The 72,089-nt window shown below is 38.9% G+C and overlaps 1 protein-coding gene and 2 pseudogenes across 1 annotated transcript; 1 reads left to right on the top strand and 2 right to left on the bottom strand.

Annotated features, from left to right (window-relative positions):
• Positions 1 to 22,256: 22,256 nt before the first annotated feature.
• Positions 22,257 to 23,045, bottom strand: LOC148549774 (uncharacterized; annotated as a pseudogene).
• Positions 23,046 to 28,045: 5,000 nt separating this feature from the next.
• Positions 28,046 to 29,481, bottom strand: LOC148549773 (uncharacterized; annotated as a pseudogene).
• A 26,661-nt stretch (positions 29,482 to 56,142) lies between these two features.
• On the top strand, positions 56,143 to 58,059 carry LOC148549772 (uncharacterized). Its single transcript, XM_088495779.1, has 3 exons — positions 56,143 to 56,191; positions 57,032 to 57,753; positions 57,892 to 58,059. The coding sequence occupies exons 1-3, from the start codon at positions 56,143 to 56,145 to the stop codon at positions 58,057 to 58,059; spliced, it is 939 nt and encodes a 312-aa protein (XP_088351905.1).
• Positions 58,060 to 72,089: the final 14,030 nt, after the last annotated feature.

Here is a 72,089-nt window from a genome sequence, read left to right as displayed (position 1 = left end):
CAACCACAGAGAAAGAGCTACTTACAGTGGTTTATGCCATTGACAAGTTTAGATCCTATTTAGTAGGATCAAAAGTGATTGTGTACACTGACCATGCTGCTCTTAAATATCTACTCACAAAGCAGGATTCAAAACCCAGGCTTATAAGATGGGTGTTGCTTTTGCAAGAGTTTGATATAGAAATAAGAGACAGAAAAGGGACAGAGAACCAAGTAGCTGATCACCTGTCCTGGATAGAACCAGTAGCAGGGGCGTCCCTCCCTCCTACTGAGATCTCTGAGACCTTTCCGGATGAGCAACTCTTTGCCATTCAGGAAGCACCATGGTTTGCAGACATTGCAAATTATAAAGCTGTGAGGTTCATACCCAAGGAGTACAGCAGGGTACAAAGGAAAAAACTAATTTCTGATGCAAAGTACTACCTATGGAACGAACCATACCTCTTTAAGAGATGTGCAGACGGAATGATCCGCAGATGCGTACCTAGAGAGGAGGCACAGAAGATCCTATGGTATTTCCGTGGATCACAGTATGTAGGGCATTTCGGAGGTGAGCGAACAGCCACTAAGGTCCTCTAATGTGGCTTTTACTGGCCTACTCTCTATAGAGATGCCCGAGAGTTTGTGCGTAACTGTGACAGTTGCCAAAGAGCTGGTAACTTGCCTCATGGTTATGCCATGCCTCAACAAGGGATCTTAAAGATTGAGTTGTTTGATGTATGGGGTATTGACTTCATGGGTCCTTTTCCATCATCATACTCAAACACTTACATTCTGGTGGAAGTAGACTACGTATCTAAATGGGTAGAAGCAATTGCCACACCCACTAATGATACTAAGACTATGCTGAAGTTCCTCCAGAAACATTTTCAGCAGATTTGGTGTTCCCAGGGTACTAATCAGTGATGGGGGCACTCATTTCTGCAATAAACAGCTTTACTCTGCTATGGTCCGATATGGAATTAGCCACAGAGTAGCAACTCCGTATCATCCACAAACAAATGGGCAGGCTGAAGTCTCTAATAGAGAACTAAAGAGAATCCTGGAATAGACTGTAATTGCCCGTAGAAAGGATTGGGCAAAAAGCTTGGATGATGCTCTGTGGGCATACAGAACAGCATTCAAGACTCCTATAGGAACCTCTCCATACCAGCTTGTATATGGCAAGGCCTGTCATCTGCCTGTGGAACTGGAACATAAAGCCTACTGGGCAACTAGATTCCTAAACCTAGATGCTAAGTTAGCTGGAGAGAAAAGATTGCTCTAGCTGAATGAGCTAGAGGAATTCAGACTCGATACTTTTGAAAATGCAAAAATTTATAAGGAGAAAGCAAAAAGGTGGCATGACAAGAAACTGTCATCTAGAGTCTTTGAACCAGGACAGAAGGTTCTGCTGTTTAACTCTAGGCTCAGACTATTCCCTGGGAAATTGAAATCCCGAAGGAGGGGACCATATGTGATTACAGGTGTGTCACCATATGGATATGTTGAGTTTCAGGATATTGACTCTGACAAAAAGTTCATTGTTAATGGACAGAGAATCAAACATTATCTTGAAAGCAATTTTGAGCAAGAATGCTCAAAGATGAGACTAGAATAAAGCTCAGTCAAGGTCCAGCTAAAGACAATAAAGAAGCGCTTGCTGGGAGGTAACCCAGCCATTAGCAAGTTATTTTTGTTTTAATTAAGACTTATAGAAGTTTGATATAAATTATCTTCAAGATTAATTATCAAATTGTAGGAATTCACAGAGTTACAGAAGGATTCAGCACAAAAAGCAGAGAAAAGGAGCTCACTGGCAAGAAAACGCCAATAAGGGGCATTTTGGGCGTTTAACACCAGAATTGCAGCATCTTGGGCGTTCAGAAAAACGGCCAGTAACAAAAGATTTTTGGCGTTTAACGCCAGCCAGGGTACCTGGCTGGGCGTTAAATGCCCACAATGGCCAACATATGGGTGTTAAACGCCAGAATGAATACCATTATGGGCGTTTAACGCCAGAAAGGCAGGGGGAGGAGATTTTGTTTTTCACTTCAAAATTTTTCAAACTTTCATGTTTTGATTCATAATTTTCTGCATAAACATGTTACAAATTTTCAGCATTCACATTCAATTTTCAAAAATTCAACAAATTTCTAAATCCCTTTTCAAATTTCTTTCAAATCCTTCCCAAATCTTCTTCAAAAATTCAAGTATCTTCTCAATTTCCTTCCAAATCTTTTCCAACTCATCATATCATCTCTTAATTCTTAGATGCATCAACGAATTTTCAGATTTAACCCCTTTATATCTTTTCCATTTAAAAATCTCATTTTTTTCATAACATAATTCTATTTTTTTTCACCAATCATATCTTTATGTCATATCTTTTTTAAATTTTCGAAATCCCTCCCCTCCACTTATAAATACACAGTTGGCCATCCCCACCTCTCCACCATTCGAAATTGCCTCTCCTCCTATTTCTCTCCTTTCCTTTCTTTTGCTTGAGGGCAAGCAAACTTCTAAGTTTGGTGTGTTTTTCCGTGATCATCGAGCTAAGACTCATTAAGATCATGGCTCCTAAGGGAAAACAAACCAACTCATGAGACAAGAAAGAGAATACTCCAAAGAGTCTTTGGAATCAAGAGAGGTTCTTTACCAAAGAACATGCAGACCATTACCACAAAATAATGGGTCTGAGGTCAGTGATCTCGGAAGTTAAATTCAATCTGAAAGAAGACGAATATCCAGAGATTCAAGAGCAAATTCGAAACAGATGATGGGAAATTCTAGCTAATCCTGAGATAAAGGTTGGAAAAAACATGGTTCAGGAATTCTAGTCAAATCTGTGGCTAATAGATAAGTAGAGAATAACTGGGACCGCCTTTCATACCTACCGAACTATGGTCAGAGGGAGGATTATTTACTTCCACCTGGATAAAATAAGAGAGGTTTTCAAACTGCCTCAACTACAAGATGATCCAGAATCCTTTAATAGGAGAATGGTGAGAGTAGATAAGGGGTTAGACTAAGTTCTAGAGGACATATGCCTCCATGGAACTAAGTGGATAACCAATTCAAAAGGTGTCCCAAACCAACTCAAGAGAGGAGATCTCAAACCAGTCGCAAGAGGCTGGTTGGACTTCATTGGGCATTCTATATTGCCCACTAGCAACCGCTCTGAGGTCACTGTCAAAAGAGCAGTGATGATTCATTGTATTATGCTGGGAAACAAAGTGGAGATTCATCATCTGATTTCTTGTGAGATTTACACAATTGCAAACAAGAACTCCACTGAAACCAAACTGGCTTACCCAAGCTTAATTTCTCTGCTATGTAAAGATGCTGGGGTAAGGATGGGAGTAGATGAATTCATCCCAATCGAACACCCAATCACCAAAAAGTCAATGGAAGGACAACAAGTGCAAGATAACTCCATCAAAAGGAGGGCGCATGAGTTCCTCCCAGAAATCCCTGAAATTGACTACTGGACCCGCCTAGAAGCATTTGTCACCAAGCTGCAAGAAGCTATGGATCAACTTAAGGAAGAACAGCAGAATCAAAACTGCATGCTCTGCAAGCTGCTTAAGGAACAAGAGAAGCAGGGGCGTGAGCTACAGGAGCTGAAGCGCTGGAAGCTCTCCCTTGAAGGACCAAACACCCCACAGATTGAAGGAGCATCCACTTCTCAAAATCAAGGTTGTTGAGTCCTAACTCTATGATAACTTTTATTATTAGGAGTCTATTTTAAGAGTCATTTATTTTTCTATTTTTAATTTTCTGTCTTCTATTATTATTGGTCTGCTCTTATATTTATTTTTGAGTCTTATTTTTATTCCATGATTAATAAAATTTAAAGTTTATGTCTTAAAGCCATGAATGTCCTATGAATCCATCACCTTTCTTAAAGGAAAAATGTTTTTAATCACAAAAGAACAAGAAGTACATGATTTCGAATTCATCCTTGAAATTAGTTTAATTATTTTGATGTGGTGATAATACTTTTTGTTTTCTGAATGAATGCTTGAACAGTGCATATGTCTTTTGAATTTGTTGTTTATGAATGTTAAAATTGTTGGCTCTTGAAAGAATGATGGAAAAGGAGAAATGTTATTGATAATCTAAAAAATCATAAAATTGATTCTTGAAGCAAGAAAAAGCAGTGAAAAGCTTGCGAAAAAAAACTGGCGAAAAAATAAAAGAAAAAGAAAGAAAAAGAAAAAGCAAGCAGAAAAAGCCAATAGCCCTTTAAACCAAAAGGCAAGGGTAATAAAAAGGATCCAAGGCTTTGAGCATCAGTGGATAGGAGGGCCCACAGGAATAAAATCCTGGCCTAAGCGGCTAAACCAAGCTGTCCCTAACCATGTGCTTGTGGCGTGAAGGTGTCAAGTAAAAAACTTGAGACTGAGCGGTTAAAGTCGTGGTCCAAAGCAAAAAGAGTGTGCTTAAGAGCTCTGGACACCTCTAATTAGGGACTATAGAAAAGCTGAGTCACAATCTAAAAAGGTTCACCCAGTTATGTGTCTGTGGCATTTATGTATCCGGTGGTAATATTGGAAAACAAGATGCTTAGGGTCACGGCCAAGACTCATAAAGTAAATGTGTTCAAGAATCAACAATACTGAACTAGGAGAATTAATAAAACTATCTAAATTCTGAGTTCCTATAGATGCCAATCATTCTAAACTTCAAAGGATAAAGTGAGATGCCAAAACTGTTCAGAGGCAAAAAGCTGCTAGTCCCGCTCATCTAATTGGAGCTAAGTTTCATTGATAATTTGGAATTTATAGTATATTCTCTTCTTTTTATCCTATTTGATTTTCAGTTGCTTGGGGACAAGCAACAATTTAAGTTTGGTGTTGTGATGAGCGGATAATTTATACGCTTTTTGGCATTGTTTTTAGTATGTTTTTAGTATATTTTAGTTAGTTTTTATTCAAAAATCACATTTCTGGACTTTACTATGAGTTTGTGTATTTTTCTGTGATTTCAGATATTTTCTGGCTGAAATTGAGGGACCTGAGCAAAAATCTGATTCAGAGGACTGAAAAAGGACTGCAGATGCTGTTGGATTCTGACCTCCCTGCACTCGAAGTAGATTTTCTGGAGCTACAGAAGCTCAATTGGCGTGCTCTCAATTGCTTTGGAAAGTAGACATCTTGGGCTTTCCAACAATATATAATAGTTCATACTTTGCCTGAGCTTTGATGGCCCAAACTGGCGTTCCAAGTCAGCATAAAAATTATGGCGTCAAAACGCCAGAACTGGCATAAAAGCTGAAATTAAACGCCCAAACTGGCACAAAAGCTGACGTTTAACTCCAAGAAAAGTCTTTACACATGAAAGCTTCAATGCTCAGCCCAAGCACACACCAAGTGAGCCCCGGAAGTAGATTTCTACACTAACTATTCTAGCTTACTCATTTTCTGTAACCCTAGGTCACCAATTTATTATAAAAACCACTTTTAGTGATTCATTTTGTACCTCATGACATTTTACATCTGAATTTTGTATCTTCTACGGCATGAGTCTCTAAACCCCATGGTTGGGGGTGAGGAGCTCTGCTGTGTCTTGATGAATTAATACAATTACTACTATTTTCCATTCAATCACGCTTGCTTCTATTCTAAGATATTCACTCGTACTTCAACTTGACGAATGTGATGATTTGTGACACTCATCATTATTCTCAACCTATGAACGCGTGCCTGACAACCACCTCCGTTCTACCTTAGACTGAGTGATTATCTCTTAGCCTCCTGGTTCAGATCAGAGTCTTCGTGGTATAAGCTAGAATCAATTGGCAGCATTCTTGAGATCCGGAACGTCTAAACCTTGTCTATGGCATTCTGAGTAGGATCTAGGATAGGATAACTGTGACGAGCTTCAAACTCGCAAGTGTTGGGCGTAGTGACAGACGTAAAAGGATCAATGAATCCTATTCCAGCATGAGTGAGAACCGACAGATGATTAGCCGTGCGGTGACAGCGCATTTGGACCATTTTCACTGAGAGGACGGATGGTAGCCATTGACAACGGTGATCCACCAACATACAGATTGCCATGGAAGGAGCCTTGCGTGCATGAAGAAGAAGACAGTAGGAAAGCAGAAATTCAGAAGGCAAAGCATCCAAAACCTCAACCTGTTCTCGATTATTGCATAACAAGTATTTATTTCATGTTCTTTTACTTTTCACAATTAAATCTCAGAATTATTGATATCCTGACTAAGAATTACAAGATAACCATAGCTTGCTTCAAGCCGACGATCTCCGTGGGATCGACCCTTACTCACGTAAGGTATTACTTGGACGACCCAGTGTACTTGCTGGTTAGTTGTGCGGAATTACAAAAGTGTAATTGTGATTTCGTGCACTAGGGCCCCAAAGTTTTTATTATAAATAAGGGATTTCCTTCTTCCTGAGGATCATGCCTCCCAGGAGGGGAGAAGCGTAGACACATTACATTACACCTTCTTCTCTTTTTTCTCTATAAATTATGAGCAACTATACTTCCTAAGTTAAGGTTAAGAGCTCTGCTGATTCCTGTGGATTAATAATATTACTTTTTCTATTTCAATATATGTTTGATTCCATTCTATGATGTATTATCTTTCTTCATCCAAATGAGACTGGGTATGTCCCTTTTTCTACTTGAGTTCTTTACGAGTCCTGACCCGGATAGTGTTGAGATAAAGCTTGAGAATACATAACCTGAACCAATAATTCATCTGGGCTAATCGGGAATATGTGACATATAATCTAGTTAGTTATGGGTGATGAGGTTCTTGTGGCACTAAGGCTAGAATCATTGAGCTTCATTCTCCGATCCGGAAGATCTGACCTTGTCTATGGCATTTTGAGTAGGATCAACAAAGGAGAGTGAATTGTGCGGGCTTTATCCTCATTTATATTGAATGACCATTGACATGGGTGAATGATGTGAATTAGAGGAGATTAACTTGGTGAGAGGACATGAGTTAATCACTTACATGAGTTAATTCATTATTGAAGTAGTCTATAAGAAATAGTAATCCAAAAAGATAAAGCATCTCCAAAGCCTTAACTGTTTTCTTATTATTATTTTTACATAATTCTTTATTGCTTTCCTTATTATTTTGTTCTATGTGCCTACAACAACAACCACTATCTTTCTATTCGTCTGACTAAGATCTGCAAGATAACCACAGCTTGCTCAATCCAACAATCCTCGTGGAATCGATCCTCACTCACCTGAGGTATTACTTGGATGACCCGGTGCACTTGCCAGTGAAGTTGTGCGAGTTCAATTTCGCGCACCAAGTTTTTGGAGCTGTTGTCGGGGATTGTTCGAGATTGACAAACTACCAGTTGTCTTGCTCCTTAGATCAGGTACTATTTACTGTTTTTCTTTTAACTGTGTTTCTTATTAAAATTTTCAAACTATCTTTGTTTATCTTCTTAAAAGTTTTCAAAAATTCATCTTAATCATCTTTTTCTCTTTTTCAAATTTTGTTTCAGATCTTAAGTTTGGTATCTTTTGGTTTTGGTTGATTTTCCGTTCTTGATTTTCGAAAATTATTCTTGTTTGCTTTCTTTGTGTTCGAATTTCGTTAGTGTTTTCCCTTGTTTGATTTCAAAATTTTTAAGTTTGGTGTCTTTTAGTATTTCTCTCTCAATTTTTTCAAAATTAGTGTTAATTGATTTCAAAATTTTTAAGTTTGGTGTTCTTTCACTGTTTTTCATTCAAAATTTTTAAATTTAATATTTTTTTCTTTCCCTTTTTAAATTTTTTAATTTTTTATCCTAATTTCAAATTTTAAAAGTTTAGTGTTATCTTTTTCTTTCTTTTTGAATTTCAAAAATTTTTAAAACTCTTTCCTTTGAATTTTCGAAAATTTCTTAATCTTTATCTTATCTAGATTCAAAATTTTAAGTTTGGTATCCAGTCAGTAATCTTTTTGTTTAATTTAATTTTCTTCAAATCTTATCTTGATTATCCCTCCTAAACTTTTTGATCTTTTTCTTTGATTTTAAAATCTTTATATCTTATCTTATCCTTCTTTTAATTTCAAATTTTAAAAGTTTACTATTTTGTTAGTATCTCTTTCTTTCAAATTTAAATTTCAAAATATTTTTTTGACTTTTTCTTCTCTATTTTTTGGAAACTTCATTTTTAATTTCAAATCTTTTTAATTGGTTGTTTGTTTTATCTTGTTTTAATTTTAAAATTTGGTGCTTCTTTAGTCTTTTTTCTTTCAAAAATTAAATTTTAAAATCTCTTCTTATCTTATCTTGTTTCTTTCTCTTGATTCTTTCTTATTAATTTGAATTTTAAAATCTTTATTTGAATTTCTCTCTCCAATTTTCGAAAATCTCATCTTTAATTTCCAAATCTTGTTAGTTAACTGTTTGCTTTATCTTGTTTTTATTTTTAAGTTTGGTATTTCTTTAGACTTTCTTTCTTTCAAATTTGAACTCTAAAATCTTTAAAATTTTCAAATCTTATCTTACCTTGCTTTCGTTTAAATTCAAATTTTAAGTTGGTGTTTCTTTAGTGTTTTCTCTCTCTTTTTGAATTTTAAAAATTTTTAAACACCTTTCTTTTTATTTTTTTTTTAATTTTTCGAATTTTCTAGTTGATTTCTTTTATTGGTATTCTAATTTCTTATTTATTTTCAAAATTTAAAAAAAAAACTTTGAAAACCCTCTCTTTTAATTCTTGCATTCTTGTTTCAATTTCTTTTCTTCCTATTAATTGGCTATCTTACTTTATCTCGTTGTTAGGACATCTCATTGGGAGCTCTTTATACTCTGACATAGAGACTCCTATTTTTTCTCTGTTTCTTGTTTGTGTGTGTGAGCAGAAACAGGAAAGAGCCATGGGGGTGGTACTCCTTCGATACAATTCATGCTCATAACGAGCTTATGTGTTAATAGATAAGTCTTCCTACTCAACAATTGGGTGGCATGCAGAACCCAGTTGCAAAGATTCAGAATACTTCTCCAAATGGTGCATATGGTATGAATGAGGGCTTCCCTCAAGATGCGCCCTACAACTATGGCCAGCAGACACCAGAGCAGGTTAATTACACGGGCAGCCCCTCCAGTGACCCCGATGATATTCCTTGGATTCAAAGGTGGGGCAATTTCTCAAGCTTTGGGAGGAGAGAGCAGCCCCATAGTCAGCAATCTTTTTATGGCAACAGCTTTTAGGGAAGGCTTAATCAAAATCCAGTCCACAACTTTCTTCCTCAGCCCCCACAGCCTAACACTGCACCTGACCTGGTGTCCATGCTTACAGAAGTATTACAGGAGACCCAAGCTTCCCGCAAGATTATGGAAGCATAATCTCTGAAATCACTTAACACACATATCAAGGCATCTAATGGTAATAAAAGAGGATTAATATTAGCAAAGATAAGTCCAAAGAAAGATGTTTTCAATTAAAGCACATAATTAGGAAGGCAAATGTAAAACCATGCAAATAGTATGAATAAGTGGGTAAAGAGTAGATAAAAACCACTCAATTGAGCACAAGATAAACCATAAAATAGTGGTTTATCAAAGCACAATTGAGCCACTACCCCCTAGTGATACTGAAAAAGGAAATTTGGTGCTTAGGTTACATCGGGGTTGGATGGTTTTCAAGGTCTTTAGACCTCCACTACCCCCTGACAAAGGAGGTACTTGCATGTAGAGTACAATGCTGAATCCTCCTCCCTTGATGAAAACTCATACAGTTTTTCCAGACATCAAACCTAAGTTTGGTGTTGGGCAGTCACCACCCACCAAGGAGGAAGGACCCAAGAAGAAGATGCAAAGGGGATGATGAAACAATACAACCCCTACCCTAACAAGTAAGGAGAATCAAGTTGATAACAATAAAAGAAAGCTTGCTAGGAGAAATTCAATTTCAAGGGCACTAATCTCCTCCTTTTCCCCCTTGGAGTCATTTCTTTTAACCAACTAGAAGAAGAGGAAGAAAGTCAATAATCAAGTGTCAAACTAATGACATTAAAGAAGCGCTTGTTAGGAGGCAACCCAACCATAAGTATCTTTTAGTTTATTTTAGTTTTATCTCAGTTTTATTTTTTATTTTACAATATTCTTTTTTATTTATCTTCAAAGTTTTCCTAGGTTTTCTAATGTATGTGATAATGTGTAGCCATTAGAAAAGAAACAGGAAGGCGTAGCAAGAAAAACAAAACACCTTGGAGGGTGCCCTTACTGGCATTCAACACCAGAAGGGGGAAGAGAGCTTGGGCGTTCAACACCCATAAGGGAACAGAAAGGCCCAAGTTTCCTTTGCTGGGGGACAAGCAAACTTTAAAAGTTTAGTATTGCAGAGCGAGCTCTAGGTGTATATTATCATCAATGGCACCAAAGGGAGGTAAATCATCTTCACAGAAGAAGGGAGGTGAATCATCTTTACAGAAGAGCACAGCCTGAGAAACCATAAGCATTGAGGCGGTTGAGTTTGATTCCCCCTTTCTTTCTGTTTTTCAGTATTTAATTCTATTTTCTGTTTTCTATTCTAGCTTTTGCATGATCACTCTTAGGATTTTGCTTTAGTAGTTTATTTTCAAAATTTTTATGGTTAAAGATGTCTCATGAATTGCCCACTAAGCTTAAAAAGATTTTTTTTTTTGAAAAAGAAGTAGTGAAATACACAAGGTCTTGAGTATATCATAAGTTATTCCAATTACTTAAGATGTGGCGGCCTTACCTTTATTTTCTGGATGTATGAATTAATTGTGCATAGTTGATGTTGATGTTGAGTATATTGACTCTTGAAAAATAGTGAATTTAGAGAAGTATTATTGATTATCTGAAAAATAAAAAATATTGATTCTTGAAGCAAAAGAAACAGCAGAAAGAAAAAAGAAAAATAAAAAGAAAAATAGAAAGAAAAAGACAAAAGCAAGGATCCAAGGCTTTGAGCATAAATGGTTAGGAGGGTCAAAATTGGCCTAAAAAGTTCAAATGAGTTGCAATCCCTAACTATATGCTTGTGGTGTGAAGGTGTCAAGTAAAAAGCTTGAGACCGAGCAGTTAAAGTCGTGATCCAAAAGCTAAAGAGTATGCTTAAGAACTCTGAGCACCATTATCTGGGAATTTAAGCAAAGCTAAATTCGAAACCATAGGGTTCCCCTAGTTAGGTGCTTGTGGTGTTTATGTATCCGATGGTAATACTTGAAAACAAAATGCTTAGAGTCACGGCTAGGATCAAAGGTGCAAAGCACCAAAAAGAAGTTGTGTTCAAGAATCAAGAAAAACTAAAAAAAGAGAATCAATAATATCATCCAGATTCTAGTTCCAAAGGATGCCAATGTTCCGAGCTTCAAAGGAGAGTAAGATGCCAAAGCTATTCAGAAGTAAGGAGCTAATAGCCCCATTCAGCGATTGGAACTAAGCTTCATTGACAATTCTAGAACCTTATGTATTTTTCTCTTCTTGAGTCCTAACTTGTTTTTGGTTGCTTGAGGACAAGCAACAATTTAAGTTTGGTGTTGTGATAAGTGGATATCTTATACGCTTTTTCATTGCTTTTTCTTAGCATTTTGTTTGTATTTTATTAATTTTAGTATGTTTTAGTGCAAAAATTCATATTTGGATGGTAATTTGAGTTTTTGTGTTTTTTCTATTATTTTAGGGATTTTTTTTGGCAAAATTGGCAAATTTGGCAAAGTCTGGTTCAGAGACGAAGAAAGCATAGCAGATGCTGTCAAATCCTGACTCCGTGCATTCCAACGAGCATATCTTGACAGAGGTCCAACTGGCGCGGTCTCAACGGCGTTGGAAAGCTAACTTCCAGAGATTTCCAGCAATATATAATAGTCTATACTTCTCTTCCAGAATTATTGCCCAAAACGGGCGTTGAACGCCCACATATGGAGTTCAACGCCCAAAGAGGACCGACCTTCCAAGTTGAACGCTCAAAACTGGCGTTCAACGCCAGCCAGGGAGTAGGGACCAATGTTGAATGCCCAGAACCTGAGTTGAATGCCAGGCATCAGCCCAAACACTCACCAAGTGGGTCCCAAAGTGGATTTTAGCATTTCTTAGCTTATTTTATTTTCTTTTTGTAATTTTTAATTAAAAACAATATCTTTTAGGTTTAGTCTTAGAGTTTTTATTATAAATAAGGGATTTCCTTCCTCCTGAGGATGATGCCTCCCAGGAGGGGAGAAGCACAGACACATTACATTACACCTTCTTCTCTATTTTCTCTGTGAATTTTGAGCAACTAAACCTCCTAGGTTAAGGTTAGGAGCTCTGCTGATTCCTATGGATTAATAATATTACTTTTTCTATTTCAATATATGTTTGATTTCATTCTGTGATGTATTGTCATTCTTCATCCAAATGAGACTGGGTATGTCCCTTTTTCTACATGAGTTCTTTATGAGTCCTGACCCTCACAGTGTTGAGCTAAAGCTTGAGAATACATTACCTGAACCAATAATTTATTTGGGCTAAGACTAGAATCATTGAGCTTCATTCTCCGATCCGGAAGATCTGACCTTGTCTGTGGTATTTTGAGTAGGATCAACAAAGGAGAGTGAATTGCGCGGGCTTCATCCTCGTTTATATTGAATGACCATTGACAACGGCGTTTAATATGAATTAGAGGAGATTAACTTGATGAGAGGGCATGAGTTAATCTCTTACATCTTTACCATAGAACGAATCATTCATTGTTGAATTAGTCTGTAAGAAACATTAATCCATAAAGATAAAGCATCTCCAAATCCTTAACTATTTTCTTATTATTGTTTTTACCTAATTCTTCATTGCTTTCCTTATTATTTTGTTCTATGTGCCTACAACAACAACCACTATTTTTCTATTTACCTGACTAAGATCTATAGGATAACCAGCTTGCTCAATCCATCAATCCTTGTGGGATCGACCCTTACTTATCTGAGGTATTACTTGGATGACCTAGTGCACTTGCCGGTGAAGTTGTGCGAGTTTAATTTTGTGCATCACACGCGTTACGAGGTACCTGATGCCAAATGCCAGGTAGCAGCATTTAGCACCAGCCCAAGAAAGTCAAATTTTCTCCTTTTTCTTTTGCACGAACTCTGTCAAACTCGCTCGGATTTTTCCTGAAATAAATAAAACCACAATGTGCCTCAAAGTAGCATCCAAATAGGCTTCAACACTAAAATCTCAATAAAACTCAATAAATTCATATCTAATATAATAAAAAAAATATAGAAAAGATGCTCACGCATCACAACACTAAACTTGAATTGTTGTTTGTCCTCAAGCAACTAAAAATAATATGAAACTGAGAAGTGGATTCGCTTGAGATTTGAGTTTTCAATTAAGCTCCTATCTACTCTCTGAGTGGGATTAATGACACCTTGACCCTGAATAGTTCCAGCATCTCACTATTATTTGAAGTTCAGGAATGTTAACATCCTTCAGAACTAGAACTTGGATAATATTATGAATTCTCCTCTTTTTAACCTCTAATTAATCCTTGAACAAAACATTTTCTTTTATTCTTTTCTTTGGTGCTTTGCACCTTGAGCCTAATTGTGACTCCAAATATTTTGTCTCAAACTTTACTTGACACAGAAACACCACAAGCACTTAACTAGGGAACTCTTTGAGTCCTAATTTTTTCTTTTTGAATTTTTCCAGTCAGTGGTGCTCAGAGCCTTTGGCATACTCTTTATTTGCACTTGGTCTCGACTCTTAGGCTGTGTTTGGTTGTTGCCTCAACATAGATGAGACATAGAAATATAAACACAAGAACACATAGACATAAGAAGACACTATTTCATATTCTGTTTGGTAAGTTAGACAGGACAGAAAATTGTAAAGAAATTAGTGTCTCAAGTTAGAAATTAGTGTCTCAACATTTTAGAGAGACACAAAATACATGTTTTTAATGGGTGCTTGTGTATGACCGTGTCTTTCATCATTTTTGTCTTAGTAAACAAACACTATACATGTACTCTCGTGTCTATGTTTTGATGGACATATATACCAAACAAACACTGCCTTAGTGCTCTGTATTAAGAATTCCTTGACACACTCACACGACAAGCATATGGCTAGGAAAATAACTCTTTGAGCTTTTGATCATACCTAACCTTCCTAGCCATTGATGCTCAGAGCCTTGGACCTTGCTTTATATTTCTTTTTTTTTTGCTATTTCTTTTGCTTCAAGGATTAATTTCTTATTTAATATAGAGAATTCATAATACTTCTCTAAATTTCTGTACCTCAAGAATCAACAACCATAACTCCAATATCAAATATGCACTATTCTTTTCATACATTTAAGCCACAGAAAAGTACCACCACATCAAGATAATTAAGACAATTAAGAATATATAAACCCAAGTTCTCATGCATTATACCACTTCTTTTCTTCTTCTCTCTCTCTCTTTTTTTTACATTTAAGTTCAATGAGCAATACATGAGACAACTTTTTCAACTAAAATAAAAATACTAAAACAATTAACAAAAAAAATAGAAAAGCTAAGACTATTAGAACTCATGCAAAGGATTGAAAACAAATAATAGAAAATAGGGAATAATAAAATAAAAGCAGAAATAGGAAAATAACAGAAAAAGAACTCAACCACCTCAGTCGTCATGGTGGCTGCCTCCTCCCTCTGATGGAGCTCCCGAAAATCCTCTCTGAAATATAAAGTCGCGCCTCATCTGCTCCATCTCCCGTCGCTGACTCTGCTGCTCCTCTAGAAGCTGCTAAAGGAGGGTAGAATGGCCCTCATGATTGATCCATAAACATCTTGTACCCTTTTTCCCTTCATCTTCTAGTTGTTTTTAGTGCAAAAATCCTCTTTGGATACCACTTTGTGCAAAAACTAAGGAAGAAGGTAGATGCTGTCAACCCTGACATCCTTGTATTCTAACGAGCATTACTTGAGCTACAGATGTCCAATTGATGCGGTTCCAATGAAGTTGGAAAGCCAACTTTCAAAAATTTTCAACAATATATAATAGTCTATATTTTTGTTCTAGAATCACTGCCAATTCGGGCGCTAACAGAACTCACTGCCCCTTCCCCGCGCGCTGAACACCAGAAAAACGCCCAAACTTCCCCTTGCCAGCGCTAAATGACAGAAAAACACCAGATGCAGGTCAAACTCACCCAAGGGAGCATCTTTAGTGGGATTTAGCTTTTAGCCTTTTAATAGCTATCTTTTATCTTATTTTAGTTATTTTTAATTACAAACAAAATCTTTTAGGCCTAGACTTTATTATTATTTTAGTATAAAATAAAATTAGGTTAATATAAAAGGGAAAAGACCCACCCTTTAAATAGGCATGGAGGATCTTCTCTCTTCTGCACGTTTCACTTTTTAGAACCCTAATTTTTCTCTGTAAGTCATGAGCAACTAAACCACCTAGGTTAAGATTAGTAGCTCTGTTTATTTCTATGGATTAAGATTATTACTTTTCTATTTTAATTAATGTACTGATTTAGTTTCAAGGATTGTTTTCGTTCTTTATCTTATGAATCTGAGTGGAATGATAGCATAACCTTTATTATACATGTGTTCTTATGATTCTCGACAGAGTTATCTCGCTTGAACAACAGCTTGAAAACAAATTCCTCCTAAATTGCTAATTACATGAACTAATTGGGATATGTGACATATAATCCTGCTAGCTTTGGGTAATTAGGGTTTTTGTGGCCATAAACTAGTTCTGAACTTAACCCTCTAATCGAAATTAAGTGACCACGACGGTGGCGGTTAACGAAGATTAGAGGAGACTAAATCACTAAGACATTAGGGTTTAGTGATTTATAGTTTGCCATGAAATGAATCTTGCATGATTTAAATAGTTGGTAAGAACTTTAATCCGGAAAAGTAAACATCTCCGAAGCCTTAACTGTTTTCTCACACTGTTTTTACACCAAAATCATTACTTGCTTTCTCTATTGTGTTTTCTATTCTTTAATTTACTGTTATTGCAAATTCAACCATTAAACACCCTTTACTGTTCGCCTAACTAAGCCAATTAGATAACTATTGTTGCTCAGTCCAACAATCCTCGTGGGATTGACCCTCACTCACCTGAGGTATTACTTGGATGATCCGGTGCACTTGCCGGTTAAGCTGTGCAAAATCCTAATTTGCGCACCAAGTTTTTAGTGCCGTTGCCAGGGATTGTTTGTGATTGACAACTACTAGTTGTCTGGTTGCTTCGATTAGGTATTTTTCTTAGTTTTGTTTATTTACTTTTCTTTTAATTTTTGAATTAAGTTTCATTTGTTTTTCGTTAATTTCTGAAATTAAGTTTGGTGTCCCCTTTAGTATTTTTTCTCTTTTTAAAATTTTCAAAAACACTAGTTGATTTTCTTTATTTAATTTTCAAAGTTTTATTAGTTTATCTTCCTATTTATTTTCGAATTTTTTTGATTTATTTCTTGTGTTATTTGAATTTTATTTTTTTACATAGGATACCTCACTTGGAATTCTCTACACTATGATGTAGAGATTTCCACTTTTCTTTGTTCCCTATTTGTGTGTGAGCAGAAACAGGAAGGAGTCATGGAGGTGTGTGCTATAGATGTAATTCTTGCTCAAAACAAGCTTCTAGTTCAACAGATGAGTTTTCTCACTCAACACTTGGGTGGCGTGTAGAGTCCAGTTTCAAAGATTCAGAGCACCTCTCCAGATATTAAGTATGATATGCATGGTAGCTCCCTTCAAGGTGAACCTTACAACTGTGGCCAGTATCTACCTAAGCGGGTCAATTACATGGGGAATTCCTTCAGAAACCCCCTATGATATTCCTTATTCTCAAAATTTTAATCAAGGATGGAGGAATCACTCAAGCTTTGGGTGGAGAGAGCAACCTCAGAGACAGCAACCGAATTATGCCAACAACTCTCAGGGTAGTTTTTATCAGAATCTAGTCAACAACTTTCCTTTCCAGCATCTACAACCTCAGAGTATCCCTGACTTGGCATCCATGTTTGCAGAATTTGTAAAGAGCCAACAAAGCTTTATGTAGGAAACCTGAGCCTCCCTCAGAGACCTCCAGATGCAATTAAACCAAAAAGACCAACGAACACCTGAACACACCCCACCTAGCAATATGGCCCCCGAATAAAGAGAGGAATGTCAGACAATTCGATTGAGGAGTGACAAGAAATTAGTCACTCAACATCAAAAGAGTAAGGAACTGGGTGAAAAAGAGACACCGAAGCAGAAAAATACAAAGGCAGAGAGTGCTAGGAAGGGCACTGAATGCCTATCAAGGGAGTCTAAGAGGGCGCTGAACACCCAAGAAGACTCAAAGAACGCACCCTCAAGGCACCTTGACAGCCCTTTTTCGGTCACTCTTGAAACACATCCTGCATTACCCAAGGCCCCAGAGTACAAAGCCAAATTTCCATATCCTTAGCAACTTCAGAGACTGATGAATGGATTTTTGACGGTTTAGAATTCCTCAATAAAATCTCGTTGAAGGTATAGTTTCTAAACCAACAAAGAATCCTTTCATACAAAAATTTGGTTGTCACAAGTAACAAACCCCTAAAAATAATAACCGAAGTATTCAAACCTCGGGTCATCTCTCAAGAAATTGCAGGGAAGTGTACTTATAATTGGTTATGAGATTATATCTTTTTGGGGTTTTGAATAAGGAACAAGAAAAGTAAATTGCAGGAATTAAACTAATAGCTAATAAAGCTCTTGGCAAGGTATGAGAATTAGAAGTCCTATCCTAGCTATCCTTATCAATTGTGACATCAATTTTCCATTGCTCCCACTTAGTTAACCTCTAACTATGAAGGAAAGTCAAGTTGATGAATCAATTTGATTCCTCAAGTCCTAGTCAACTCCTAAGGAAAGACTAGCTTTAGAGGGATCCACATCAACTAGCAACTTTCAATTATCAATCAGCAAAGGAGTTTGATAACTCAAGAATCTCTAATTACTCAGCCAAAGCCAAGAATATAAAATCTAACTTAAAATCCTACCAAGCATTTTATCAAACACTTGGAAGGCACAACATAAAAGCATAGAAAAATAATAAGAGATAATAAAATCCAAATAACCAATTGCAAGAATCAATAACTCAAATTAAAGAAAGTGATCATAAATATGAAATACCTCAAATTGCATTAAATAGAGATATCAAATCTAATAAGAGAATTCATAAACCAAATGGCAACATAAAGTAATCAACAAAGGAAACAATTAAACTAGAATGCTAGAACAAATAAGAGTAGAAGAGAAACTAAATTGAAATAAGATAGAATTCAGAAATTAAATAGGAATAAACTAAGAATCCTAAAACCTAGAGAGAGGAGAGAGCCTCTCTCTTTAGAGAACTATATCTAAAACCTAAAATTATGTGTATGAAAGTTGTGTGAATGAATGATTGGATGATTCCCCCACTCTGCAGCCTCTAATCTGTGTTTTTCGTGCTTGAAACTGGGCCAAAAACAGCCCAGAAATCACCCCAGCGATTTCTGATACGTCCAGCACGTGGCTCTGTCACGCGTACTCGTCGCCCACGCGTACGCATCGCCCACGCATACGCGTCGCCCACGTGTACGCGTCGATTGAACTTTCGCAAGGTCACGCATACGCGTGATCCATGCGTGCGCGTCGCCTAACAGCATGGCAAATATTGCAAATTTTATATCATTTCGAAGCCCTGGATGTTAGCTTTCCAATGCAACTGAAACCGCCTCATTTGGACCTCTGTGGCTCAGGTTATGATCGATTTAGTACGAAGAGATCAGGCTTGACAGCTCAGCAATTCCTTTAATTTCTTGTATTCTTTCCACTTTTGCATGCTTCCTTTCCATCCTCTAAGCCATTCCTGCCCTATAAACCCTAAAAACACTTAACACACATATCACGGCATCGAATGGTAATAAGAGAGAATTAAAATTAGTAATTTAAGGCCAAAGAAGCATGTTTTCAATCATAGCACAGAATTAGGAAGGAAAATGTAAAACATGCAAATTATATGAATAAGTGTGAGTTTAGTGGATAAAATCCACTCAATGGAGTACAAAATGTACCACGAAATAGTGGTGCATCAAATCTCCCCACACTTAAACATTAGCATGTCCTCATGCTAAGCTCAGGAGAAGCTACAAAGCAGTGAAGAGAAATGGTAGAAATTATGAAATGCAACCTGTCTCTATAAATGCAACTACATGCAAAAATGCATTTACTTACTTGGTTAAAAGTAAACAAATTCTCCAAGACAAACATAAACTGGATTCCACTAATTCAAATCACAAAATAAAGTACAAATAAACTTGCAGAAGAAGATAGCTCATGAAAGCTGAGAACAAAGAATCGAGCGTCGAACCCTTACCGGAAGTGTATACACTCTAATTACTCAGGTGTTTAAAGTTCGACCCTCTCAATTCTCTACTAACCTTGCTTTCTAATGCTTGCTTTTTGTCTACCAATCAACACTAATTTGATGCACAAATACACATATCAAGAGGTCTTTTAAGGGTTGTAATAGGGTTAGGGTCAAGGTAGCATTGTATTTAGTCAAGTGGACTAAAATCTGAATTCTTAATTAACCTAAACTTCTCACCTAACTTAAGACAATCCATGAAATCAAAATACAAAACCTAACTATCTATTAACCATGTTTTTCACATATTCATGCACCCTAATTTGAGTACAGTACATATGCATTGCTATCACTATTTACTTTGGGGCATTTTGTCCCATTTTCCTATTTGCTCTTTTTCTTTTCTTTTTCTCCCTTTTTTTCTTTTTATTTATTATTTATTTATTTATTTATTTATTTATTTTTCTTTTGTTTTTCTCAATGCATACTATTAAGATATTAAATGCAAGAATATATGCTAAACTATTATTTTGCACATTTTCACAAGAATATACAACACCCCATTCTCAAACTAAATATTTTCAAACCCAACTTTCTCACACTTAAATTATGAACACTCTCACTAGTCTAAGCTAAAAAAGGATTTAAATTAAGGACATTATTATTTTACACTTAGAGTTAATGATGTGCTAGAGTGAAGAACAAATGGGATAAGTAGGCTCAACATTAGTTTACAAAGGATAATGAAAAGGTTAAGGCCATATGGGTATGCAAGCTCAGTGAAATAAGACCTCAATCATATAAGTGCATGCATACATCAAACAATGGAAATATAGAATTAAGCAAGACAAAGATCACAATTTTAGAGAGAACAACACACTAAAACAGAATATTGGTTGATAAAATCCAACCAATCAAATAGGCTCAAAATCTCAAAAGGCTGTGTGTTCGAGCTCTAAACCATGTTCCAAATTAAAATTCTTCAAGCAAGTTTAACAAAAATTTTAATTTAAATTAGTGAAGTGCTAAAAAAGTTTCTTGAAAAAGAAATTATTACTTCAACCAAGTAGTGGTAAAATATGCACAAAATCAAACAATCATGCAATCAAATATGCAAATGCAACAATGAACTAGCAAAGAAAATAAAACATTGGTATTGAGAAGAAAATAACTAACCCATAGAAGTCGGTATCGACCTCTCCACACTTAAAGATTGCACCGTCCTCGGTGCATGCTAAGATATGCAAGTGGATGGGTGGCTACAACTGATGCTTTTCTCCAAAGATTGTGCAGATGGACTTGTTTGTCGCCCCATTGAGAAGCTTTTCCTTTCCCTTCTTGATGGCCATCGTGAAAAAAGAGGAAAAAGAAGAAAAGTAACCCAAGAATAAAGATAGAAAATAAATAAAATATGGGTATGTTAATGCCAAAAAACGAGAGTCTCAATTACATGGTAGCTACAACATGCAAGTGAGAAAACAGTAGAAGTAAATGGCGTATCAATAGTGCAAAAATTGCAACAATAGGGAAGAGATAGTGGGTCATGAAAGACAATATGAATTCATGTCAATGCAAAAGGAATACAAGTGTCAGAAAAGATTAGTATTGACCTATAATAATATTACCCAACAATGGAAACAAGTCAAGATGCACCAAAATAATGCCTGGAAAATGCAACAGTTGAAGAAGAACATTTAACACAAATGGAAACATAATGAACTTAGAAAAGAAAATATAAACATGCACAGAGTTAAAATGCAATGAATGAAAATATGCAAATGAATTAAGTAAAAGAGAATAAGGATGAGAAGTTAAAGAAATGAAGAAGAAGGAAGTAAGAAAGGAGGAAGAAAGAAGGAGAAAGGATAGAAGAAAGGAGAAGGGAATGAAAAACGGGACTCGACGCACGCGCATGCATCACGCGTACGCGTGAATACTGAAGTAAGCCCACGCGTACGCGTGGGTGGCCAAAAATGCACATTGACGCGTGAGCATCGGTCACGCGTATGCGTGAGAACCCGCGCGGCTCTAGCACCATGGCATCACAACTCTCTGTTCAACTTCACCTTTTACGCCGATTTGGATGTCCACGCATACGCATCACTGACGCTTACGCATGGATGGGAAAAATCATAGGGGATGCGTACGCGTGAGGCACGCACACGCGTGGGGTGGCTTGTGAGCCATGCACCCCTCTCGCGCGTCTCCATCGTAAATCTTTGTTTGTTTTTTCTTTGTTGCGCAGTCACACACGACGGGTGCGCGTCGATTCCCTCTTTTTTTTTTGGAGAATAAAAGTAGATATGTAGAACTGGAAATTAAAACTGACAGAAATAAATTAAAACTAATAAAAAGAAAAGATCATACCATGGTGGGTTGTCTCCCACATAGCACTTTTAGTTATTGTCCTTAAGTTGGACATTTTGTGAGCTCCGTGTCATGGTGGCTTGTTCTTGATCTCATCTTGAAACTTCCACCAATGCTTGGACTTCCAATAAGCTTTAACACCTCCAAATAAATTCACCAAGCCTTGATGAAGTTCTCCACAAGCTTTGAGCTCCCAAAGTTGATCCTCTTGTATGCCTGGATCCCAAATCTTGTTTCTACACCTGTCTTGAAGTGGCTCATTATCGTTCCAACCGGGTGGCAAGCAATCTGAATTCTCAATGCAATACAAAACTCTTCTCTTAGACCCAACCAAATGATCACTAGTTCCACCCTTGCATCTAGCTCTTGAAGTATCAACCTTGATGAGTCTTGATTTGCAACTCCAACCACTAAACATCCTTCTCTTACGCTTAATGCCACAAAGCCTCCTAAGTTGACCATCCGTTTCAAGAATACCATACTCAAGTGGGATAGGAAGGCAAATAGAGATAAGTCTTACCCACTCAAATGAAGGAGTAGATGGCCACCTAGGTGAAGAAGTTTCCAATGATCTTGACAAAGCATGTTCAACTCCCGTCTAACCCTTCCGAAGGACTTCCACTTCCACATCATTCTCAGACTCAATCAGAGAAGAGTCTTCATATTCAAGGAGTTCATTTACGGATGTAGATTCATCACCAGGAGGACTTGATTCATGATCCTCATCACCATGGGAACTTGCTTATTGATCTATCCCATCTAAGTCTTCATAGGGAATATGCCATGGAGGTTGTGCACTAGCCTCCTTGACATCAATTTCAATCTTTTTGGAGGGATACTCTACAACTCTAGATTCCCATGGAGGTTCAGCATCTCCTAAGTCTTCAACCACTTCTTCCTCTTTAACTATGACGTTTTCCTCCACTTTTTCCAATACAAAGTCATGTTCCTCATTGTCCACTGGAGTTTCTAGTGTCTCCTTCATGCTAGGCTCTTCTATTGATTCTCCACATATAGCCATGGGAGTTTCTTGAGTGTCCAAATATTGGGAAGCTAATCGATTTACTACCTCGGTCAAGGCAGCCGTGAATTCTAGTAGTTCCTTTTTCATCTCTCTTTGCCCTTGGAGAAGAACACCAAGAGTGTCATGCATTGAAGATTGAGGTGGATATGAGGGATCATTACTTGGGGGGAAAGGTTCATGATAAGAGGGTGGTTCATCATAATAAGGATGTGGTGGTTCATCACTCTCCATCTTTTCCACTTGTTGTACAACACACTTCAATCCCTTGTTCTCAAGTTGAGATTCCTTAGCCACGAGAGCTTCGGGTGCTATTCGGCTTACCACTCGGTCCATTTGATGAAGGGTTGCATGAAATCGATCCATTGTTTCCTTGAGACGATCCCTTGATTCTTGTCCTGCTTGGATAACATGATTAGGATCATATGGCTCTTGGATTGATGGATATGGACATGGTGTATATGGCGGTGATGGTTTTTGAGAGTAATTGGGATGGAATTGGGGTGGTTCTATGTATGGTTCATATGGCTCATAGGGTGGTTGGTACGGTGGGTAAGGGTTGGAATCATATGAGGGTGTTTGGTAGTAGGGGGCTTGTGAGTATGGTGGTTCAAACCCATGTTGAGGAGGGGGTTCATAGGTATATAGTAGGGCTTGTTAGTAACTACAAGAAGGTCCACCATAGTTATTGAATTGACATGCGTCCCGGAATGGTTCTTGTTCATAGTATGTTGGTGGAGGTTGTTGATTGTCACGAATAGGTCCACCATAACCATTGCCTTGGTATGCATCATAGAATGGTTGTTGCTCATAGTACATTGGAGGGGGTTGTTGCCAAGAGGGTTGATCAAATTCTTGTGGCTCCTCCCATCTTTGATTGTTCCAACCTTGATGCATGTTCCCATTATGGTTTCCATTCCCTACAACATAATTTGAACCAAACTCGTAGCCAAAAGGATGAGAATTCATAGTATCAAGAGAAAATAAAAACACAAAAAAAAATAAGGAATAATGAAACTAAAATCCTAAAACTAGAAAAAACTAACAAAGAAACGAAAAAGCAAATTTATTCACAATATTCACATTAACCAATAATAAGGCACATATTTGCAATTTCCCGGCAACGGCGCCATTTTGATGAACAAATTTTTGACGATTTAGAATTCCTCAATAAAATCTCGTTGAAGGTATAATTTCTAAACCAACAAAGAATCCTTTCATACAAAAATTTGGTTGTCACAAGTAACAAACCCCTAAAAATAATAACCGAAGTATTCAAACCTCGGGTCGTCTCTCAAGGAATTGTAGGGAAGTGTACTTATAATTGGTTATGAGATTATATCTTTTTGGGGTTTTGAATAAGGAACAAGAAAAATAAATTGCAGGAATTAAACTAATAGCTAATAAAGCTCTTGGCAAGGTATGAGAATTAGAAGTCCTATCCTAGCTATCCTTATCAATTGTGACATCAATTTTCCATTGCTCCCACTTAGTTAACCTCTAACTATGAAGGAAAGTCAAGTGGATGAATCAATTTGATTCCTCAAGTCCTAGTCAACTCCTAAGGAAAGACAGGCTTTAGAGGGATCCACATCATCTAGCAACTTTCAATTATCAATCAGCAAAGGAGTTTGATAACTCAAGAATCTCTAATTACTCAGCCAAAGCCAAGAATATAAAAATCTAACTTAAAATCCTCCCAAGAATTTTATCAAACACTTGGAAGGCACAACATAAAAGCATAGAAAAACAATAAGAGATAATAAAATCCAAATAACCAATTGCAAGAATCAATAACACAAATTAAAGAAAGTGATCATAAATATGAAATACCTCAAATTGCATTAAATAGAGAAATCAAATCTAACAAGAGAATTCATAAACCAAATGGCAACATAAAGTAATCAACAAAGGAAACAATTAAACTAGAATGCTAGAACAAATAAGAGTAGAAGAGAAACTAAATTGAAATAAGATAGAATTCAGAAATTAAATAGGAATAAACTAAGAATCCTAAAACCTAGAGAGAGGAGACTAGAGAACTATATCTAAAACCTAAAATTATGTGTATGAAAGTTATGTGAATTAATGATTGGATGATTCCCCACTCTGCAGCCTCTAATCTGTGTTTTTCGGGCTTGAAACTGGGCCAAAAACAGCCCAGAAATCACCCCCAGCGATTTCTGATACGTCCAGCACGTGGCTCTGTCACGCGTACTCGTCGCCCATGCGTACGCATCGCCCACGTGTACGCGTCGATTGAACTTTCGCAAGGTCACGCGTACGCGTGATCCATGCGTGCGCGTCGCCTAACAGCATGGCAAATATTGCAAATTTTATATCATTTCGAAGCCCTGGATGTTAGCTTTCCAATGCAACTGAAACCGCCTCATTTGGACCTCTGTGGCTCAGGTTATGATCGATTTAGTACGAAGAGATCAGGCTTGACAGCTCAGCAATTCCTTTAATTTCTTGTATTCTTTCCACTTTTGCATGCTTCCTTTCCATCCTCTAAGCCATTCCTGCCCTATAAACCCTAAAAACACTTAACACACATATCACGGCATCGAATGGTAATAAGAGAGAATTAAAATTAGTAATTTAAGGTCAAAGAAGCATGTTTTCAATCATAGCACAGAATTAGGAAGGAAAATATAAAACATGCGAATTATATGAATAAGTGTGAGTTTAGTGGATAAAATCCACTCAATAAAGTACAAAATGTACCAAGAAATAGTGGTGTATCAAATCTCCCCACACTTAAACATTAGCATGTCCTCATGCTAAGCTCAGGAGAAGCTACAAAGCAGTGAAGAGGAATGGTAGAAATTATGAAATGCAACCTGTCTCTATAAATGCAACTACATGCAAAAATGCTTTTACTTACTTAGTTAAAAGTAAACAAATTCTCCAAGACAAACATAAACTGGATTCCACTAATTCAAATCACAAAATAAAGTACAAATAAACTTGCAGAAGAAGATAGATCATGAAAGCCGAGAACAAAGAATCGAGCGTCGAACCCTTACCGGAAGTGTACACACTCTAATTACTCAGGAATTTAAAGTTCGACCCTCTCAATTCTCTACTAACCTTGCTTTCTAAGGCTTGCTTTTTGTCTACCAATCAACACTAATTTGATGCACAAATACACATATCAAGAGGTCTTTAAGGGTTGTAATAGGGTTAGGGTCAAGGTAGGATTGTATTTGGTCAAGTGGACTAAAATCTGAATTCTTAATTAACCTAAACTTCTCACCTAACTTAAGACAATCCATGTAATCAAAATACAAAACCTAACTATCTATTAACCATGTTTTTCACATATTCATGCACCCTAATTCGAGTACAGTACATATGCATTGCTATCACTATTTACTTTGGGGCATTTTGTCCCCTTTTCCTATTTGCTCTTTTTCTTTTCTTTTTCTCCCTTTTTTTCTTTTTATTTACTTATTTATTTATTTATTTATTTATTTTTCTTTTATTTTTCTCAATGCATACTATTAAGATATTAAATGCAAGAATATATGTTCAACTATTATTTTGCACATTTTCACAAGAATATACAACACCCAATTCTTAAACCAAATGTTTTCAAACCCAACTTTCCCACACTTAAACCATGAACACTCTCACTAGTCTAAGCTAACAAAGGATTCAAATTAAGGACATTATTATTTTACACTTAGAGTTAATGCTGTGCTAGAGTGAAGAACAAATGGGATAAGTAGGCTCAACATTAGTTTACAAAGGATAATGAAAAGGTTAAGGCCATATGGGTATGCAAGCTCAGTGAAATAAGACCTCAATCATATAAGTGCATGCATACATCAAACAATAGAAATATAGTATTAAGCAAGACAAAGATCACAATTTTAGAGAGAACAACACACACTAAAACAGAATATTGGTTGATAAAATGCAACCAATCAAATAGGCTCAAAATCTCAAAAGGCTGTGTGTTCGAGCTCTAAACCATGTTCCAAATTAAAATTCTTCAAGCAAGTTTAACAAAAATTTTAATTTAAATTAGTGAAGTGCTAAAAAAGTTTCTTGAAAAAGAAATTATTACTTCAACCAAGTAGTGGTAAAATATGCACAAAATCAAACAATCATGCAATCAAATATGCAAATGCAACAATAAACTAGCAAAGAAAATAAAACATTGGTGTTGAGAAGAAAATAACTAACCCACAGAAGTCGGTATCGACCTATCCACACTTAAAGATTGCACCATCCTCGGTGCATGCTAAGATATGCAAGTGGATGGGTGGCTACAACTGATGCTTTTCTCCAAAGATTGTGCAGATGGACTTGTCTGTCGCCCCATTGAGAAGCTTTTCCTTTCCCTTCTTTATGGCCATCCTGAAAGAAGAGGAAAAAGAAGAAAAGTAACCCAAGAACAAAGATAGAAAATAAATAAAATATGGGTGTGTTAATGCCAAATAACGAGAGTCTCAATTACATGGTAGCTACAACATACAAGTGAGAAAACAGTAGAAGTAAATGGCGTATCAATAGTGCAAATTGCAACAATAGGGAAGAGATAGTGGGTCATGAAAGACAATATGAATTCATGTCAATGCAAAAGGAATACAAGTGTCAGAAAAGATTAGCGTTGACCTATAATAATATTACCCAACAATGGAAACAAGTCAAGATGCACCAAAATAATGCCTGGAAGATGCAATAGTTGAAGAAGAACATTTAACACCAATGGAAAAATAATGAACTTAGAAAAGAAAATATAAACACGCACAGAGTTAAAATGCAATGAATGAAAATATGCAAATGAATTAAGTAAAAGAGAATAAAAGAGAATAAGGATGAGAAGTTAAAGAAATGACGAAGAAGGAAGTAAGAAAGGAGGAAGAAAGAAGGAGAAAGGATAGAAGAAAGGAGAAGGGAATGAAAGATGGGACGCGACGCACGCGCATGCATCACGCGTACACGTGAATACTGAAGTAAGCCCACGCGTACGCGTGGGTGGCCAAAAATGCACATTGACGCGTGAGCGTCGGTCACGCGTACGCGTGAGAACCCGCGCGGCTCTAGCACCATGGCATCACAACTCTCTGTTCAACTTCACCTTTTACGCCGATTTGGATGTCCACGCGTACGCATCACTGACGCTTACGCATGGATGGGAAAAATCGTAGGGGACGCGTACGCGTGAGGCACGCGCACGCGTGGGGTGGCTTGTGCGCCACGCACCCCTCTCGCGCATCTCTATCGCAAATCTCTATTTGTTTTCTCTTTGTTGTGCAGTCACACACAACGGGTGCGCGTCGTAGACGCTTGCGCGTCGATTCCCTCTTTTTTTTTTTTTTTGCAGAATAAAAGTAAATATGTAGAACTGGAAATTAAAACTGACAGAAATAAATTAAAACTAATAAAACGAAAAGATCATACCATGGTGGGTTGTCTGCCACATAGCACTTTTAGTTATTGTCCTTAAGTTGGACATTTTGTGAGCTCCGTGTCATGGTGGCTTGTGCTTGAACTCATCTTGAAACTTCCACCAATGCTTGGACTTCCAATAAGCTTTAACACCTCCAAATAAATTCACCAAGCCTTGATGAAGTTCTCCACAAGCTTTGAGCTCCCAAAGTTGATCCTCTTGTATGCCCGGATCCCAAATCTTGTTTTTACACCCGTCTTGAAGTGGCTCATTATCGCTCTAACCGGGTGGCAAGCAATCTGAATTCTCAATGTAATACAAAACTCTTCTCTTATACCCAACCAAATGATCACTAGTTCCACCCTTGCATCTAGCTCTTGAAGTATCAACCTTGATGAGTCTTGATTTGCAACTCCAACTACTAAACATCCTTCTCTTATGCTTAATGCCATAAAGCCTCCTAAGTTGACCATCCGTTTCAAGAATACCATACTCAAGTGGGATAGGAAGGCGAATAGAGATAAGTCTTACCCACTCAAATGAAGGAGTAGATTGCCACCTAGGTGAAGAAGTTTCCAATGATCTTGACAAAGTATGTTCAACTCCCGTCCAACCCTTCCGAAGGACTTCCACTTTCACATCATTCTCAGACTCAATCAGAGAAGAGTCTTCATATTCAAGGAGTTCATTTACGGATGTAGATTCATCACCAGGAGGACTTGATTCAAATTCCTCATCACCATGGGAACTTGCTTATTGATCTATCCCATTCAAGTCTTCATAGGAAATATGCCATGGAGGTTGTGCACTAGCCTCCTTGTCATCAATTTTAATCTTTTTGGAGGGATACTCTACAACTCTAGATTCCCATGGAGGTTCAGCATCTCCTAAGTCTTCAACCACTTCTTCCTCTTCAACTATGACGGCTTCCTCCACTTGTTCCAATACAAAGTCATGTTCCTCATTGTACACTGGAGTTTCTAGTGTCTCCTTCATGCTAGGATCTTCTATTGATTCTCCACATGTAGCCATGGGAGTTTCTTGAGTGTCCAAATATTGGGAAGCTAATCGATTTACTACCTCGGTCAAGGCAGCCGTGAATTCTAGTACTTCCTTTTTCATCTCTTTTTGCCCTTGGAGAAGAACACCAAGAGTGTCATGCATTGAAGATTGAGGTGGATATGAGGGCTCATTACTTGGGGGGAAAGGTTCATGATAAGAGGGTGGTTCATCATAATAAGGATGTGGTGGTTCATCACTCTCCATCTTTTCTACTTGTTGTACAACACACTTCAATCCCTTGTTCTCAAGTTGAGATTCCTTATCCACAAGAGCTTCGGGTGCTATTCGGCTTACCACTCGGTCCATTTGATGAAGGGTTGAATGAAATCGATCCATTATTTCCTTGAGACAATCCCTTGATTCTTGTCCTGCTTGGATAACATGATTAGGATCATATGGCTCTTGGGTTAATGGATATGGACATGGTGTATATGGCGATGATGGTTCTTGGGAGTAATTGGGATGGAATTGGGGTGGTTCTATGTATGGTTCATATGGCTCATAGGGTGGTTGGTATGGTGGATAAGGGTTGGAATCATATGAGGGTGTTTGATAGTAGGGGGCTTGTGAGTATGGTGGTTCAAACCCATGTTGAGGAGGGGGTTCATAGGTATATAGTAGGGCTTGTTAGTAACTACAAGAAGGTCCACCATAGTTATTGAATTGACATGAGTCCCGGAATGGTTCTTGTTCATAGTATGTTGGTGGAGGTTGTTGATTGTCACGAGTAGGTCCACAATAACCACTGCCTTGGTATGCATCATAGAATGGTTGTTGCTCATAGTACATTGGAGGGGGTTGTTGCCAAGAGGGTTGATCAAATCCTTGTGGCTCCTCCCATCTTTGATTGTTCCAACCTTGATGCATGTTCCCATTATGGCTTCCATTCCCTACAACATAATTTGAACCAAACTCGTAGCCAAAGGGATGAGAATTCATAGTATCAAGAGAAAATAAAAACACAAAAACAAATAAGGAATAATGAAACTAAAATCCTAAAACTAGAAACAACTAACAAAGAAACGAAAAAGCAAATTTATTCACAATATTCACATTAACCAATAATAAGGCACATATTTGCAATCTTTCGGCAACGGCGCCATTTTGACGAACGAATTTTTGACGATTTAGAATTCCTCAATAAAATCTCGTTGAAGGTATAGTTTCTAAACCAACAAAGAATCCTTTCATACAAAAATTTGGTTGTCACAAGTAACAAACCCCTAAAAATAATAACCGAAGTATTCAAACCTCGGGTCGTCTCTCAAGGAATTGCAGGGAAGTGTACTTATAATTGGTTATGAGATTATATCTTTTTGGGGTTTTGAATAAGGAACAAGAAAAGTAAATTGCAGGAATTAAACTAATAGCTAATGAAGCTCTTGGCAAGGTATGAGAATTAGAAGTCCTATCCTAGCTATCCTTATCAATTGTGACATCAATTTTCCATTGCTCCCACTTAGTTAACCTCTAACTATGAAGGAAAGTCAAGTGGATGAATCAATTTGATTCCTCAAGTCCTAGTCAACTCCTAAGGAAAGACTAGCTTTAGAGGGATCCACATCAACTAGCAACTTTCAATTATCAATCAGCAAAGGAGTTTGACAACTCAAGAATCTCTAATTACTCAGCCAAAGCCAAGAATATAAAAATCTAACTTAAAATCCTCCCAAACATTTTATCAAACACTTGGAAGGCACAACATAAAAGCATAGAAAAACAATAAGAGATAATAAAATCCAAATAACCAATTGTAAGAATCAATAACACAAATTAAAGAAAGTGATCTTAAATATGAAATACCTCAAATTGCATTAAATAGAGAAATCAAATCTAACAAGAGAATTCATAAACCAAATGGCAACATAAAGTAATCAACAAAGGAAACAATTAAACTAGAATGCTAGAACAAATAAGAGTAGAAGAGAAACTAAATTGAAATAAGATAGAATTCAGAAATTAAATAGGAATAAACTAAGAATCATAAAACCTAGAGAGAGGAGAGAGCCTCTCTCTCTAGAGAACTATATCTAAAACCTAAAATTATGTGTATGAAAGTTGTGTGAATGAATGATTGGGTGATTCTTCCACTCTGCAGCCTCTAATATATGTTTTTCGGGCTTGAAACTGGGCCAAAAACAGCACAGAAATCACCCCCAGCGATTTTTGATACGTTCAGCACCTGGCTCTGTCACGCGTACTCGTCGCCCACGCGTACGCATCGCCCACGCGTACGCGTCGCCCACGTGTACGCGTCGATTGAACTTTCGCAAGGTCACGCATATGCGTAATCCATGCGTGCGCGTCCCCTAACAGCATGGAAAATATTGCAAATTTTATATCATTTCGAAACCCTAGATGTTAGCTTTCCAATGCAACTGAAACCGCCTCATTTGGACCTCTGTGGCTCAGGTTATGATCGATTTAGTACGAAGAGATCAGGCTTGACAGCTCAGCAATTCCTTTAATTTCTTGAATTCTTTCCACTTTTGCATGCTTCCTTTCCATCCTCTAAGCCATTCCTGCCCTATAAACCCTAAAAATACTTAACACACATATCACGGCATCGAATGGTAATAAGAGAGAATTAAATTTAGTAATTTTAGGCCAAAGAAGCATGTTTTCAATCATAGCACAGAATTAGGAAGAAAAATGTAAAACATGCGAATTATATGAATAAGTGTGAGTTTAGTGGATAAAATCCACTCAATGAAGTACAAAATGTACCACGAAATAGTGGTGCATCAAATCTCCCCACACTTAAACATTAGCATGTCCTCATGCTAAGCTCAGGAGAAGCTACAAAGCAGTGAAGAGGAATGGTAGAAATTATGAAATGCAACCTGTCTCTATAAATGCAACTACATGCAAAAATGCTTTTACTTACTTAGTTAAAAGTAAACAAATTCTCCAAGACAAACATCAACTGGATTCCACTAATTCAAATCACAAAATAAAGTACAAATAAACTTGCAGAAGAAGATAGCTCATGAAAGCCGAGAACAAAGAATCGAACGTCGAACCCTCACCGGAAGTGTATACACTCTAATTACTCAGGTGTTTAAAGTTCGACCCTCTCAATTCTCTACTAAACTTGCTTTCTAAGGCTTGCTTTTTGTCTACCAATCAACACTAATTTGATGCACAAATACACATATCAAGAGGTCTTTAAGGGTTGTAATAGGGTTAGGGTCATGGTAGGATTGTATTTGGTCAAGTGGACTAAAATCTGAATTCTTAATTAACCTAAACTTCTCACCTAACTTAAGACAATCCATGTAATCAAAATACAAAACCTAACTATCTATTAACCATGTTTTTCACATATTCATGCACCCTAATTCGAGTACAGTACATATGCATTGCTATCACTATTTACTTTGGGGCATTTTGTCCCCTTTTTCTATTTGCTCTTTTTCTTTTCTTTTTCTCCCTTTTTTCTTTTTATTTATTATTTATTTATTTATTTATTTATTTATTTTTCTTTTTTTTTCTCAATGCATACTATTAAGATATTAAATGCAAGAATATATGCTCAACTATTATTTTGCACATTTTCACAAGAATATACAACACCCAATTCTCAAACCAAATGTTTTCAAACCCAACTTTCCCACACTTAAATCATGAACACTCTCACTAGTCTAAGCTAACAAAGGATTCAAATTAAGGACATTATTATTTTACACTTAGAGTTAATGATGTGCTAGAGTGAAGAACAAATGGGATAAGTAGGCTCAACATTAGTTTACAAAGGATAATGAAAAGGTTAAGGCCATATGGGTATGCAAGCTCAGTGAAATAAGACCTCAATCATATAAGTGCATGCATACATCAAACAATGGAAATATAGAATTAAGTAAGACAAAGATCACAATTTTAGAGACAACAACACACACTAAAACAGAATATTGGTTGATAAAATGCAACCAATCAAATAGGCTCAAAATCTCAAAAGGCTGTGTGTTCGAGCTCTAAACCATGTTCCAAATTAAAATTCTTCAAGCAAGTTTAACAAAAATTTTAATTTAAATTAGTGAAGTGCTAAAAAAGTTTCTTGAAAAAGAAATTATTACTTCAACCAAGTAGTGGTAAAATATGCACAAAATCAAACAATCATGCAATCAAATATGCAAATGCAACAATGAACTAGCAAAGAAAATAAAACATTGGTGTTGAGAAGAAAATAACTAACCCACAGAAGTCGGTATCGACCTCCCCACACTTAAAGATTGCACCGTCCTCGGTGCATGCTAAGATATGCAAGTGGATGGGTGGCTACAACTGATGCTTTTCTCCAAAGATTATGCAGATGCACTTGTCTGTCGCCCCATTGAGAAGCTTTTCCTTTCCCTTCTCGATGGCCATACTGAAAGAAGAGGAAAAAGAAGAAAAGTAATCCAAGAACAAAGATAGAAAATAAATAAAATATGGGTGTGTTAATGCCAAATAACGAAAGTCTCAATTACATGGTAGTTACAACATGCAAGTGAGAAAACAGTAGAAGTAAATGGCGTATCAATAGTGCAAAAATTACAACAATAGGGAAGAGATAGTGGGTCATGAAAGACAATATGAATTCATGTCAATGCAAAAGGAATACAAGTGTCAGAAAAGATTAGCATTGACCTATAAATAATATTACCCAACAATGGAAACAAGTCAAGATGCACCAAAATAATGCCTGGAAGATGCAACAGTTGAAGAAGAACATTTAACACTAATGGAAAAATAATGAACTTAGAAAAGAAAATATAAACATGCACAGAGTTAAAATGCAATGAATGAAAATATGCAAATGAATTAAGTAAAAGAGAATAAGGATGAGAAGTTAAAGAAATGAAGAAGAAGGAAGTAAGAAAGGTGGAAGAAAGAAGGAGAAAGGATAGAAGAAAGGAGAAGGGAATGAAAAACGGGACGCGACGCACGCGCGTGCATCACGCGTACGCGTGAATACTGAAGTAAGCCCACGCGTACGTGTGGGTGGCCAAAAATGCACATTGACGCGTGAGCGTCGGTCACGCGTACCCGTGAGAACCCGCGAGACTCTAGCACCATGGCATCACAACTCTCTGTTCAACTTCACCTTTTACGCCGATTTGGATGTCCATGCGTACGCATCACTGATGCTTACGCATGGATGGGAAAAATTGTAGGGGACGCGTACGCGTGAGGCACGCGCACACGTGGGGTGGCTTGTGCGCCACGCACCCCTCTCGCGCGTCTCCATCGCAAATCTCTGTTTGTTTTCTCTTTGTTGCGCAGTCACACACGACGAGTGCGCGTCGTAGACGCTTGCGCGTCGATTCCCTCTTTTTTTTTGCAGAATAAAAGTAAATATGTAGAACTGGAAATTAAAACTGACAGAAATAAATTAAAACTAATAAAAAGAAAAGATCAAACCATGGTGGCTTGTCTCCCACATAGCACTTTTAGTTATTGTCCTTAAGTTGGACATTTTGTGAGCTCCGTGTCATGGTGGCTTGTGCTTGAACTCATCTTGAAACTTCCACCAATGCTTGGTCTTCCAATAAGCTTTAACACCTCCAAATAAATTCACCAAGCCTTGATGAAGTTCTCCACAAGCTTTGAGCTCCCAAAGTTGATCCTCTTGTATGCCCGAATCCCAAATCTTGTTTCTACACCCGTCTTGAAGTGGCTCATTATTGCTCCAACCGGGTGGCAAGCAATCTGAATTCTCAATGCAATACAAAACTCTTCTCTTATACCCAACCAAATGATCACTAGTTCCACCCTTGCATCTAGCTCTTGAAGTATCAACCTTGATGAGTCTTGATTTGCAACTCCAACCACTAAACATCCTTCTCTTACGCTTAATGCCACAAAGCCTCCTAAGTTGACCATCCGTTTCAAGAAAACCATACTCAAGTGGGATAGGAAGGCGAATAGAGATAAGTCTTACCCACTCAAATGAAGGAGTAGATTGCCACCTAGGTGAAGAAGTTTCCAATGATCTTGACAAAGCATGTTCAACTCCCGTCCAACCCTTCCGAAGGACTTCCACTTCCACATCATTCTCAGACTCAATCAGAGAAGAGTCTTCATATTCAAGGAGTTCATTTATGGATGTAGATTCATCACCAGGAGGACTTGATTTATGATCCTCATCACCATGGGAACTTGCTTATTGATCTATCCCATCCAAGTCTTCATAGGGAATATGCCATGGAGGTTGTGCACTAGCCTCCTTGACATCAATTTCAATCTTTTTGGAGGGATACTCTACAACTCTAGATTCCCATGGAGGTTCAGCATCTCCTAAGTCTTCAACCACTTCTTCCTCTTCAACTATGACGGCATCCTCCACTTGTTCCAATACAAAGTCATGTTCCTCATTGTCCACTGGAGTTTCTAGTGTCTCCTTCATGCTAGGCTCTTCTATTGATTCTCCACATGTAGCCATGGGAGTTTCTTGAGTGTCCAAATATTGGGAAGCTAATCGATTTACTACCTCTGTCAAGGCAACCGTGAATTCTATTTGTTCTTTTTTCATCTCTCTTTGCCCTTGGAGAAGAACACCAAGAGTGTCATGCATTGAAGATTGAGGTGGATATGAGGGCTCATTACTTGGGGGGAAATGTTCATGATAAGAGGGTGGTTCATCATAATAAGGATGTGGTAGTTCATCACTCTCCATCTTTTCCACTTGTTGTACAACACACTTCAATCCCTTGTTCTCAAGTTGAGATTCCTTAGCCACGAGAGCTTCGGGTGCTATTCGGCTTATGATGAGCAGATATTTTATACGCTTTTTGGGGTTAATTTCATATAGTTTTTAGTATGTTTTAGTTAGTTTTTAGTTTATTTTCATTAGTTTTTAGGAAAAATTCATATTTCTGGACTTTACTATGAGTTGTGGGTTTTTCTGTAATTTCAGGTATTTTTCTGGCTGAAATTGAGGGAGCTGAGCAAAAATCTGATTCAGGCTGAAAAAGGACTGCTGATGCTGTTGGATTCTGACCTCCCTGCACTCAAAGTGGATTTTCTGGAGCTACAGAACTCTAAATGGCGAGCTTCTAATTGCGTTGGAAAGTAGACATCCAGGGCTTTCCAGCAATATATAATAGTCCATACTTTGCTCAAGGATAGACGACGTAAACTGGCGTTCAACGCCAATTCTCTGCCCAATTCTGGCGTCTAGCGCCAGAAAAGGATTAAAAGTTGGAGTTCAACGCCAGAAATGGATCCAAACCTGGCGTTGAACGCCCAAAATGGCCTTATGCACGTGAATTGCTTAAGTCTCAGCCCCAGCACACACCAAGTGGGCCCCAGAAGTGGATCTCAGCACCATCTATCATAGTCTACTCACTTTTTGTAAACCTAGGTTACTAGTTTAGTATTTAAACCACTTTTAGAGACTTATTTTGTATCTCATGACATTTTTAGATCTGAACTTTGTATTCTCTGACGGCATGAGTCTCTAAACTCCATTGTTGGGGGTGAGGAGCTCTGCTGTGTCTCGATGAATTAATGCAAGTATTTCTGTTTTCTATTCAACATGCGTGTTCCTATCTAAGATATTCATTCGCACTTCAACCTGAATGTGATGAACGTGACAATCATCATCATTCCCTATGAACGCGTGCCTGACAACCACTTCCGTTCTACTTTAGATTGAATGAGTATCTCTTAGATCTCTTAATCAGAATCTTCGTGGTATAAGCTAGATTGATGGCGGCATTCATGAGAGTCCGGAAAGTCAAACCTTGTCTGTGGTATTCCGAGTAGGACTCTGGGATTGAATGACTGTGACGTGCTTCAAACTCGTGAGTGCTGGGCGTAGTGACAGACGCAAAATGATAGTAAATCCTATTCCGGTACGATTGAGAACCTGCAGATGATTAGCCGTGCGGTGACAGCGCACCTGGACCATTTTCACTGGAAGGATGGATGGTAGCCATTGACAACGGTGATCCACCAACACACAGCTTGCCATAGGAGGACGTGCATGCATGAATCAGAAGACAGAGGAAAGCAGAGATTCAGAACACAAAGCATCTCCAAAACTCCAACATATTCTCCATTACTGCACAACAAGTAACCTTTAATCCATGCTCTCTTGTTTATTCGCAATTCAACTGATAAATATAATTGACTTCTTGACTAAGAATTACAAGATAACCATAGATTCCTTCAAACCAACAATCTCCGTGGGATTCGACCCTTACTCACGTAAGGTATTACTTAGACGACCCAGTGCACTTGCTGGTTAGTGGTACGCGTTGCGAAAAGTGTGATTCACAATTCATGCACCAAGTTTTTGGCGCCGTTGCCGGGGATTGTTCGTGTTTGGACAACTAACGGTTTATTTTGTTGCTTAGATTAGGAAAAATTTCTCTTTTTGTTTAGAGTCTCGTATTATTGTCGTGCTAAAACTTTAGAATCCTTATTTTCTTGTTAAAATCTTTTTCAAAAATAATTTTTCTATTAAATCCTGTGCCAAATTTTAAGTTTGGTGTTTTCTTGTTGATTTCTCTGTGTTTTTCGAAAATTTTAGTTTGGTTTTCTAAAAATTTTAAGTTTGGTGTTCTTCCTTCGTGTTCTTGTGTTCTTGTGAATCTTCAAAGTGTTCTTGAGTTTTCCTTGTGTCTTGATCTTAAAATTTTTAAGTTTGGTGTTCCTTAGTATTTTTCCCTTAAAAATTTTCGAAAACAAGGAGCATCAGATCTAAAAATTTTAAATCTTGTGCCAGCATAAGGACATGGAAACAGCTGACAGAAAAATTTCTGAATCAATACTTTCCCCCAAAACGGATGACACAGCTAAGGTTGGACATCCAAGGCTTTAAACAAGGAGATAATGAGTCTCTTTATGATGCCTGGGAGAGATACAGAGAGATGCTAAGAAAATGCCCCTCTGAAATGTTTTCAGAGTGGGTTCAGTTAGACATCTTCTATTATGGGCTTGCTGAAGGAGCTCAGATGTCTCTAGATTACTCAGCTGGTGGATTTATCCACATGAGAAAGACAATTGAAGAAGCTCAAGAGCTCATTAATACAGTTGCCAGGAATCAGCATCTGTACCTAAGCAGTGACCCTAGCATGAAAGAAGAGGTTAAAACAGCAACTGCTGAACTCAGTCCTGTAAAACAAGCTGCTGAATTCAATCAGCAATTGAACTTTCTAACAAAGCAGTTAGCCGAATTCAAAGATAGACTACAAGAGACAAGGATGGCTAATATACATATGGACGAACAGTTTAAGCAAACAAAGCAGCAGCTGTCAAGGCAAATAACAGAAGAATGCCAAGCAGTTCAACTAAGAAGTGGGAAAAGATTAAATACCCCACCTCAAGGCAGCAAAAAGCCAAGAAATGAGCAAACCACCCAAGATTCACCTGAGGACAGTAAGAGCCCAGGGAAAAATAATTCTGGCGCTAAAACGCCAGAAAATTGGTGGAAGGCTGGCGCTGAACGCCCAGACCATGGCCAAAACTGGCGTTCAATGCCAGAAACAAAGCAGGATTGGCGTTCAACGCCAGAAATGGGCAAGGATCTGGCATTGAACGCCCAAAATGGGTAGGATCTGGCGCTGAACGCCCAAAATGGGCACAATTCTGGCGTTCAGACGCCAGGAACAGAGAAGGAGTTGGCATCTAATGTTACTCCAGTCTCTAACTCTGGCACTCAATTGCCAGTGAGGGATCAGACACACACAAATGCTGAAAGCAACCCCTCTAAAAAGGCTTCTTCAACCACTTCTGTAGGCAATAAACCTACAACAACTAAGGTTGAAGAATATAAAGCCAAGATACCTTATCCTCAAAAACTCCGGAAAGAGGAGCAGGATAAGCAATTTGCTCGCTTTGCAGATTATCTCAGGACTCTTGAAATAAAGATTCCTTTTGCAGAAGCACTTGAGCAAATACCTTCTTATGCCAAGTTCATGAAAGAGATCTTGAGTCATAAAAAGGATTGGAGAGAAACAGAAAGAGTTCTCCTCACTGAAGAATGCAGTGCAGTCATTCTGAAGAGCTTTCCTAAAAAGCTTAAAGACCCTGGGAGTTTTCTGATACCATGCATATTAGAAGGTAATTGCACCAAGACAGCTTTATGCGATCTTGGGGCAAGCATCAACCTGATACCTGCATCCACTATCAGAAAGCTTGGCTTAACTGAAGAAGTTAAACCAACCCGGATATGTCTCCAACTTGCTGATGGTTCCACTAAATACCCATCAGGCGTGATTGAAGACATGATTGTCAGAGTTGGGCCATTCGCCTTTCCCACTGACTTTGTTGTGCTGGAAATAGAGGAGCACAAGAGTGCTACTCTCATTCTAGGAAGACCCTTCCTAGCAACTGGACGATCCCTCATTGACGTCCAACAGGGGGAAATAACCCTGAGAGTCAATGATGATGAATTCAAATTGAACGCTGTCAAAGCCATGCAGCATCCAGACACATCAAAAGACTGCATGAAAGTTGATCTTATTGACTCTTTGGTAGAAGAGATCAACATGGCTGAGAGTCTTGAATCAGAGTTGGAAAATATCTTTAAAGATGTTCAGCCTGATTTAGAAGATTCAGAGGACATGAAAGAGCCTCTGAAATTTCTTCTGGAAGAGGAAAAACCTCCTAAACCCGAGCTCAAGCCATTACCACCATCCTTGAAATATGCGTTTCTGGGAGAAGGTGACACTTTTCCAGTGATCATAAGCTCTGCTTTAAATTCACAGGAAGAGGAGGCACTTATTCAAGTGCTAAGGACACACAAGACAGCTCTTGGGTGGTCCATAGGTGACCTTAAGGGCATAAGCCCAGCTAGATGCATGCACAAAATCTTATTGGAGGATAATTCCAAACCAGTGGTTCAACCACAGAGGCGGCTAAATCCAGCCATGAAAGAAGTGGTGCAGAAAGAGGTCACCAAATTACTAGAGGCTGGGATTATTTATCCTATTTCTGATAGCCCCTGGGTGAGCCCTGTCCAAGTCGTCCCAAAAAAGGGAGGCATGACAGTGATTCATAATGAAAAAAATGAACTGGTTCCTACAAGAACAGTTATAGGGTGGCGCATGTGTATTGACTACAGAAGGCTCAATACAGCCACCAGAAAGGATCATTTTCCTTTACCATTTATAGACCAGATGCTAGAAAGACTAGCAGGTTATGATTATTACTGCTTTTTGGATGGCTACTCAGGCTATAACCAGATTGCGGTAGATCCTCAGGATCAAGAGAAAACAGCATTCACATGTCCATCTGGAGTGTTTGCTTATAGAAGGATGTCATTTGGGCTGTGTAATGTGCCTGCAACCTTCCAGAGATGCATGCTCTCTATTTTTTCTGATATGGTGGAAAGATTTCTGGAAGTCTTCATGGATGACTTCTCAGTATATGAAGACTCATTCAGCTCCTATCTTGATCACCTGAAACTTGTTCTGAAAAGATGCCAAGAGACCAACCTAGTTTTAAACTGGGAAAAATGTCACTTCATGGTGACTGAAGGGATTGTTCTTGGGCATAAAATCTCAAAAAAGGGAATAGAGGTGGATCAAGCAAAAATAGAGGTAATTGAAAAATTACCACCACCTGCCAATGTTAAGGCAATCAGAAGCTTTCTGGGGCATGCAGGATTCTATAGGAGGTTTATAAAGGATTTTTCAAAAATCGCAAAACCTCTATGCAATCTGCTAGCTGCTGACACGCCATTTGTGTTCGACACAGAGTGCCTGCAGGCGTTTGAAACGCTGAAAGCTAAACTGGTCACAGCACCAGTTATTTTTGCACCAGACTGGACATTACCATTTGAGCTAATGTGTGATGCCAGTGATCACGCCATTGGTGCAGTGTTGGGACAGAGGCATGACAAGCTTCTGCACGTCATTTATTACGCTAGTCGCGTTCTAAATGATGCTCAGAAGAATTACACAACCACAGAAAAGGAATTACTTGCAGTGGTTTACGCCATTGACAAGTTCAGATCATACTTAGTATGATCAAAAGTGATTGTGTATACTGATCATGCTGCTCTTAAATATTTACTCACAAAGCAGGATTCAAAACCCAGGCTCATCAGATGGGTGTTGCTTCTGCAAGAGTTTGATATAGAAATAAGAGACAGACAAGGGACAGAGAACCAAGTGGCTGATCATCTGTCCCGGATAGAGCCAGTAGAAGGGACGCCCCTCCCCTCTCTTGAGATCTCTGAAACTTTCCCGGATGAGCATTTATTTGCCATTCAGGAAACACCATGGTTTGCCGATATTGCAAACTATAAAGCTGCAAGGTTCATACCCAAGGAGTACAACAGGATACAAAAGAAGAAATTAATTACTGATGCAAAGTACTACTTGTGGGATGAACCCTATCTCTTTAAGAGATGTGCAGACGGAATAATCCGTAGGTGTGTGCCTAGAGAAGAAGCACAGAGGATCCTATGGCATTGCCATGGATCTCAATATGGAGGCCATTTCGGAGGTGAGCGAACAGCCACCAAGGTCCTCCAATGTGGCTTCTATTGGCCCACACTCTATAAAGATTCCCGAGAGTTTGTACGTAACTGTGACAGTTGCCAAAGAGCTGGTAATCTGCCTCATGGTTACGCCATGCCTCAACAAGGAATCTTGGAAATTGAGTTGTTTGATGTATGGGGAGTTGACTTCATGGGACCTTTCCCACCATCATACTCAAACACCTATATTCTGGTGGCAGTTGACTATGTATCAAAATGGGTTGAGGCCATTGCCACACCCACCAATGATACTAAAACAGTGCTGAAGTTCCTCCAGAAACATATCTTTAGCAGGTTTGGTGTCCTGAGAGTACTAATCAGTGATGGGGGCACTCACTTCTGCAATAAATAGCTTTACTCTGCCATGGTTCGGTATGGAATTTGCCATAAGGTGGCTACTCCATATCATCCACAAACTAATGGGCAAGCTGAAGTCTCTAACAGAGAATTAAAGAGAATCCTGGAACAGACAGTAAATACCCGTAGAAAGGATTGGGCACGGAGCTTGGATGATGCTCTGTGGGCTTACAGAACAGCATTCAAGACCCCTATAGGGACCTCTCCATACCAACTCGTGTATGGTAAGGCATGTCACCTGCCCGTGGAACTGGAACATAAGGCTTACTGGGCAACCAGATTCCTAAACTTTGATGCCAAATTAGCAGGAGAAAAACGATTGCTCCAGCTAAATGAGCTAGAGGAATTCAGATTCACAGCTTTCGAAAATGCCAAGCTTTATAAAGAAAAATAAAAAAAGTGGCATGACAGAAAGCTGTCATCTAGAATCTTTGAACCAGGACAGAAGGTTCTGTTGTTTAACTCTAGACTCAGGCTATTCCCCGGGAAACTGAAATCCCGGTGGAGGGGACCATACGTGATTACAAGTGTATCACCATATGGTTATGTGGAGCTTCAAGATATTGATTCTGATAAGAAGTTCATTGTCAATGGACAGAGAATCAAGCATTATCTTGAAGGCAACATTGAGCAAGAATGCTCAAGGCTGAAGCTAGATTAAAAGCTCAGCAAGGTCCAGCTAAAGACAATAAAGAAGCGCTTGCTGGGAGGCAACCCAGCTATGGGGCAACAATCCTCTAAGCATTTTGCCCTATTTTTATTTTTGTTTGTTTATATAAAGTTCACTGACACTAAGGTGAGGAATCATTTGTATAAGTCCACAGAGTTACAGAAGGACTCGGCACACAAAACAGAGAAAAAGAGCTCATTGGCAAGAAAACGCCAGTAATGGTAGCAATCTGGGCGTTCAACGCCAGAAATGGGCACCCACTGGGCGTTGAACGCCAGTAATGGCAGCAGCTGGGCGTTGAACGCCCAGGAGAGCAGCATTTGGGCGTTGAACGCCCAAAACAGGCAGTGTTTGGGCGTTCAAACGCCAGGATGGCAGGGAGGAGACAAAACTCATTTTTATTCAAATTTTTTCATTCTAAATCTTGATTTTCATACTTCAATTCATGATTTCTTACATAAACATGTTAAGAACCTTGATTTCTAAATTCCATAATTTCTAAAAACCCTACCCTAAAAATATCAAATGTATTTTAATCCATAAGCACCAGGCCTCTTTGCAAATTCAATCCAACTCTTTTCAAAACTTTTTTTTACAAATCTATCTTTTCAACTCATCAATATCTTTTTCAAAACCTCCACTTTATCTTTTTCAAAATCTAAATCTATCTTTTTCAAAAATCTTTCATATCCTCTCAATTTTAAACTATATCTTCTCTTATCATATCTTCTATCTTATCTTTTCCAAATAAATCTTTTTATCATATCTTTATCTCTTCTTTTTCGAAAAACCCACCCTCCCTCCCTATATATTTGAGTTCGGCCTCCCTCCCCTCCCATCAACAATTGCACCTAGCTCTCCTTCTCTCCCTCTCCTTTCTTTTCTTTTGCTTGAGGACAAGCAAACCTCTAAATTTGGTGTGTTTATCCGCGATCACTAAGATCATGGCTCCCAAAGGAAAACAACCCACTCCAAGAGGTAAGAAAGAGAGCGTTCCAAAACCACTTTGGAATCAAGGGAAGTTCTTATCTAAAGAACATTCAGACCATTATAATAAAATAATGGGTCTGAGATCAGTGATCCCGGAAGTTAGATTCGATCTGAAGGAAGATGAATATCCGGAGATCCAGGAGCAAATTCGAATCAGGAACTGGAAAGTCCTAGCTAATCCTGAAACAAAAGTGGGAAGGAATATGATCCAGGAGTTTTATGCTAATATGTGGCAGACTGACAAGCAAAAACTATCTGGAACTGCTTTCTATGAATATCGGACCATGGTCAGAGAAAAGATTGTTCATACCACCCCTGACAAGATCAGAGAGATCTTAAAGCTACCTCAGCTGAAAGATGATCCAGACTCCTTCAACAGGAGAATGATGAGAACAGACAAGGGCCTGGATAAGATTCTAGAGGACATATGTATCCCTGGAGCCAGGTGGACCACCAACACAAAGGGTGTCCCAAATCAACTCAAGAGAGAAGATCTCAAACCAGTCGCCAGAGGATGGCTGGACTTCATTGGGTATTCTCTGTTGCCTACTAGCAACCGTTCTGAAGTCACAGTTAAAAGAGCAGTGATGATCCATTGCATCATGATGGGAAAGGAAGTGGAGGTTCATCAGCTGATCTCAGCTGAATTCTACAAAATTGCTAACAAAAATTCTAAAGAGGCCAGGTTGGCTTATCCAAGCATGATTTCTCTGCTCTGCAAGGATGCCGGAGTAAGAATGGGAATAACTGAGTATATCTCAGTTGAGAAACCAATCACCAAAGCATCAATGGAAAAAAAACAAGCGCAGGAGGATCCCACCAAGAAAAAACACAGGAATTTCTCCCAGAAATCCCTCAATCTGAATACTGGGAGTATCTTGAGACGTCTGTCACCAAGATCCGGGAGGCTATGGAGCAAATAATAAAAGAACAGAAGGAACACAGTCAAATGCTGACCTATATGTTTAAAGAACAAGAGGAGCAAGGGCGTGACTTAAGGGAATTGAAGCGCCAGAAGTTTTCTCTTGAAGAATCAAGCACTCTACGGATCAGAGGAACACCCATTTCCCAGAACAAAGGTTGTTAAATTCCAATTTATGCTTTAACTCTGTGATAGTGTCGTTATAGAAATTCACCTTAGGAGTCATATAGTAGTAATTAGTATCTATTTTGATTTTATCTCCAATTAAGTCATAGTTTATTTTTCTCGTCATCAGCAAACATGAATAAAATAGTAGATCTTTTGAATAAGAGGCAATAAAATTTCGAGTTTTAATAAGAGAAATTCTCATTAGTTACATGTGGTAGCAATACTTTCTGTCTTCTGAATGAACGCTTGAACAGTGCATATGTCTTTTGAATTTGTTGTTTAAGACTGTTAAATATGTTGGCTCTTGAAAGAATGGTGAACATGAGACATGTTATTGATAATCTGAAAAATCATAAAAATGATTCTTGAAGCAAGAAAAAGCAGCAAAAAAAAAAAAAGAGAGAGAAAAGCAAAAAAAGCCAATAGCCCTTAAAATCAAAAGGCAAGGGTAATAAAAAAGATCCCAAGGCTTTGAGCATCAGTGGATAGGAGGGCCTAAGGGAATAAAATCCTGGCCTAAGCGGCTAAATCAAGCTGTCCCTAACCATGTGCTTGTGGCGTGAAGGTGTCAAGTGAAAACTTGAGACTGAGCGGTTAAAGTCAAGGTCCAAAGCAGAAGGAAGAGTGTGCTTAAGAACTCTGGACACCTCTAATTGGGGACTTTAGCAAAGCTGAGTCACAATCCAAAGGGTTCACCCAATTATGTGTCTGTGGCATTTATATATCCGGTGGTAACACTGGAAAACAAAGTGCTTAGGGCCACGGCCAAGACTCATGAAATAGCTGTGTTCAAGAATCATCATACTAAAATAGGAGAATCAATAACACTATCTGAATTCTAAGTTCTTATAGATGCCAATCACTCTGAGCTTCAATGGATAAAGTGAGATGCCAAAAATGTTCGGAAGCAAAAAGCTACTAGTCCCGCTCATGTAATTGGAATCTGAGCTTCACTCAAAAACTCTGAGATATTATTGCTTCTCAACCCATTAGTCTTCTATTTTATTTTTCTAGTTGCTTGAGGACAAGCAACAGTTTAAGTTTGGTGTTGTGATGAGCAGATATTTTATACGCTTTTTGGGGTTAATTTCATATAGTTTTTAGTATGTTTTAGTTAGTTTTTAGTTTATTTTCATTAGTTTTTAGGAAAAATTTATATTTCTGGACTTTACTATGAGTTGTGTGTTTTTCTGTAATTTCAGGTATTTTTCTGGCTGAAATTGAGGGAGCTGAGCAAAAATCTTATTCAGGCTGAAAAAGGACTGCTGATGCTGTTGGATTCTGACCTCCCTGCACTCAAAGTGGATTTTCTAGAGCTACAGAACTCGAAATGGCGTGCTTCCAATTGCGTTGGAAAGTAGACATCCAAGGCTTTCCATCAATATATAATAGTCCATACTTTTCTCAAGGATAGATGACATAAACTGGCGTTCAACGCCAGTTTTCTGCCCAATTCTGGCGTCCAGCGCCAGAAAAGGATTAAAAGTTGGAGTTCAACGCCAGAAATGGATCCAAACCTGGCGTTGAACGCCCAAAATGGCCTTATGCACGTGAATTACTTAAGTCTCAGCCCCAGCACACACCAAGTGGGCCCCAGAAGTGGATCTCAGCACCATCTGTCATAGTCTACTCACTTTTTGTAAACCTAGGCTACTAGTTTAGTATTTAAACAACTTTTAGAGACTTATTTTGTATCTCATGACATTTTTAGATCTGAACTTTGTATTCTCTGACGGAATGAGTCTCTAAACTCCATTGTTGGGGGTGAGGAGCTCTGCTGTGTCTCGATGAATTAATGCATGTATTTCTGTTTTCTATTCAACATGCGTGTTCCTATCTAAGATATTCATTCGCACTTCAACCTAAATGTGATGAACGTGACAATCATCATCATTCCCTATGAACGCGTGCCTGACAACCACTTCCGTTCTACTTTAGATTGAATGAGTATCTCTTAGATCTCTTAATCAGAATCTTCGTGGTATAAGCTAGATTGATGGCGGCATTCATGAGAGTCCGGAAAGTCTAAACCTTGTCTGTGGTATTCCGAGTAGGACTCTGGGATTGAATGACTGTGACGTGCTTCAAACTCGTGAGTTCTGGGCGTAGTGACAGACGCAAAAGGATAGTAAATCCTATTCTGGTACGATTGAGAACCTGCAGATGATTAGCCGTGCGGTGACAGCGCACCTGGGCCATTTTCACTGGAAGGATGGATGGTAGCCATTGACAACGGTGATCCACCAACACACAGCTTGCCATAGGAGGACGTGCATGCATGAATCAGAAGACAGAGAAAAGCAGAGATTCAGAACACAAAGCATCTCCAAAACTCCAACATATTCTCTATTACTGCACAACAAGTAACCTTTAATCCATGCTCTCTTGTTTATTCGCAATTCAACTGATAAATATAATTGACTTCCTGACTAAGAATTACAAGATAACCATAGATTGCTTCAAACCAACAATCTCCGTGGGATTCGACCCTTACTCACGTAAGGTAATACTTGGACGACCCAGTGCACTTGCTGGTTAGTGGTACGCGTTGCGAAAAGTGTGATTCACAATTCGTGCACCAGCTTACCACTCGGTCCATTTGATGAAGGGTTTCATGAAATCGATCCATTGTTTCCTTGAGACGATCCCTTGATTCTTGTCCTGCTTGGATAACATGATTAGGATCATATGGCTCTTGGGTTGATGGATATGGACATGGTGTATATGGCGGTGATGGTTCTTAGGAGTAATTGGGATGGAATTGGGGTGGTTCTATGTATGGTTCATATGGCTCATAGGGTGGTTGGTATGGTGGATAAGGGTTGGAATCATATGAGGGTGTTTGGTAGTAGGAGGCTTGTGAGTATGGTGGTTCGAACCCATGTTGAGGAGGGGGTTCATAGGTATATGGTGGGGCTTGTTAGTAACTACAAGAGGGTCCACCATAGTTATTGAATTGACATGCATCCCGGAATGGTTTTTATTCATAGTATGTTGGTGGAGGTTGTTGATTGTCACGAAGAGGTCCACCATAACCATTGCCTTGGTATGCATCATAGAATGGTTGTTGCTCATAGTACATTGGAGGGGGTTGTTGCCAAGAGGGTTGATCAAATCCTTGTGGCTCCTCCCATCTTTGATTGTTCCAACCTTGATGCATGTTCCCATTATGGCTTCCATTCCCTACAACATAATTTGAACCAAACTCGTAGCCAAAGGGATGAGAATTCATAGTATCAAGAGAAAATAAAAACACAAAAACAAATAAGGAATAATGAAACTAAAATCCTAAAACTAGAAACAACTAACAAAGAAACAAAAAAGCAAATTTATTCACAATATTCACATTAACCAATAATAAGGCACATATTTGCAATTTCCCGGCAACGACACCATTTTGATGAACGAATTTTTGACGATTTAGAATTCCTCAATAAAATCTCGTTGAAGGTATAGTTTCTAAACCAACAAAGAATCATTTCATACAAAAATTTGGTTGTCACAAGTAACAAACCCCTAAAAATAATAACCGAAGTATTCAAACCTCAGGTCGTCTCTCAAGGAATTGCAGGGAAGTGTACTTATAATTGGTTATGAGATTATATCTTTTTGGGGTTTTGAATAAGGAACAAGAAAAGTAAATTACAGGAATTAAACTAATAGCTAATAAAGCTCTTGGCAAGGTATGAGAATTAGAAGTCCTATCCTAGCTATCCTTATCAATTGTGACATCAATTTTCTATTGCTCCCACTTAGTTAACCTCTAACTATGAAGGAAAGTCAAGTGGATGAATCAATTTGATTCCTCAAGTCCTAGTCAACTCCTAAGGAAAGACTAGCTTTAGAGGGATCCACATCAACTAGCAACTTTCAATTATCAATCAGCAAAGGAGTTTGATAACTCAAGAATCTCTAATTACTCAGCCAAAGCCAAGAATATAAAAATCTAACTTAAAATCCTCCCAAGCATTTTATCAAACACTTGGAAGGCACAACATAAAAGCATAGAAAAACAATAAGAGATAATAAAATCTAAATAACCAATTGCAAGAATCAATAACACAAATTAAAGAAAGTGATCATAAATATGAAATACCTCAAATTGCATTAAATAGAGAAATCAAATCTAACAAGAAAATTCATAAACCAAATGGCAACATAAAGTAATCAACAAAGGAAACAATTAAACTAGAATGCTAGAACAAATAAGAGTAGAAGAGAAACTAAATTGAAATAAGATAGAATTCAAAAATTAAATAGGAATAAACTAAGAATCCTAAAACCTAGAGAGAGGAGAGAGCCTCTCTCTCTAGAGAACTACATTTAAAACCTAAAATTATGTGTATGAAAGTTGTGTGAATGAATGATTAGATGATTCCCCCACTCTGCAGCCTCTAATCTGTGTATTTCGGGCTTGAAACTGTGCCAAAAACAGCCCAGAAATTGCCCCTAGCGATTTTTGATACGTCCAGCACGTGGCTTTGTCACGTGCACGCCCACGTGTACGCGTCGATTGAACTTTCGCAAGGTCACGCGTATGCGTGATCCATGCGTGTGTATTGCCTAACAGCATGGAAACTATGGCAAATTGTATATCATTTCAAAACCCCAGATGTTAGCTTTCTAACGCAACTAAAACCGTCTCACTTGGACCTCTGTAGCTCAGGTTATGATCGATTTAGTACGAAGAAGTCAGGCTTGACAACTCAGCAATTCCTTCAATTTCTTGTATTTTTTCCACTTTTGCATGCTTCATTTCCATCCTCTAAGCCATTCCTTCCCTATAAACCCTGAAAATACTTAACACATATATCACGGCATCGAATGGTAATAAGAGAGAATTAAAATTAGTAATTTAAGGCTACAGAAGCATGTTTTCAATCATAGCATAGAATTAGGAAGGAAAATGTAAAACATGCGAATTATATGAATAAGTGTGAGTTTAGTGGATAAAATCCACTCAATGAAGTACAAAATGTACCACGAAATAGTGGTGCATTAGAGACCCTTCACCCTTCCTAGTAACACAGTGCCTACCCCAAGAGAAGAGTGCAAGGCTATCATAGTGGATACTGAATCCATGAAAAAGGAGGAAACACATGTTGCTAAGGAGTCAGAGGAAGAAAAGACTCGAGAAAAGGTGGGAAGCATATTGTTACACGCCCCACTGGTGGCACAAGAGCCTGAAGTACCACACCCTCAGAAGCTTCAAAAGGAGACCAAGGATGAGCAATTCACTCAATTCTTGGAAATCTGTAAAAAATTACACATTAATATTCCTTTTTCTGAGGTGTTGGAGAAGATGCCTCCCTACATGGCAGTCATGAAAGGCTTTCTTTCTGAGAAGAAGGCCTTGAATGGAGATGAAACTGTAGTCTTGACTAAGGAATACAGTGCACTGATTCAGAGGAAGCTACCCAAGAAGATGCCTGATCTTGGAAGCTTTTTTATCCCTTATACTAGTGGGACTATTACTTTTGAGAAAGCACTGTGTGACCTTGGCTCAAGTATAAATCTGATGCCTCTGTCTGTAATGAAGAAACAGGGAATCCAAGAAGCACAAGAAATAAGGATAACCCTAAAAATAGCTGACAGTCCTTGAGGCAGGCATATGGGCTAGTTGAGAATGTACCTGTCAAGGCTGGAGAGCTATTCCTCCCCGCAGATTTTGTGATGCTTGATATGGAAGAGGATACAGATGACTCTATCATCCTAGGAAGACCATTCCTAGCTACTGGGAGAGCCTTGATAAATGTTGAGAGAGGTGAAATGGTGCTGAGGTTACATGAGGACTACATGATTTTCAACGTTTTTAAACTTTCACCACTCTCTGACAAAGAAGCTACTTGCATACAGAATTCAGTGCTTAAGCCTTCTCACTTGGTGAAAAGACATACAGTCTTCCCTGACATCAAACCTAAGTTTGGTGTTGGGCATTCACCACCCACCAAGGAGGAAAGAGGTTCTAAGAAAAAGGTACCTAAGGGCTGGAGGAACAAGAAGATTTTCACTGAAGATTTCTCACCTGGGATGAAAGTGGTGTTTGCTAGAAGTCTAGTCCTACCTCATACTATGAACAGGATCCTGTCCTTTGAGCATACTGAGCTGATTCATGACAACACAGGAAAGAAGTTCACAATGAGGGGTGAGGATTTAAGCCTCTATGACTATCTTCCTCCTTAGAGGAGTTGACCGTTAAGCTAGTGACGGTAAAGAAGCGCTTGTTGGGAGGCAACCCAACCATAAGTATCCTTAAGTTTATTTCAGTTTTATTTTAGTTTGATTTTATTTTTTATTGATTTCCATAGTTTTCCTAGGTTTAATCTAGTTTGTGATCATGCACAGTGCTTTGAACAGGGACAGAAGGACTCAGAGTGAAGAACAGAATGCCCTGGAGAAGACTAGACTTAGGTGCTAAACTCCAGGGAGGGCGTTTAGTGCCAGAAACGGGGTAGAAGAGATGGCGTTAAATGCCAGGAAGGGTGCATTGACTTGGACGTTTAATGCTCAACATGGGCGTTTTCATAAGTTTTTGCCACCCCCCTTGGGGCGCGCCAGGAGGTCGTTCCTTTTTCGAAAAAAAAAAAGGTTTTAAATTTAAATTCTTCTTCCCCTTCTATCACTCTTATCTTCTTTTGCATTATTTTTACTCATCTGTATTCTCTTCATGTCCCTCTCCATTTTCAATTTTCTTTTCTTGGGGACAAGCAAAGTTTTTAAGTTTGGTGTTGCAGAGCGAGCTCTCGGTTTATATTATCATCAATGGCACCAAAGGGAGGTGAATCATCTTCATGGAAGAGCACAGCCTGAGGAGGGAGCAACAACCACCATGACTGAGATGGTTGAGTTTTATTATCTTTTGCCTTATTTGTTTTCTGTTTTTCAGTGCTTTATCTTATTCCCTGTTATCTGTTTGAGTCTTTGCATGATCATCAGTAGTATTTTATTGCTTTCTAGTTTAGTTATTTATTTTGATATTTTATGCTTGTCTGAAAAGATATCTCATGTATCGCTCACTGAGCTTAAAGAAAAATTCAAAAGAAAAAGAAGTAGTAAAATGCATTGTAAGACCCAGGACTTTTGAAAAGTGTTATTATGAACTATATTCAAATTATGTATTTATTTACAGTTTTAATTTCAGAAATTATTTTATTGAAGATAATTAAAGGCAGTTTTGATTAATTGGATTTGAAATAAATTAATATCGAAACTCTATAATTATGGATTATTTTTCTATTTACAATTTAAAGAGTTAGAAATCCAAAAATAATGAGGTTTAGCTATTTAAATTAGGATTTCATCTAATTTTATAATTATTGAGTTATTTTTTAATTTAAAATTTTAAAGTTAGTAGTTGACAAATAATAAGAATTATATATGATTTAAATTAAATACTTTATATTTTTATAATTCAATACTTTAAGTTTTAGGAATAAAGGAAATTAATTATATTATCTTATATTTTCAGTTAGAGTATTTGATTGAAAACCAATTAGTATTTTGATAAAACAAATAATGTTTTAAAGTAATTTTAAGGATTTAATTAGATTTCAAAGCAAACCCAAAAATCTCCAAATTGAAACCCTAACCCTAATTAACACACATTTTTCCTTTTCCTAAGTGAAACCCTAGCCACCTAAACTCAGCACTAACATACACACACAACACCCAGCAGCAGCTGCTGCAAAAGGAAAAGAAAGAAGAAAGAAAGGGAATTTGGGAAAGGGGGAAGAGGGAGATTCGAGAGGGGAGAGGGCGCCAGTGGAGGGGGAGGAGTTGTCGCACCGTCCCCGCTGTTGGGTCCCCTTGCCATCGTCAGCGAGCAGAGAACGTGCACGAGGAAGGAGAAGACGCCCCTGCCCCCACGTCTATCGTCGTCTCTGTGGGTCCCAGTTGTTGCCGCCATCCTTGCTGCTAAGCCAGCGCCGCCATTGTCATCATTGCAAACTGCTATTGTGCGTGTCGTCGCCGCCACCTCTGAGTCTGTCACCATCAAGCAGAGGCACGGGAAGAGAGAGAGGATTCGCAAGTGAGGGAGAGAACCTGGAAGGGAGGGCCGCGACCAGGGCAGCCGCCATGCCCAATCGCCTTTCGTGTCGCCGGCGCCGTCTTTGTCCGAACTGCCACCAGATCCGCCGCTGCCGAAGCTTCTGGCCGAGCCTCTACTGCCAGAGAACGCCGCTGCCGCCACTGAGATCCACTGCCGGTAAGGGTTTTAAGTTGGTTTTCTTTTACTTTGAGTTTCCGGGAGCTTTATTATCACTGCATGTTTGTTACAGTCACCGTCACCGTAGTTTTGGTCACCGCTGCTGCTCGAGGTGGCTGTCAGGGCTACCGCTAAACCGGTTCAGTGACTGCTGCTATTTCATTTTCTTATTACAGTAAGTGTTAATGTTTTGAAAACCCCTACGTTAGTATTCTGTTATGGTTGGTTATAAACTCTGAGGTTTTGGTAACGTAGGGTCATGTTCTGAGCATTGCATGTCACTTTTAAGTTACTGTGGTTGCCGCGAGAGTGGTTAGGGACTGAGATTGTGGTTGCCGTTGGTTTCAGGTTGAGAGAAAAGGTTCCGTTGACACGTTTGGGTTATAGTTTCGACGAGTCGAGGTAGGGGCTTTTAATAAAATCTAATTTATTTTAAATTGGAATTGTTATAAATTGATATGATGAACAAAATGCTTTTCTGGTGATTATGTAAGTCTTATGAATTGTCTGGTTTGTCTTGGATGAATATAGTTGTCTGTTTGATTTTACTATTGACTGATTTTGTTAAATTGGAGATTTTTGGATTGGTTGATTTGAAATGATTTTGATAGTCTGAAAGTCTGAATTTTGTTTTATTGAAAACTGATTTGGTCTTGAACTCGTAGGAAAGGATTGAGGATTGGTTTGGTTGGGACTCGAAAAGGGTGGCAAAGTCCATGTTTTAGGGGAGGTGCTGCCGAAATTTTTATAAAAATCTGAGACTTTATTTGAAGCATTATTTTGAAAATAATGAATTATGCTTTGAATTAAATTATTGATAAATGAATTATGTTTGAACTTATTTTATTAAGAAAATTATTATATTTTGGATGTGATTTATTTGAGAAAAGAATTATTTTTTAAAGTCGATTCAAAGATGAAAATTCTTATGTTTTGGAATTTGATTTAAGTAAACAGATCTGGAGAAGTTTTAGTGGATTTTAAGAAAAATTGAATTTCGATTAACTAATTTCACTTGACGACGTTTTAGTAAAAGTTTAAAGTATTCTTTGAAATTTTGATTTAGCAAAACTAAAACAATTTCTGAGCCCTTTGGAAACACTACTGATTTTAGAATGAAATTGAAGTTGGATTTCAGTTTAAATGATTTGGTTTTAGTTTAAGTAAGTTGGTTTTGAAATTAATTCGAAATATTTGGATACGTGACTTAGTTTTGGTTTAAATTCTATTTTATTTATTCAAACCAAGAAGCTAAGTTTTTAGAGGTTTTTAATGAAATTAAAGAAATGAGTTAGGTTATTCTCTCCTAAAGTCTTGAAACTTTGCCGAGAAATTTTATGACCAAGTTCTGATTTAGAATGAATGATTTTGAGTCTTTCGGAAGAGATTTTGAATTTGGCATGATTTTAAAGTTGTTTGGAAGTTTTGGAAAGATGTTGCGAAAAGTAGCTCTCTTTTGAAAAGAAAGTTGATTTGAGAAAAGTGATTCTTGGCAAGATGTGAACTGAACACGTTTGTTATTTGAAAGTAAATGGGCCAAGAATAATTTTTGAAATAAGATATTGAGTCTGATTGATTGTGGATATTACTAAGATTGTTGATAAGTTGTGTTCCGAGGGTTACCTGAAACTATAGGTCGATCTCGGACGAGATCTTCTGTGCTGACGTGTCTGGCTTGTAAGTGGTAGCTGGAGCTATCGCGTCCAATTTGTTGGACTGGTGGTGATGCTGATCCTTTTCCACCGGAGGGTGGTGGTACATGCAAGGGACTCCGATGCTTAAGTTAGCAAGGGTATTAAGCAGGTTTTTAGTAGAATCAGAGTATGAGTTATACCTGGGTACGCCATTGTATTTATAATGGTGAGGAGCGACTTCTTTGGAGATAAGATAGTTATCTTATCTTATCTTATCTTATCTTTTTGAGTGAAGTCATCTTATCTTCAAGGGAACTACCCTTACCTCTATAGGCTTGGGTTGCCTTTAGATTTGGGTCATGTTCCTCTGTTTGGGCCTTCTTGGGCCTCTGTAGTGATTTGGCCGAGCTCTTGGAGAAGAGGTCGGATGTTCCTGACCTGAAGAGGTTGGTTGGCTTGTCGTTTGATCATCCCGGGTCGGACATCTCGACCCAGGGTATGAACAGTACCCCTGCTCGAGTGTGGTCTTCCTTTTGAAGTCGAGTCCTTAGTTTTAGGACTTCAATCTTTCTCTGGAGAAGCCGAGCTCGAGCATCGTCGATTTCTTTCTTGTAGAGTTTCCTTTTTGAATGCAGAACGTTTTTCTTTCTTCTTCTTTAATTTTTTTGGAAACGCGCGTTCTTTACCTTGGGAACGTGTGATGGCTTTTAATGCCCCATTAATTCTTTTAATGTTCTGTTTCCTTTTCCTCCCGCTTTTTCATTTCATTTTGAATTTCACCAAAACTTTCTCCTTTCTGTTTCTTCTTTCTCTTTGCTCGTTGTAACTTCCCCCTTTCTGTTTTATTTTTCTCTTCGTTCTCTGGCCCCCAAGTTTTCACGTCTTCGTGCCTTCCTTGGAGTGGTTGTTGGTGTGGGCTCGCCGTCCGTCTTCATCGCCTTTCTTACTTTTACAGGTTGGTCCTCTTTTCTTCTTCTTTCTTCCCACATTTTTGAAAAGTTTTGATCTTGCTTGGTTTCGTGTTAAAAAGCTTGAATCTTTTCTGTGTTTGTCGTGCATCTGCCTATTACTATAATGTGTGCTTTGGGAGTGTCTTTGATTTTGAATGATCCTTCTGCATTTAGGGTTTTTGCGTGCCGTTTATTGTTTCCAGTTTGTGTCCTTTGATATGAACTGCATGTCGTTACTGAGGCTTATGAATATGCTTGTTTCTAAAAAAGATTGCTCCTTTGATGACTTTCGCCATGTTGGTAGTTTTCTTTGTTGATAAATTTGTAGGAGATAGGGATTTTCTGATGGCTTGCTTTGATTTTCTTCTCGTGTCGTTGCTTGTTTGGAAGGGGATTATTTTTCTTTGCTGAGAGTTTTATTGGGATGTAGCCTTGTAGACTTTTTTCTGAGTCCTTACTCTGTCCTTGCCTCCAAAGGATGCCCCTGGACCTTGGTGTATGTCCTGGGGTTTTCCTTTTATTGTTTGTATGCTTGAGTCATGTTTTGTCCGAGCTGATTTCTTTTTGCCCGAGCTGTTTTGGTGAGTAATCCATCTTCTTTTTCTGGCTATAGGACTAGTTGACCATGTCTTCTCGCAAAAATATTGTCGAGACGTCTTCCAAGGTTCCTGAGGGTATGTCCGACTGGCTGGACTCCCTTGTCCTGATGTGTGTTTCTGTAGTTAATTCTGAATTCTGTGCGGAGCTTAGAAAACATCATCAAATCTGTAGTAGTAGAGATCAGGAGAACAACTATGAACTGGTAGCACCTGATTCTGATGAAAGGGTTTGCTTCCTTGTTCTGACCCAGGGAGAGTGCCCCTTCTTTTATGTGTACGACTTTTTTTTTAGCCAAATGAACATCACCCTTCCTTTCACCCCCTTTGAGACCGACCTGTTGTGGTCGTGTAACGTAGCTCCATCCCAGCTTCATCCAAACTCGTGGGGCTTTATCAAGATCTTTCAGTTGCTTTGTCAAGAATTTGATGTAAAACCTTCTCAAACTCTCTTCTTTTATCTCTTTGTGTTGACCAAACCTGGGACTACCAAAAAGAAAGCTTCTTGGATTTCTTTCAGGTCTGCCCAAGGACACAAAATTTTTTCTATGTATGATGAGTCTTTTAGGGATTTTAAGAATTACTTTTTTAAGGTCCGAGCTGTTGAAGGAGCTCGACCTTTCTTTTTGGATGAGAATGGCGAGCCCATCTTTCCTTTAGAATGACAAAGGAATGTAGTGGTATCTAGGTACACTTGGGAGATGTTGGATAAAATTGAGCAAGCTTTTGTAACTATGTTGGAGGAGAACTGGGGGCAGCCTCCCCATCTTGATACTAATAAATTTTTAGGAAATCCTTTGCTTCTCCGAGCTGAACTGGGTAGGGGTCGACTTCCTTTATATTTGTCGTACTTGTTTATTTTGTTGAGCTCCTTCCTTTTCCTTCCAGTTTATAACTTGGTTTCTTGTGTATTTTCAGAGATGATAAAAAATAACGAATCTATGAAGGCCTTTAAGAAGGCGAGAAAAGCTACAGCAGCACAGCACATCTCGGTTAAAGTTGCTGGGGAAGGATCTTCCCAGGTTCCTCCCAAGAAGCCTGTTTTGAATACTGCTGGGCCGAGGAAGATGATTCCTACGCCTCAGGTCCGTTTAGTTGATCCCCTCCAGACTTCTACTGCTACCTCTTCTCCCTCTGCCAGCCCTTTTCCCAAAAGACAAAGGACTGTGGAACCTTTTAATTTGGATGCTCCCGACTTCGATGCTGTTGGTTTTGTTGATCAACAGATTGCTCCTTACGGTGTTATTCCTACTGACGATGTCTCCCTTCTTCGCCATTTGGATTTCATCACTCGGAGTAGTATTAATATGGCTCATATGGGAGCAGCTTTATATCGGACTGCTCAAGATCTTCCAATTCATGCAACCAAAGCTTTTATGGAAGAGGCCAAATCAGAGTTCGACCGGATTAAGGGTTTGAAGGAGGAGCTTGAGGTGAAGGTGGAGAAGCTGGAAAAGGAGTTGAGGGGTGAGAAGACTCGGGCTATTGCTGTTGTGGCTTCTGCAAAGTTGGCTGAGGATATGGAGCTGAAGCATAAGGAGAGCTATGTCTTTACTTATAGGGAGGTGATGGACCTTAGGGAGAGTTTAGAATCAGCTCGGGCTGATTATGCCGAACTCCAGGGTCATCTCGTCGGCAGTGTGAATGCTGCTTACGAGAATTTGAAGGATCAGGTTCGAGTTCTTGCGCCCGAGCTTGACTTAACCCTTTTTAGCCTGGACAACATTGTAAGAGATGGTAAGATTGTCCCTGATGACCCTGATGATGATGATGATGAGGTCGACCCTCCTCCTGTACCATCTGCCAAAGCCTCTGTTGTCCCGCCTTCCTCAACTCCAGCAGCTGAAGTCGGTCAGCCCGAGTCCGATCCTGACATCCAGATCCTGAACCGAGATGATGGGACGGTAGATGCGGTACTGCTTCAGACTCGTCCTCCTTCTCCTTGAGATGTTGCTACTGGGAAGTCTTTGGATCATTTATAATTTTTCTTTGACATATTATAAACAGCCCGGTCTGTGGCCTTTTTAAACTTTTATTTCTGTAATTGGTGGTTTGTCCGACTTTGGATACTTTAGTTGCTTTTCCTTTAGCAACCTTATTTTGAAAAAACAAAGTAGTTTCTCGAGCTCTTGGGGTCGGCTTCAAGTGGCCTCTTCAGTCTGTTTATCATAGTAATCTTGTTTTTTGCGATATGCTTGTCGATTGCTTGCTTTAGCATTCTTTAGGGTGTTGGAATCTTGTTTTCCGACCTCCTTTGGTTGCCTTTGTACTTTAATACTTGTAGACTTTCTGGGTCCAATTTGGAGTCCCTTGTGGCGCATATCTTCTGTCGATCGATGTCTTTGAATTAATTTTAGTAATCCTTTGAGGTTTACTTCTTATACTTCTGTAGTTTTGGTCCGACTTCTTCATCTCGGTTTGTCTAAAGTTATTTCTACTAATCCATTTTATTTAGGTCTTTTTTATGGATTACTTTTTATAACTTCGTAGGTTTGTTTGGGCTGACTTCCTCATGCCAATCCCTTCTAAGTTATTTTTAGTAATCCATTTTATTTGGACCTTTGTCAGATCTCTTTTTAGGAATTACTTTTTATAACTTTTTGATTTTGTTGGGCCGACTTCATCATGTTGGTCCCTTCTAAGTTATTTCTAGTAATCCATTTCATTTGGACCCTTTTCAGGTTTCTTTTATGGATTACTTTTATAACTGTGATTTTGTTGGGCCGACTTCATCATGTCGGTCCCTTCTAAGTTATTTCTAGTAATCCTGTTTTTTAGGGCTGGCCAGGCCTCTTTCTAGTGATTACTTTTTATAACTTTGGTTATTGTGGTCGACTGGTCCGACTTCTTTACGTCGGTCCGTCTTTAAGTTATTTTTAGCAACCCATTTTCATTAGGACCTCGTCAGGTCCTTTCCTATGGATCACTTTTGATAACTTCTTGCATTATTCTGTTTTTGCCGCTTTTCATCTTTGCCGATTTTGTAGAAATTGAGTTTGATCCTCGTTTGGTCGACCTTTTGATGAATTTGGTTTTCATCTTCGTTGGTCTTTATTGTGATCGAGTAGTGAATTTGATTTTCACTTTCTGCCGATCTGTAGCTTTGTAATCGGGCGATGAATTTTTTTGCGTTTCAGATTAATGCGTCTTGATAAGAGGATTTGTAGAAAATCTAAAAAACTTTATTCAAAATAAAGGATATGCAAATATATACATGTGGGCGTTTTATCCCTCTAAGTCAGGTAGTTGATGGATCTTGGCTCGGTGCCTCGTTAAAAAACCTTTTTCAGGAAAAAGAGTGCACATCATCCTAAGATCTTTATTACCTCCTAACTGTAATACCTTCTTAAGTTGCAGGCGTGCCATGACCTTGGAAGCTCTCGCCCTTCGAGTTTGGTCAGCCTGTAGTAGCCCTTTCCGAGTACTTCTACGACTCGGTAGGGTCCTTTCCAGTTTGCTGCCAGCTTTCCCTCTCCCGATCGACTTGTTCCAATATCATTTCGAATTAAGATGAGGTCGTTGTTGGCAAAGCTTTGCTGTACTACCTTCTGATTGTATCTTGAGGTCATTCGACGTTTTAACGCCTCTTCCTTGATCCGAGCTCTTTCTCGGATTTCTGGATGTAGGTCGAGTTCTTCCCTTTGAAGTTGGGAGTTGGCCTCTTCACTGTAGTGGATCACTCTGGGCGATCCTTCTTCGACCTCCACTGGGATCATTGCCTCCATTCTATAAGCTAGTCGAAAAGGTGATTCCAATGTGGTAGAGTGTGGAGTTGTCCGATATGCCCATAGGACTTGTGGGAGCTCTTCAGCCTAGGCTCCCTTCGTGTCCTGTAATCTCCATTTTAACCCAGTCAGTATGACTTTGTTGGCAGCTTCTGCTTGTCCATTAGCCTGGGGGTGTTCTACAGATGTGAATTGGTGCTTTATTTTCAAGTCGGCCACCAATTTTCTGAAGCCTGTGTCTGTAAACTGAGTGCCATTGTCTGTGGTGATGGAGTATGGAACCCCAAACCTTGTGACAATGTTTCTATATAGGAATTTTCTACTTCTTTGAGCGGTGGCTTTAGCTAGGGGCTCTGCCTCGATCCACTTTGTAAAATAGTCTACCCCAACGATGAGGAACTTGACCTGTCCTGATCCTTGGGGGAAGGGTCCAAGGAGGTCGAGTCCCCATCTTGCAAATGGCCAAGGTGAGGTCACACTGATGAGTTCCTCTGGTGGGGCGACGTGAAAATTGGCATGTTTCTGACATGGTGGACATGTCTTTACGAATTCTATTGCTTCTTTTTGTAAAGTTGGCCAATAGAATCCAGCTCGGAGTACTTTTTGTTGAGGGCTTGTGCTTCGAGATGGTTGCCACAGATGCCACTGTGTATTTCTTCTAAAACTTCCTTAGTGTTGGAAGTCGGCACACATTTTAACAATGGTGTTGACATCCCTCTCTTGTATAGAGTATTGTTTATGATGGTGTAGTACTGTGCCTCCCGTTTTAACCTCTTTGCCTCCTTCTTATCTGCAGGGAGTATTTCTGTTTTGAGGTAGTTAATTATGGGAGTCATCCATCCTTGATCCAGACTGGTTATGGCTAGGACTTTCTCTTCTTCTGAAATTGACGAGTTCTGTAGTATCTCCTGAATGAGGCTTTTATTATTGCCCCTGGTTTGGTGCTGGCTAGTTTTGAGAGTGCATCAGCTTGAGCATTCTATTTCCGAGGTATGTGGCGGACCTCATACTCTTTGAGTTGTCCGAGTTGTTCTTTGGTTTTGTCCAAGTACTTTTTCATGGTAAGATCCTTGGCTTGGTAGCTCCCTGCAATTTGTGAGGTGACCACTTGTGAGTCGCTAAAGATGATAAGTTTTTGGGCTCCGACCTCTTTAGCCAGCTTTAAACCATCTAGTAATGCCTCATATTCGGCTTGGTTGTTCGAAGCAGGGAACCCGAATTTGAGGGAAAGTTCAATTTGGGTTCCCTGGTTGCTTTCAATTATCACACCTGCGCCACTTCCAGTTTTGTTTGAGGAACCGTCTATGTAGAGATTCCATTCTGTAGGGATTTTTGGGGTGTCTGGAAACTCTGCAATGAAATCGGCCAGATGTTGTGATTTGATGGATGTCCGAGCTTCATATTGGAGGTCGAATTCGGACAACTCGATTGCCCATTGTAAGATTCTTCCTGCTAAGTCTATTTTCTGTAGAATGCCTTTTATGGGCTGGTTGGTCCGAACCTTGATGATGTGGGCTTGGAAATATGGGCGAAGTCGTCGAGATGTGAGTATGAGAGTGGTGCACGAATTGTGAATCACACTTTTCACAACGCGTACCACTAACCAGCAAGTGCACTGGGTCGTCCAAGTAATACCTCACGTGAGTAAGGGTCGAATCCCACGGAGATTGTTGGTTTGAAGCAATCTATGGTTATCTTGTAAATCTTAGTCAGGAAGTCAATTAAGTTTATCAGTTGAATTACGAATAACCAAGAGAGCATAAATTAAAGGTTACTTGTTGTGCAGTGATGGAGAATATGTTGGAGTTTTGGAGATGCTTTGTCTTCTGAATCTCTGCTTTCCTCTGTCTTCTGATTCACGCACGCACGTCCTCCTATGGCAAGCTGTGTGTTGGTGGATCACCGTTGTCAATGGCTACCTTCCATCCTTCCAGTGAAAACTACGCTCACGCGCTCTGTCACAGCACGGCTAATCACCGGTTGGTTCTCGATCCGGTTGGAATAGAATTTACTATCCTTTTGCGTCTGTCACTAACGCCCAGCCTTCAGGAGTTTGAAGCTCGTCACAGTCATTCAATCCTTGAATCCTACTCAGAATACCACAGACAAGGTTTAGACTTTCCGGATTCTCATGAATGCCGCCATCAGTTCTAGCTTATACCACGGAGATTCTGATTAAAGAATCTAAGAGATGCTCATTCAATCGGATATAGAACGGAGGTGGTTGTCAATCACACGTTCGTGGTTTGAGGAAGGTGATGAATGTCACAGATCATCACCTTCATCACAGTTAAGCGCGAATAAACATCTTAGATAGGAACAAGCGTGTTTGAATGGAAAACAGAAATACTTGCATTAATTCATCGAGACACAGCAGAGCTCCTCACCCCCAACAATGGGGTTTAGAGACTCATGCCGTCAGAGAATACAAAGTTTAGATCTGAAATGTCATGAGATACAAAATAAGTCTCTAAAAGTTGTTTAAATACTAAACTAGTAGCCTAGGTTTACAAAAATTGGATAAACTATGATGGATGATGCAGAGATCCACTTCTGGGGCCCACTTGGTGTGTGCTGGGGCCCACTTGGTGTGTGCTGGGGCTGAGACTTAAGCAATTCACGTGCAGAGGCCATTTGTGGAGTTGAACGCCAGTTTTTGTGCCAGTTTGGGCGTTCAACTCCAGCTTTTGATCCTTTTCTGGCGCTGGATGCCAGAATTGGGCAGAGGACTGGCGTTGAACGCCAGTTTACGTCATCTATCCTTGTGCAAAATATGGACTATTATATATTGCTGGAAAGCCCTGGATGTCTACTTTCCAACGCAATTGGAAGCACGCCATTTCGAGTTCTGTGGCTCCAGAAAATCCACTTTGAGTGCAGGGAGGTCAGAATCCAACAGCATCAGCAGTCCTTTTTCAGCCTGAATCAGATTTTTGCTCAACTCCTTCAATTTCAGCCAGAAAAATACCTGAAATTACAGAAAAACACACAACTCATAGTAAAGTCCAGAAATATGAATTTTTCCTAAAAACTAACAAAAATAGACTAAAAACTAACTAAAACATACTCTAAACTATATGAAATTATCCCCAAAAAGCGTATAAAATATCCGCTCATCACAACACCAAACTTAAACTGTTGCTTGTCCTCAAGCAACTAGACAAATAAAATAGAAGACTAATAAGTTGAGAAGCAATAATATCTCAGAGTTTTTGAGTGAAGCTCAGATTCTACTTAGATGAGCGGGACTAGTAGCTTTTTGCTTCTGAACAGTTTTGGCATCTCACTTTATCCATTGAAGCTCAGAGTGATTGGCATCTATAGGAACTTAGAACTCAGATAGTGTTATTGATTCTCCTAGTTCAGTGTGATGATTCTTGAACACAGCTTCTTTATGAGTCTTGGCCGTGGCCCTAAGCACTTTGTTTTCCAGTATTACTACCGGATACATAAATGCCACAGACACATAACTGGGTGAACCTTTTCAGATTGTGACTCAGCTTTGCTAAAGTCCCCAATTAGAGGTGTCCAGAGTTCTTAAGCACACTCTTCTTTTTGCCTTGGACCTTGACTTTAACCGCTCAGTCTCAAGTTTTCACTTGACACCTTCACGCCACAAGCACATGGTTAGGGACAGCTTGGTTTAGCCGCTTAGACCAGGATTTTATTCCTGTAGGCCCTCCTATCCACTGATGCTCAAAGCCTTGGGATCCTTTTTATTTGCCCTTGCCTTTTGGTTTTAAGGGTTATTGGCTTTTTGCTCTTGCCTCTTGGTTTTAAGAGCTTTTGGCTTTTTCTGCTTGCTTTTTCTTTTTCTTTCTAATTTTTTTTTCGCCTATTTTAATATACATATATATTTTTTTTTTTCTGCAAGCTTTGTTCTTTGCTGCTTTTTCTTGCTTCAAGAATCATTTTTATGATTTTTCAGATTATCAATAACATGTCTCATGTTCATCATTCTTTCAAGAGCCAACATATTTAACAGTCTTAAACAACAAATTCAAGAGACATATGCACTGTTCAAGCATTCATTCAGAAGACAGAAAGCGTTGCCACCACATGTTACTAATTAGAATTTTTCTTATTAAAAACTCGAAATTTTATTACCTCTTATTCAAAAGATCTACTATTTTATTCATGTTTGCTGATGATGAGAAAAATAGACTATAACTTAATTGGGGATAAAATCAAACTAGACGCTAATTACTACTAATGATCATGTAATGAAGACACAAACATAGATAAGCACTTAACATAGAGAAAACGAAAAACAGAGAAAGTAAGAACAAGGAACGAGTCCACCTTAGTGATGATGGCATTTCCTTCTTGAGGCACCAATGATGTTCTTGAGCTCTTTTATGTCTCTTCCTTGCCTTTGTGGCTTGATTCCTAGTGATTTTTGGTATTTCTATCCTCAGTTGCTTCCAATAATTATGTGGAGGGAAGTGCATCCCCTGAGGTATCTCTTGATTTGCAGCCACATGTTCTACTACTGAGCTATAGATCCTTCACATAATTGTGATGTCCACACCAAACTTAGAATGTTGCTCGCCCTCGAGCAAAAGAAGAGGGAATAGATGAAGAAGAAGATGTGGAAATAAAAAAAACTAGGAGTATGAGGAGGGAAGGTGGGGATCCTGTGGGGTCCACAGATCTTGAAATGATCTTGTGAGGTCCACAGATCTTGAGGTGTTAAGGCATTTACATCCCTGCACCAATTTGGGCATGCAAAATGCCCTTGCACACAACTCTGGGCGTTCAGCGCCAGGTTGGTGCCTATTTTGGGCGTTCAACGCCCCTTTGCTGCCATTTCTGGCGTTGAACGCCAGAACCATGCTTGTTCTGGGCGTTCAGCGCCAGGATGCTCCCATTCTGGGCGTTCAGCGCCAGAACTATGCTCTGTTCTGGCGTTTGAACGCCAGACAGATGCTCCTCCAGGGTGTGATTTTTCTTCTGCTGTTTTTGATTCCGTTTTTGATTTTTTTTTGTTTATTTTGTGACTCCACATGATCATGAACCTAAGAAAACATGAAAAACAATAAAAATAAGAATTAGATAAACATTGGGTTGCCTCCCAACAAGCGCTTCTTTAATGTCCTTAGCTGGACCTTGCTGAGCTTTTAATCTAGCTTCAGCCTTGAGCATTCTTGCTCAATGTTGCCTTCTAGATAATGCTTGATTCTCTGTCCATTGACAATGAACTTCTTATCAGAATCAATATCTTGAAGCTCCACGTAACCATATGGTGATACACTTGTAATCACGTATGGTCCCCTCCACCGGGATTTCAGTTTCCCGGGGAATAGCCTGAGTCTAGAGTTAAACAACAGAACCTTCTGTCCTGGTTCAAAGATTCTAGATGACAGCTTTCTGTCATGCCACTTTTTTTATTTTTCTTTATATAGCTTGGCATTTTCGAAAGCTGTGAATCTGAACTCCTCTAGCTCATTTAGCTGGAGCAATCTTTTTTCTCCTGCTAATTTGGCATCAAAGTTTAGGAATCTGGTTGCCCAGTAGGCCTTATGTTCCAGTTCCACGGGCAGGTGACATGCCTTACCATACACCAGTTGGTATGGAGAGGTCCCTATAGGGGTCTTGAATGCTGTTCTGTAAGCCCACAGAGCATCATCCAAGCTCCTTGCCCAATCCTTTCTACGGGTATTTACTGTCCGTTCCAGGATTCTCTTTAATTCTCTATTAGAGACTTCAGCCTGCCCATTGGTTTGTGGATGATATGGAGTGGCCACCTTGTGGCAAATTCCATACCAAACCATGGCAGAGTAAAGCTGTTTATTGCAGAAGTGAGTGCCCCCATCACTGATTAGTACTCTAGGGACACCAAACCTGCTAAAAATATGTTTCTGGAGGAATTTCAGCACTGTTTTAGTATCATTGGTGGGTGTGGCAATAGCTTCAACCCATTTTGATACATAGTCAACTGCCACCAGAATATAAGTGTTTGAGTATGATGGTGGGAAAGGTCCCATAAAGTCAATTCCCCATACGTCAAACAACTCAATTTCCAAGATTCCTTCTTGAGGCATGGCGTAACCATGAGGCAGATTACCAGCTCTTTGGCAACTGTCACAATTACGTACAAACTCTCGGGAATCTTTATAGAGTGTGGGCCAATAGAAGCCACATTGGAGGACCTTGGTGGCTGTTCGCTCACCTCCGAAATGGCCTCCATATTGAGATCCGTGGCAATGCCACAGGATCCGCTGTGCTTCTTCTCTAGGCACGCACCTACGGATAATTCCGTCTGCACATCTCTTAAAGAGATAAGGTTCATCCCACAAGTAGTACTTTGCATCAGTAATTAATTTCTTCTTTTGTATCCTGTTGTACTCCTTGGGTATGAACCTTGCAGCTTTATAGTTTGCAATATCGACAAACCATGGTGCTTCCTGAATGGCGAATAAATGCTCATCAGGAAACGTCTCAGAGATCTCAAGAGAAGGGAGGGGCGTCCCTTCCACTGGCTCTATCCGGGACAGATGATCAGCCACTTGGTTCTCTGTCCCTTTTTTGTCTCTTATTTCTATATCAAACTCTTGCAGAAGCAATACCCATCTGATGAGCCTGGGTTTTGAATCCTGCTTTGTGAGTAGATACTTAAGAGCAGCATGGTCAGTATACACAATCACTTTTGATCCTACTAAGTATGATCTGAACTTGTCAATGGCGTAAACCACTGCAAGTAGTTCTTTTTCTGTGGTTGTGTAATTTTTCTGGGCATCATTTAGAACGCGACTGGCATAATAAATGACATGCAGAAGCTTGTCATGCCTCTGTCCCAATACTGCACCAATGGCATGATCACTGGCATCACACATTAGCTCAAATGGTAATGTCCAGTCTGGTGCAGAAATGACTGGTGCTGTGACCAGCTTAGCTTTCAGCGTTTCAAATGCCTGTAGGCATGCTGTGTCAAACACAAATGGCGTGTCAGCAGCTAGCAGATTGCTTAGAGGTTTTGCGATTTTTGAAAAATCCTTTATAAACCTCCTATAGAATCCTGCATGTCCTAGAAAGCTTCTGATTGCCTTAACATTGGCAGATGGTGGTAATTTCTCAATTACCTCTATCTTTGCTTGATCCACCTCTATTCCCTTGTTTGAGATTTTATGCCCAAGAACAATTCCTTCAGTCACCATGAAGTGACACTTTTCCCAGTTTAAAACTAGGTTGGTTTCTTGGCATCTTTTCAGAACAAGTTTCAGGTGATCAAGACAGGAGTTGAATGAGTCTCCATATACTGAGAAGTCATCCATGAAGACTTCCAGAAATTTTTCCACCATGTCAGAGAAAATAGAGAGCATGCATCTCTGGAAGGTTGCAAGCGCATTACATAGCCCAAATGGCATCCTTCTATAAGCAAACACTCCAGATGGGCATGTGAATGCTGTTTTCTCTTGATCCTGGGGATCCACTGCAATCTGGTTATAGCCTGAATAGCCATCCAAAAAGCAGTAATAATCATGACCTGCTAGTCTCTCTAGCATCTGGTCTATGAATGGTAAAGAAAAATGATCCTTTCTGGTGGCTGTATTGAGCCTTCTGTAGTCAATACACATGCGCCACCCTGTAACTGTTCTTGTGGGAACCAGTTCATTTTTTTCATTATGAATCACTGTCATGCCTCCCTTTTTTGGGACGACTTGAACAGGGCTCACCCAGGGGCTATCAGAAATAGGATAAATAATCCCAGCCTCTAGTAACTTGGTGACCTCTTTCTGCACCACTTCCTTCATGGCTGGATTTAGCCGCCTCTGTGGTTGAACCACTGGTTTGGCATTATCCTCCAATAGGATTTTGTGCATGCATCTAGCTGGGCTTATGCCCTTAAGGTCACCTATGGACCACCCAAGAGCTGTCTTGTGTGTCCTTAGCACTTGAATAAGTGCTTCCTCTTCCTGTGAATTTAAAGCAGAGCTTATGATCACTGGAAAAGTGTCACCTTCTCCCAGAAATGCATATTTCAAGGATGGTGGTAGTGGCTTGAGCTCGGGTTTAGGAGGTTTTTCCTCTTTCAGAAGAAAGTTCAGAGGCTCTTTCATGTCCTCTGAATCCTCCAAATCAGGCTGAACATCTTTAAAGATGTCTTCCAACTCTGATTCGAGACTCTCAGCCATGTTGATCTCTTCTACCAAAGAGTCAATGAGATCAACTTTCATGCAGTCTGTTGATGTGTCTGGATGCTGCATGGCTTTGACAGCGTTCAACTTAAACTCATCATCATTGACTCTCAGGGTTATTTCCCCTGTTGGACATCAATGAGGGATCGTCCAGTTGCTAGGAAGGGTCTTCCTAGAATGAGAGTAGCACTCTTGTGCTCCTCCATTTCCAGCACAACAAAGTCAGTGGGAAAGGCGAATGGCCCAACTCTGACAATCATGTCCTCAATCACGCCTGATGGGTATTTAGTGGAACCATCAGCAAGTTGGAGACATATCCGGGTTGGTTTAACTTTTTCAGTTAAGCCAAGCTTCCTGATAGTGGATGCAGGTATCAGGTTGATGCTTGCCCCAAGATCACATAAAGCTGTCTTGGTGCAATCACCTTCTAATATGCATGGTATCAGAAAACTCCCAGGGTCTTTAAGCTTTTTAGGAAAGCTTTTCAGAATGACTGCACTGCATTCTTCAGTGAGGAGAACTCTTTCTGTTTCTCTCCATTCCTTTTTATGACTCAAGATCTCTTTCATGAACTTGGCATAAGAAGGTATTTGCTCAAGTGCCTCTACAAATGGAATCTTTATTTCAAGAGTCCTTAGATAATCTGCAAAGCGAGCAAATTGCTTATCCTGCTCCTCTTTCCGGAGTTTTTGAGGATAAGGTATCTTGGCTTTATATTCCTCAACCTTAGTGGTTAAAGAAGCCTTTTTAAAGGGGTTGTTATCAGCACTTGTGTGTGTCTGATCCCTCACTGGTAATTGAGTGCCAGAGTCAGAAGCTGGAGTGACGTTAGACGCCAGCTTACTGTCTGTTCCTGGCGCCTGAACGCCAGAAATGTACCCATTTTGGGCGTTCAACGCTGGGTTCTGCCCCATTTGGGCGTTCAACGCCAGATTCTTGCCCATTTCTGGCGTTGAACGCCAATCCTGCCTTGTTTCTGGCGCTGAACGCCAGTTTTGGGCATGGTCTGGGCGTTCAGCGCCAGCCTTCCACCCATTTTCTGGCGTTTTAGTGCCAGAATTATTTTTCCCTGGGCTCTTACTGTCCTCAGGTGAATCTTTGGTGGGTTGCTCATTTCTTGAATTTTTGATGCCTTGAGGTGGGGTATTTAATGTTTTCCCACTTCTTAATTGAACTGCTTGGCATTCTTCTGCTATTTGCCTTGATAGCTGCAGCTTTGTTTGCTTAAACTGTTCGTCCATATGTATATTAGCTATCCTTGCCTCCTGTAGCCTGTCTTTGAATTCAGCTAGCTGCTTTGTTAGAAAATCCAATTGCTGATTGAATTCAGCAGCTTGTTTTACAGTACTGAATTCAGCAGTTACTATTTTAACCTCTTCATTCATGGAAGGGTTGCTGCTTAGATACAGATGCTGATTCCTGGCAACTGTATCAATGAGCTCTTGAGCCTCTTCAATTGTCTTTCTCATATGGATAGATCCACCAGCTGAGTAATCTAGAGACATCTGAGCTCCTTCTGCAAGCCCATAGTAGAAGATGTCTAACTGAACCCACTCTGAAAACATTTCAGAGGGGCATTTTCGTAGCATCTCTCTGTATCTCTCCCAGGCATCATAAAGGGATTCATTATCTCCTTGTTTAAAGCCTTGGATGTCCAGCCTTAGCTGTGTCATCCTTTTTGGAGGGAAATATTGATTCAGGAATTTTTCTGTCAGCTGCTTCCATGTCCTTATACTGGCTTTAGGTTGGTTATTTAACCATCTCTTAGCTTGATCTTTTACAGCAAATGGAAACAGTAACAGTCTGTAGACATCCTGATCTATTTCCTTATCATGTACTGTGTCAGCAATTTGTAAAAATTGTGCCAGAAACTCTGTAGGTTCTTCCTGTGGAAGACCGGAATACTGGCAACTTTGCTGCACCATGATAATGAGCTGAGGATTCAACTCAAAGCTACTAACTCCAATGGAGGGTATGCATATGCTACTCCCATATGAAGCAGTAGAGGGGTTAGAATATGACCCCAGAGTCCTCCTGGACTGTTCATTTCCACTTATGTCCATGATGGATATATGGATATAACTTGGACTGATTTATCTTTTTATTTATTTTATTTTATAAGAAGTAAATACTTAAATAAAATAAAATAACTAAAAAGAATTTGAATTTTGAAATAAATTTTTTTTTCGTAAAAGAAAATAAAAATTAATTAGTTAAAAAAAAATTTTTTTGAAAAAGAGGAAAGATATTTTCGAAAATTAGAGAGAGAGAGAGTTAGTTAGGTAGTTTTGAAAAAGTTAAGAAACAAACAAAAAGTTAGTTGGTTAGTTGAAACAAATTTTGAAAAGATAAGAAGTTAGGAAGTTAGAAGAGATATTTTGAAAAGATATTTTTGAATTTAGTGAGGAGAGAGAAAAACAATAAGATAGTACAAGATTTAAAATTTTTAGATCTAATGCTCCTTGTTTTTGAAAATTTTGGAGGGAAAACACCAAGGAACACCAAACTTAAAAATTTTAAGATCAAGACACAAGGAAAACTCAAGAACACTTTGAAGACTCACAAGAACACAAGAACATGAAGAAAGAACACCAAACTTAAAATTTTTAGAAAACCAAACCAAAATTTTCGAAAACCAAAGGGAAATCAACAAGAAAACACCAAACTTAAAGTTTGGCACAAGATTTAATAGAAAAAATATTATTTATGAAAAAGAAGGTTTTGAAAAGAATATAAAAGACTCTAACCCAATTACCAAGAACACAGATTAAAGCTCTAGCCAAATGAGTTATGAAAATTTTCGAAAATTTTAAGAAAGATTATTTTTGAAAACACCAAACTTAGAGTTTGGCACAGGATTTAACAGAAAAATTATTTTTGAAAAAGGTTTTAAAAAATATGATAGCCAATTACCATGAACATAAACACCACGTTCTAATTAACTGAGCTATAAATTTAAAGTGTTTTAACAAGGGATAAATAATAAAAGACTCTAAACCAAAAAGAGAAAATTTTTCCTAATCTAAGCAACAAAATAAACCGTTAGTTGTCCAAACACGAACAATCCCCGGCAACAGCGCCAAAAACTTGGTGCACGAATTGTGAATCACACTTTTCACAACGCGTACCACTAACCAGCAAGTGCACTGGGTCGTCCAAGTAATACCTCACGTGAGTAAGGGTCGAATCCCACGGAGATTGTTGGTTTGAAGCAATCTATGGTTATCTTGTAAATCTTAGTCAGGAAGTCAATTAAGTTTATCAGTTGAATTACGAATAACCAAGAGAGCATAAATTAAAGGTTACTTGTTGTGCGGTGATGGAGAATATGTTGGAGTTTTGGAGATGCTTTGTCTTCTGAATCTCTGTTTTCCTCTGTCTTCTGATTCACGCACGCACGTCCTCCTATGGCAAGCTGTGTGTTGGTGGATCACCATTGTCAATGGCTACCTTCCATCCTTCCAGTGAAAACTACACTCACGCGCTCTGTCACAGCACGGCTAATCACTGGTTGGTTCTCGATCCGGTTGGAATAGAATTTACTATCCTTTTGCGTCTGTCACTAACGCCCAGCCTTCAGGAGTTTGAAGCTCGTCACAGTCATTCAATCCTTGAATCCTACTCGGAATACCACAGACAAGGTTTAGACTTTCCGGATTCTCATGAATGCCGCCATCAGTTCTAGCTTATACCACGGAGATTCTGATTAAAGAATCTAAGAGATGCTCATTCAATCGGATATAGAACGGAGGTGGTTGTCAATCACACGTTCGTGGTTTGAGGAAGGTGATGAATGTCACAGATCATCACCTTCATCACAGTTAAGCGCGAATAAACATCTTAGATAGGAACAAGCGTGTTTGAATGGAAAACAGAAATACTTGCATTAATTCATCGAGACACAGCAGAGCTCCTCACCCCCAACAATGGGGTTTAGAGACTCATGCCGTCAGAGAATACAAAGTTTAGATCTGAAATGTCATGAGATACAAAATAAGTCTCTAAAAGTTGTTTAAATACTAAACTCGTAGCCTAGGTTTACAAAAATTGGATAAACTATGATGGATGATGCAGAGATCCACTTCTGGGGCCCACTTGGTGTGTGCTGGGGCT

The sequence above is a fragment of the Arachis ipaensis genome, chromosome B8 (assembly GCF_059453495.1).
Source record: "Arachis ipaensis isolate K30076 ecotype BB chromosome B8, ASM5945349v1, whole genome shotgun sequence".
NCBI lineage: Eukaryota > Viridiplantae > Streptophyta > Magnoliopsida > Fabales > Fabaceae > Arachis > Arachis ipaensis.
Note: the sequence above shows the minus strand (reverse complement) of the source record. Positions and strands in the feature narration are given on the sequence as shown.

Excerpts from the sequence above, each read along its gene's own strand:
- LOC148549772 (XM_088495779.1), top strand. The coding sequence starts at position 56,143 with ATGTCTTCTCGCAAAAATATTGTCGAGACGTCTTCCAAGGTTCCTGAG. Across the intron at positions 56,192-57,031 it reads GTCTTCCAAGGTTCCTGAGG|AGATGATAAAAAATAACGAA; the intron begins GTATGTCCGACT and ends GTGTATTTTCAG. Across the intron at positions 57,754-57,891 it reads AGGGTCATCTCGTCGGCAGT|GTCGACCCTCCTCCTGTACC; the intron begins GTGAATGCTGCT and ends GATGATGATGAG.